This window comes from Eptatretus burgeri, chromosome 10 (assembly GCF_056783735.1).
Source record: "Eptatretus burgeri isolate ZD-2024b chromosome 10, Ebu_testis_v1, whole genome shotgun sequence".
NCBI classification, from domain to species: domain Eukaryota; kingdom Metazoa; phylum Chordata; class Myxini; order Myxiniformes; family Myxinidae; genus Eptatretus; species Eptatretus burgeri.
This window is the reverse complement of record NC_140970.1, coordinates 94,793,219-94,865,307: the sequence shown is the minus strand read 5'-3', so window position 1 is coordinate 94,865,307 and position 72,089 is coordinate 94,793,219. Positions and strand designations below refer to the sequence as shown.

Genomic DNA, 72,089 nt, shown 5'->3' with positions numbered 1-72,089 from the left:
TCTGCCTCTCCTGAGGGTAGATACACACTTGTTCCGAGCTTTGTTGAAAGAACTGAGATTGCCCTCAGTTGGGTTTGCTTTCCATGAGGCAAAGGCAAGTTGTTTCAGGACAACTGCCTCGCCACAAGCTTCAGTAAACCAAGGGCGGGAGGAAGGGTAAGACAACTGAACACGAGAGGGGATAAATCTGTGCATGAGGGAGAGCAAGTTTCTTTGAAAGAATTCCCAGGATGAGTTGATGTTTGAGAAAGTAGTGATAGGAGACCAGTCTGTAAGTATGATGGCTGCTCGGAGACCCTGCCAGTCGGCTTGAGTGAAATGCCAGACTCGACGGCGGTGAGGTGGTTCTCTGATAACAGCCAGAGAGATGTCCACTTTAACAAGGATGTGGTCAAAAGAACCAATTGGAGCGAAGGAAGAGCAGCAGATATTGTCAGGGAAATTTGTCAAAATCAGATCCAGAAGAGATGGAGTACCATTGGTTGAGATCCGGGTCGGGAAGTTGACCGATTGAGTCAGTCCCAATGAGTCGCAGAAAGCTTTTGCTGAGGTGCCATGGCAGGTGAGAGAGGTACCCACACCTAGCCAACTGGCGTGATAACAATTGAAGTCACCACAGAAGAGGAAGAGAGAGTTTGGATGAGAAGATAGAAGATGGTCCATGTTTTCAGATAGTGAGGTGTAGATGGAGTCATCACTGTTCGGTGGACGGTACAGTGCACATATAAACATGAGGTGGGAGTGGAGGGAAGCCGAAGCCAGAGGTATTCCTGGGGGTGTGGGGGAGTGAGAACAGTGCATGGAGAGTGAGGAATAGAGTCTTTGATGAAGAGAGCAACATCTCCACCAGGACGAGGCTCAGGTCTGTCATACTGTAAGAGGGAGTAACCAGGGAGAGATACTTGGGAGTCAGACACGTCTTGGGAGAGGAAAGTTTCTGTTAGGCAGATAATGTCTGGTTTGTCAGTGGCAACCTGTATGGAAAGATCTGAAAGGTTTGAGCGAAGGCCCCGGATATTTGAGGTCCACACTTTTAATGAAGAGGTAGGGGAGGAGGCTTTGGGTGCAAGAGGTGGAGGGGGAGAGGGAGGGTAGGACAAGGGACGAGGGGGGGGAGGTAAGGAGGGTTGCTGAAAGAGTGTGGGGTATTGCAGAATAGCGAGGGGAGGGGCCGAATGAGGAGGAGAAAAGGCTCTGTGGTGCTGGGGGAGAGGGGGGACAAGAGACAAGGATGAAGGCAGTTGAGGATTTGAGCAGGTGGAGTGAAGAGATGGAGGTGAGAGGGCAGTGGAGGGAGGCAGGTTGGTGGATGAGAGGGGGGGCAACTTAGAGAAGGAAGAGTGAGGGGGATGAAAGGTGGGAGAAAGGTGAGGGGGGAATTTTTGAGAGAGGTGAGAGGGAGGCTTGGAGGGAAAAGAGTGGGATGGTTGCTTTGAGAGTGAGAGTGAGGGGTGAGGGGGGTGAGTTGGAAAAAAAGAATGGTTGATGGAAAGCGAGCATCCATGGCAAACTGTGGTTTTTAAAAGTTTTAGGTCAGAGATGCCATTTAACACAATTCTTGATGGATGCAATGAAGGCGAATTCAGAGCATGGAGAGAAGAAGCGCTGTAATCGTTGGATTTTTTTTAGGCAAGGAATGAAGGAGAGGTCGAAATGAGAGCAGTCTGTTAAAATAGCAGAAGAGTAGTATATTGTGAAACAGTACAGAGTACCACATGTGTGAGAGAGGAGGATGAAGCATTTTAAGATCGTTTTTGTTGTTAATATTAATGTATGAGAGAGTTCAACAGATTAGGTCATGGAAGTGTAAAAAAAAAAAAAAAAAAAAATTGAGGAAGAAGATGAGGAGGAAGTTCAGAGGAAGAAGAAGAAGCAGAATCGGGAGAAGGTGAGTGTGTTGTTGGGTATATATATATTTTTTTTTTTGAGATAAGAAAGAGATTCGTTGGGAGAATGGGGGATGTTTGGAAAGTGGGGAGGATGAAAATTGAAGGTAATGGGGAGGATAGAAATTGAAGGTAATGGGGAGAAAAAACAACAACAAAAAAAAAAACGATCAAACACCGAGTGGAACCGGTAGGCCTCAAGCCTAGGCCTAGGCCTCAAACACCAGGTAAGAACGTCGACAAAAATACTCACAAAATAGCACGATTTTTGAAACAAAACCGAACTAGGAACACTCAGTAACATGTTGGAACACACAGTAACATGTGAACACAGTAACATGGCTCCGCCATATTGAGTGGCAAAAAATCATGGCTACCACACACGTGTCACGCAAACTTCTGGGCTATTTCCATGGATTAGATGATATTTCTAAGAAGAGGTGTACTGTACTGAAATGGGAGATGCTTAGCAGGCAGACACGAGCGGAAGGACAGTCGAGCCGAGCTGTGTTGTACAAGTGCGAGCGTGGGCGTACTCTGCCCGGCGGCTCCCCTTTATTCCGTATTCGGCACACTCACGAGCCGGGCGACTCCAGTATTACTACGACGCCTCAGACGGCGCGCACACCCTATATCCCTTGCAGATACGATAACCACCACGACCACTCCTCCCATCATCACGCCCATCATGCATCATCATCATGCCCCTCCCCGTAGGCCCGCAGACTACACCACAAGAGGTACTGCGAAAAACTGAAGCCGTGTGGTCTTCGTGAAGATCCTTATATTATTTCAAAGGATAAATGGACAACAGAAAGGAAATTTTGGCCTCAAATCGTTTTCCCTGACATCTATGTTTACCTCGTTGAAACGCCGAGTCCTTACACTCAAGCCAGCCTGAAAGCCTTCACGAGTATGGACGCTTACTCATATTATGTCGCCGGGTTTGTTAGTGACATAATCTCGACGAAAGCTGACAAGAACTGTATTATCGTGAGGTAAAGGTAAGCCTGTTTTCTTTCATTTCACTATTATTGTATTATCGTTGTTGCTTGTTTTGTTCAGCAACCAGCGTCACTTTTTTTTAACCTGACTGCTGCCACAAGTTAATTTCAAGTGAAGCTCTTGTCTAAATGCTGAGTTTGTAGAAAATCTTCGTTCGTCAGTTTCCTTACAGATACATTATATTTTTTTCCATGACAAACATACGGTGTAATGCCACATTGCTGTGGATATTTCCAAGTGATCGTTTTTTTTATGTATTATACATATCGATGTGACTTTCTATCGTGAAAATGTTACACTGATTTTTTTTTTTTTTCAAATTACTCAAATGCTATTTAAAAAACGATTTAATTTAATCTGCGATGTAATAGCAATAAGACAAGTTTCGAGGAAACAAATCAGAACTGTGCGCGTCAGACAGCTGTGAGAAAGGCGACCCAGCCTATCTCATTCTGTCAATAAAACAAGGGATATTATGCATTTTAATGATACAAATCAGACAATATTTTGTAACCACCGGCTATTTAATACCAACTACTGAAATAACGTATCAGAAATTAGTTACATACAGGAGACAAAATGAAGGCGACACAACCAGTCATGTTCGCAAAGTCGCCATTTTCTCTTCTCAGAACCGATATCCAAAGATGTCGTCGGTCTACTTCGGCGGGAAAGCGGTAAAACTGCACTCCGGAGCCTTTAGTATATCGCTGAGTACATCCCGGGACACAACAACTCTTACCCATTTGCAGAAAAAAAATTCGCTTGCTTGGAAATAACGGTGTAGTTGAAGTGGAGACTATCGGTTGTTATGGACGCGGAAAACTTTCTTGCCACTCAAGATGGCGGAGCTGCCACGGTCACGTGACCGGTGACGTCATCTGAATAAGGGCTATACCCCAATTCCTCCCAACACCCGTTGATTGTCCAAGTCTCCTATTTTGTCCTTCAACCCTGCGGTTTGTGCGCCCACCCCCTCTCCCTCCACCATTCCTCTTGTTATGTTGTATCCGAATCCGTTCGGTGTTCTCTTATATTCCACAAACAATGAATCTGCATACAACAGCAACAAAAAAAATGTTTTCACACAATAATTAATTGGTGAAACATTGCATCAGCAACATTTAACCCACGTGACACATTCAAACAGTTTGGTTCACAAACCGAGCGGTATTTCGCCGCCAGAAGGATTCACAGTGACGGTACCAAGAACATCAGAGCCAATAAAAAAATATCAGTTGGTTATTGAGATTCCCTTCACAAATCATTCGTATAAAAGAGAGATATAAATATCCTGCAATAACTTCTTTTTTTTACCTCAGCACACGGATATAAAGTCCACGTGGATTCTGGAGCCGCTCGTACAGTAAGTTTTCTTCACGATATAACGACACAAAAACACAAAATATTCGTTTAAAAAAAGTAAAAACCACCACAGAATAAACCAGCTAAGTAAACTGTGAAATATTTACCGTCACCAAAAAATTTCTTTCCCTTCACCACGTTCCTCTCAGGAACGAGCCGAAGCTCATTGCGGTGCGCCGCTTCTTCCTCTCTGGCTTCCCAGCGATTAAATCCTATTTCCACGTTAATTAATAGTCGTTTTCACACCGATCGCCAACAATAAAATCGTATTAACTATTTAAGACAGGAATAAGAAAGCATGTTTGCAAAATTCGATCAAAATATACGTCGCTGTCACCAACTACTCCACCTGCTAATTTGCACTGGTCAAGTAACTGCGCAATGGAGTGAGGTGTTCATTAAGACAGGGTCCAAGCAACTACCATCACCAAGAAAAAGAAAGAAAGCAAAACAGAAATAAAAACGCTATCCCAGTTTGTCAACAAGATATTTACTTCGGGACGAAAGAGAAAATCTGAGGTGAAGTGGGTAGAGATTAGGGCTTGTAAGAACAGTAAGATACTTATGGTATGCTTTTATACGGCTCCTGGTGTGACTTTCACTGTGGACTGAAAATACCATGGACGGAGAATGCTCATTGCCATTCACAACACACAGACCACGGTAGAGCTAGAGCGGGCGCCATCTTGGTTAGCACTGGATGGCTGACGCAAGCAGAAGACGATTTCCGTCGTGCGTTTGCATGTAATTCCAAACGATAAACGATCACGTTTTTTCACCTTTTGTGCGACAGTTTTTCAAAAGCAAACTTATCATTCTAACGATAACACTTTCCTTTTCACTATCAGGTTAGACAACAAATTACATGAAAGCCTGGCATTCGTGGCATCGACATGATCGTCGAAGCCGCACATTCGCGGTTCAACAAAATGTGACCTGCTTCAACATTCGCGGGCCTGTGCTCAGTATATGCGTGGTTTATGTGGGTGCAAAACAATCTCCCACCAGCCCATGTAAACCACCTCCAGACATACAGAAACCATCTCCCACCAGCCCATGTAAACCACCTCCAGACAAACATAAACCATCTCCCACCTGCCCACATAAACCACCTCCAGACATACAGAAACCATCTCCCACCAGCCCATGTAAACCACCTCCAGACATACATCAACCATTTCCCACCTGCCCACGTAAACCACCTCCAGACATACATGAACCACCTCCCACCAGCCCATGTAAACCACCTCCAGACAAACATAACCATCTCCCACTTGCGCACGTAAACCACCTCCAGACATACAGAAACCATCTCCCAACTGCCTGCATAAATCACCTCCAAACTTACATAAACCATCTCCCACCTGCCCACGTAAACCACCTCCAGACATACATACTCCATCGCCCACCAGCCCACGTAAACCACCTCCAGACATACATAAACCATCTCCCACCAACCCGCATAAACCACCTCCAGACATACATAAACCATCTCCCACCAGCCCACAGAAACCACCTCCAGACATACATAAACCATCTCCCACCAGCCCATGTAAACCACCGACAGACATACATAAACCATCTCCCACCTGCCCATGTAAACCACCTCCAGATTACATAAACCATCTCCCACTAGCCCACAGAAACCACCTCTAGACATACATAAACCATTTCTCACCTGCCCGCATAAACCACCTCCAGACATACATAAACCATCTCCCACCTGCCCGCATAAACCACCTCCAGACAGACATTCACCATCTCCCACCAGCCTACATAAACGACCTCCAGACAATCATAAACCATCTTCCACCAACTGCACGCATAAACCAGCTCCAAACATACATAAACCATCTCTCACCTGCCCACATAAACCACCTCCAGTGATACATAAACCATCTCCCACCTGCCTGCATAAACCACCTCCAAACATACATAAACCATCTCTCACCTGCCCACATAAACCACCTCCAGACATGCATAAACCATCTCCCACCTGCCCGCATAAACCACCTCCAAACATACATAAACCATCTCCCACCAGCCTGCATAAACCACCTCCAGACATACATAAACCATCTCCCACCTGCCCGCATAAACCAACTCCAGACATACATAAACCATCTCTCACCAGCCCACATAAACCACCTCCAGACATACATAAAACTTCTCTCACCTTCCCACCTAAACCACCTCCAGACATACATAAACCATTTCCCACCTGCCCCCATAAACCACCTCCAGACATACATAAACCATCTCCCACCTGCCCACATAAACCACCTCCAGACATACATAAACCATCTCCGACCTGCTCGCATAAACCACCTCCAGACATACATAAACCTTCTTTCACCAACCCGCATAAACTACCTCCAGACATACATTCACCATCTCCCACCAGCCCACATAAACCACCTCCAGACATACATAAACCATCTCCCACCTGTCCACATAAACAACCTCCAGACAATCATAAACCATCTCCCACCAACTGCATGCATAACAGTTTATGAGCCATCTCTAGACATGCATAAACCATCACCATCCATCCAGCCATTGGAACCATCCTCGATGCAGAGTGTTGATGCTGCTTCAGCAGCCTCCTTGGCTATTGGGCACAATCCTGGACGGGTCGCCACTCCGACACAGATTTAAGCAAGCTGGCACTCATTTTGCCGACCTCAGAAGGATGACAGGCAGAGTCAACCCCACCTGATATTAATTCAATAGTCTAGTTGGATTTGAACTCAGGATCCCAGGATCCCAGGATCGCAAACCCACCACTCGAACCATTAAGCCAACACCAGGCTCATACTTTAATACTGTAACGGTTGTGGGAGTAGATGGAGGAATGTCATAGCAAGTTGGGATTTATGGAGTTGCTTGGCCCTTGGACGAAAAGGAGACATCTCAATGTAATTTAAGTAGGAAAACTGTGAGTTTAAGTGCAGCTTGTCACGACACGGGAGGGGGGGAGGGGGGTGGGTGGTGGTGCTGTTTTAATAAGATAGGGATTAAGGCCAATTTCCCCCAGTATGTAATTGCCCCCTGTAATCTTTTCCTACGTGTTTATTTTTTGCATTTCAAGACCGGCAATAAAAAGCGATCATGTCCTTAAAACAGCAACAACTGAGCTGCACGTCCAATCAGGCACAAAGCCCCACCTCCAGGGGTGACGGCTGGCGAGGCCACGCCCCCAGAGTGGATGATTAATGGGTGTGACATCAGAGAGCCGGTGGAAGGAAAGTGAGGTTCGGAGCGGGAGAACGGAGAGAGACAATTGTGGAGAGGGGTGGGGTGGGAGGGGACACGATTGTGTAAGGGGGTCTTGCTGGCTAGGCCACGCCCCCAGAGTGGATGATTAATGGGCGTGACATCAGAGAGCCGGTGGAAGGAAAGTGAGGTTCGGAGCAGTAGAACGGAGGAGAGACAATTGTGGAGAGCGGTGGGGTGGGAGGGACACGATTGAGTAAGGGGGTCTTGCTGGCGAGGCCACGCCCCCAGAGTGGATGATTAATGGGCGTGACATCAGAGAGCCGGTGGAAGGAAAGTGAGGTTCAGAGCAGGAGAATGGAGGAGAAACAATTGTGGAGAGGGGTGGGGTGGGAGGGGACACGATTGAGTAAGGGGGTCTTGCTGGCTGGCCACGTTTAGACACAACAAAATACAGCAACACAATTCTCATGTTGTGCTGTGAATTTGCCCGCGTGATGGAGCAACACACTAGTCATTGACTGTTCGGCTGAGCCGTGTTGTGTGCATGTTTCTGAGGAGGGAAGAAGAGCGTGCCTCATTGTCTCATCAAGGGGGCTCAGAGATCGTCTCGTCGTGTGGTCGAGGAGGAAGGTGGACGATTGTTTTGAGCGAATCTGGTGGAAGAGAGGAACATTCAGCATATTCATTCACGAGCAGACACCTCACGGTGGTTGATGAGCCCTGGTGTTGAATACTGCCTCATGAATTACCTCATGTACGTTTCCCACCCAAAGAGCAGCTCGGCACCATTTTGGACATGTCATCCCATGCAGGACGAAGCGGCTCGACCCCAAAGTTCAATATAAACCATCTTTGGACAAAGCAAAGTTCCAGGATAAAGGGAGGATTTTATTTTATTTTATTTTCCCCTTGTCTGTATTAAAGTCCGTGTGGAGACGTCTCAAAATTAGCTCGAGTTATTTCACGTTGCATTACCTCATACTTTGATTATATTTTATTATTATTATTCTTATTATTTTTATTATTATTTTCATTATTACACTTTGAATTACCACCATTGTCAATATTTGATTTATTTTCATTAAACCCCCTAATTTATTTAGATTGTTTGTGTTGTCTATTTGTCGTTCGTTCGAGATAAACTCTTTGCGCTGTGTTTCCATCTGCTCCGTCTGTGCTGTCCTTTTCTTTCCGCACGCGCCATAATCTCCGAGGATCACGCGTTCACCTCCAAGGAAAACCGCTCGGCGATCCGGCCTGGTCGGTGTTAACCGCCCGTCCACGACAATTGGGTCAGGGGAATTAACTTAATAACCACCAGGGCCGCGACAATATATAAGGAAATAGATTGGCAGATGCCATTTTGCAGAAATATAGGTCAAGTGCTGCGGATGGGCAAGAACAATGAAAATAAGGAGTGCATAATGCAAGGGGCAATCTTGGAGCATACAACACAGTAGAAGGATCTGGGGTGGTGTTAGTTATAGGGGATGTTGTTTCATAATATGCAACCTGCAGCTGCTCATTGCATCATTTCTGGGAAGCGTGGCTGTACAACTGATTCAGTGCCCCTGTTACCAGTCAGCTTGTACTCATTTTGCCGAGTAAACGACTTCGGAAGGATGACAGGCTGAGTCAACCCACCTGGTGTTATATCAACAGCACGATAGGGGTTCAAACTCAAAACGCTCAGATGTTAAGACAGCCACCTCAACCGTTAAGGGAACACCAAGCTTATATGGGGGGGGGGGGGGGGGAGAAGCAGTGAGACCAATGCTGGGCAGCGAGAATAAAAGCAAACCAGGTTTTAGGTTGTCTTCGTTGTATTTTATTTTCCAGAGGACTTGGGTTCGATTCCTTGTGTGGGCATGTAATTTTTTTCCATATATATATATATGATCTTGTAAAGGAGCCTGGTGTTGGCGCAGTGGTTAGGGCAGCGGCTTGGGATCCAACAGGTCCTGAGTTCAAGCCCCGTTGGGCCACTGAATTAATACACCAGGGGGTTGACTCAGCCTGTCATCCTTCCGAGGTCGGCGAAATGAGTACCAGTGTACTGGGCCGGTGTATACCCCGGTTAAAATAGGTGTACCATATCCCTGTGTCGTCAGAGGCGACCAGGGTTGCGTCAGGAAGGGCATCCGGCGTAAAACATGTGCCAAATCACTATGCGGATCATATGGATGATCCGCTGTGGCGACCCCTAACGGGAGCAGCCGAAGGAAGAAGAAGATATGATCTTGTAAATACTTGGTTCACTGCAAATACTCCCCCAGGTGCAATGTCATACAATCTTGCCCAGTCAGGATCTCTTGCTGGTTCATTCAGGGAAGGTCTGGCCCACGTTGGGGGACCTAAGACGTATATCCTTTAGGATGATTGGAAACCGAGCACGACCCTTGGGCGATTTCGTTTTTACTTTTTTATTTATTTTGTTCTTCGTTCATACATGCTGATCATATCTTCAGGAGGAGGTTGGTAGGGTGGAGGAAGAAGGGATTGACAAGATGCAAGTTTGAACAGAGGAGGCAACGCTTGTCTCATGGAGGAACACCCAATCACCCAAGCATGTGTACCCCCATGACAATGAAAGTCTTCTCAATCTATTTTATTCGAGGTTGATATCAGATTTAGTTTCATATAAGATGTGGGTTCCAATAAAAACCCATCAGTTCCTGCGATTTATAAAGTGATAAAGTGAAAAAGACAAAGGTTAAGAGAAATAAAAAGGTGTGGATGTGTGGTCCATTTTTAAACTGTTAAAACTGGCTGTGCAGGTATGACTGAGGCTTCCCTCGAGCCTTAAATGGCACAGATATGGTTTTTATTCTTTCCTGCAAACTGGGAAGGTAAACTTTCTTCATATTTTGTGTTCGTTAAGCTTGGGTTATTGGTGGGGCTACGATCATGGAGATTGGCACCCATTGAGTTTGATCATCTACTTAACAAATGTGTTCACACTATATTACATAGCAAGATTTAAGCTCATATTATATGATTATAGGTTCACACCATATAACATTGGAAGATATAAGGTGATATGATGATTATAGGTTCACACCATATAACATTGGAAGATATAAGGTGATATGATGATTATAGGTTCACACCATATAACATCACAAGATATAATAGTGGGGCAACTTAGCTAAATATAGCATAACAATTGTGCATTTTGTGAGGAAAGCACCAAATTTGGCACACTAATAGCCTATCATATTATGAACAGATTTGGATATTGGGCCATCTCAAATTCAGCCGCTGATGGCTGTGGCAGCCATTTTCCACTGCCATCAAAATTTTGAGATGGGCCAATATCCAAATCTGTTAATAATATGATTGGCTACTAGTGTGCCAAATTTGGTGCTTTCCTCACAAAATGCACAATTGTTATGCTGAGTTTCCCCACTATAAGGTCATATTATATGATTAGAGGTTCACCAAACATAGGTTCACACGATATAACCTCCCAAGATATAAGGTCATATTGTATGATTATAGGTTCTCACCATGTATAATACCAAGATATCAGGTCATATGATGATTAATTATAGGTTCACACTGTACAACATACCAAGATATATGGTCATATTATTTTATTATATGTTCACACAATATAACATACCAAGATATCAGGTCATATAATGACTATAGGTTCACACTGGACAACATACCAAAATATAAGGTCATATTATATGATTATAGGTTCACACTCTATAACATCACAAGATACAAGGTCATATGATGATTATAGGTTCACACTCTATAACATCATAAGATATAAGGTTATATTATATGATTATAGGTTCACCAAATATAGGTTCACACGATATAACATCCCAAGATATAAGGTCATATTATATGATTATAGGTTCACACCATGTATAATACCAAGATATCAGGTCATATGATGATTGATTATAGGTTCACACTGTACAACATACCAAGATATATGGTCATATTATATGATTATATGTTCACACAATATAACATATCAAGATATCAGGTCATATAATGACTATAGGTTCACACTGGACAACATACCAAAATATAAGGTCATATTATATGATTATAGGTTCACACTGTATAACATCACAAGATATAAGGTTATATTATATGATTATAGGTTCACACTCTATAACATCACAAGATACAAGGTCATATGATGATTATAGGTTCACACTATATAACATCACAAGATATAAGGTCATATTATATTGATTATAGGTTCACCAAATATAGGTTCACATGATATAACCTCCCAAGATATAAGGTCATATTATATGATTATAGATTCACACTAAGTAATATAGCAAGAGAAAGGGCATATTATATGATTATAGTTTCACATTGTACAACATGCCAAGATATAAGGTCATATTATATGATTATAGGTTCACACTGTACAACATGCCAAGATATAAGGTCATATGATTATAGGTTCACCAGATGTAGGTTCACACTCCATAACCTCCCAAGATATTAGTTCATATAATTTTAGGTTCACATTATATAGGTTCACAAGATAAAATGTCATATGATTATGGGTTCAAAACATATAGGTTCATTTGATTTATAAGTTCATAATATATCATTACCTCTGCCACCAAAGGTGAAGGAGGTTATGTTTTCACCCCCTTTCCGTCTGTTTGTCTATTACTTGGCGAAAAAATGTTTTAGCCAAGTATGTTGGACTGTAGTGTTTATCTCTCTGTTTGTCACATCATTTTTGGCCACAGTTTTGTGGCCGGCTGTGATACTTGTCGGTTCTGATTGTGTGTCTAGTTGACCGGCCAAGGACAGCAACACTAAATTTTGGTGAAGATCCAAATCCGGGTCCGGATCTGAGAATTTTTTTTAGTGATTCTTCACCATTGAGAGATCGGGCCAAAAACGATATGTAACACAATATCTCAAAAAGCTAAGGATGGATTCACAGGAAACTTGGTGGACAAGTTGGGAGTGCCACTCGGAAGAATTGATTCAATGTAGGTAAAGATGCCAATCTCGATCTGGATACAGTACTTATTTAAATTTTTAACTGATTCTTCACCATTGAGAGATTTGGCCAAAAACGATCTGTAGCATGATATTTCAAAAATGTATTGGACCTGATATGTTCTCATGGATCAGGCATTGTGGGGTGGAGGTATGCGCTCTACCGAGTGACCTTCGAGTTTTATATGATTACTAGACGACCCTGAACCTGTTGGGTTCCCGTTGTGACAGCGGTTGATGAAAAAAATAATTTCAAGAAAAAAAAGAAAGCTCCAGCAAACTCTCCCGCTGAGTTTGTTTCCATTGATCAAATTCTCCCGAAGAGTACCTGACTGAATCGGGAATTGATTTTTTAATAATTTTTTTCGTTGCCTGATTTGAACGAAACTTGATACTGCACACCGCAGGCAAATGGTGAGTCAGGTGGCCCTAAAATTGTTGTGCTATCGTGTACCGTTTTGGCTGTATTTCGGGAACATACATACTTAAATACATCCATACATCCATACAAGATGAGAGTTTTAGTAATATATAGATATACAGGTAGACAACATCTAGGTTCGTTCTTACATTCACAAAATATAGGTTAATTTGACTTGTAGGTTCACAAAATATAGTCATATGATTTATAGGATCACAAGATATAGGTTCGTTTGATTTATAGAAGCACACAATATCGGTTCACAAAATATAAGGCCGTATGTTTTATAGGTTCACAAGAGAAATGTGGAGAGATTTTAAGGATCCAAAAGATGCCGATTTTTATAAGATAGAAGAAAGAAGCAAGAAAATCGTCATTACGAACCTAAAACTTCAACTGATCCTCTGCAAAAGGAAAATGGAAAAACCACAACCACCATGACAATGCAAGAGAACGATAAAAGAGGACAGAGTCTCCTTGCCTTCGTGTCAATTCCTTTCTCAATGTCACACAAAGATTCAGCTCATGGAATGTTCTAAACTTGCATTCCTTGAACAAACCAATGGGTTATCAGGATGAGCATCATGTGCAGGTGGAAACTGACAAATCAGGCAACTTAGTAAGCTGGTATCGACATCATGAACACCTTTTGCTGTGATACTTGTCGGTTCTGATCCAAATGTGCTTCGTTCATTTTCTCTGCCTCCGAAGGTGGACGGACGTTATGTTTTCACCTCTCTGCTTGTGAGCAGGGCGTCTGAAAAGGTTGTGAACGGATTTGGACGGAACTTGGTGGACAGGTTGGGTGTGCGACAAGGAAGAATCGATTCGATTTTGGTGAAGATCCGGACACGGATCCAGATACGATAGTTGTTAAAATTTTGAAACGATTTTTCACCATTGAAAGGTAGGTCCAAAAATTATACATGACATGATATCTCAAAAAGTTGTTGATGAATTATGACAAAACGAGGTGAATGAGTTGGTTCGGTGACAGGAACAAGCAGATTCGATTTTGGTTCCTGTCCAAATGCAGATCCGGCCTATCGGTGGGATACAAAACATAAAGTGTTCAGCCTGACGGAGGTGATGCACTCGACCGAGTGATTTTCTAGTTTCTCAAATGTGTCCCTCTTTTCTATACACCTTGTGTCTACCTCACCTGAAGAGCCAGTTTCATGGTAAGGATTGTGATGGATTGTTTGGTTTTCTGGTTGGTTTGGTCCTACCCTGGATGGTTTAGTTATGCTGAGAGGTGAATTTATGATGGGTGGTTTGGTTACACTGGATGGTTTGCTTATGCTGTGTGGTTTGGTTATACTGTATGGACTGGTTATGCTGGGTGATTTGGTTCATCTGGGTGGATTGGTAATACTGGGTAGTTTGGTTATGCTGCGTGGATTGGTAATGCTATGTGCTTTGGTTATTCTGGGTGGTTTGGTTTGACTGTGTGGATTGGTAATGCTGGGTGATTTGGTTATTCTGGGTGGTTTGGTTATTCTGGGTGGATTGGTAATACTGGGTAGTTTGGTTATGCTGCGTGGATTGGTAATGCTACGTGCTTTGGTTATTCTGGGTGGTTTGGTTTGACTGTGTGGATTGGTAATGCTGGGTGATTTGGTTATTCTGGGTGGTTCGGTTATTCTGGGTGGATTATGTAATACTGGGTAGTTTGGTTATGCTGCGTGCTTTGGTTATTCTGGGTGGATTGGTTAGACTGGGTAGTTTGGTTATGCTGCGTGGATTGGTAATGCTACGTGCTTTGGTTATTCTGGGTGGTTTGGTTTGACTGTGTGGATTGGTAATGCTGGGTGATTTGGTTATTCTGGGTGGTTTGGTTGGACTGCGTGGATTGGTTATTCTGGGTAATATGGTTATTCTGGATGGTTTGGTTGGACTGCGTGGATTGGTTATTCTGGGTGGTTTGGTTAGACTGCGTGGATTGGTTATTCTGGGTAATTTGGTTATTCTGGATGGTTTGGTTGGACTGCGTGGATTGGTTATTCTGGGTGGTTTGGTTATGCTGTGCGGATTGATAACACTGGGTGGTTTGGTTAGATTATGTGGATCAGTAATGCTGGGTAATTTAGTTATTCTGGATGGTTTGGTTATGCTGCATGGATTGGTAATACTGGATTGTTTGGTTCGACTGTGTGGATTGGTTATTCTGCTTGGTTTTGTTAGACTGCTGAACCTATACTAAATCCCCAACCATGTTGATTTATCCACTGCTTCCTTCTGTCTTTGTAATGCATCCTGGTGAGAGAAAGCCACCAATGGCAACTCAGATGGCAACAAATGTATAAAGTTATTAATGTGAGCCTATCTGCCTATGTTTAATTTCAAATTCCAGCAATGTAGCGTAAGGTTGTCCACGTGAGACAGTTAATTTAGTTACACAACACATTAGGTTTTATTACTTTTTTAGGACATGTATGGAACTTTTGAAATGTCACACTCACGGAGCGGGAGATAAATTGTTTTAGAGGGAAACTACACCTACATTCTACACGATAGTCTGGCGAATCAGGACGAGTCTGGTAAAAGGGATGGGGTAGTGTTGTGGTTCTGCAAAGCTGGCACTCCCCTGAAAAGGGAGGGGGTAGTGTTGCAGTTCTGCAAAGCCGGAACTTCCCCAAGGCAAATGCTTACAACATATATCAGTCCCCATGCAGTTATTTGATTAGTATCCATTTTAGTTAGCCCTTCCCTCATGTCTAGTGGGTATATGGGACAAAACACACTGCGAAGGCTTTTAGCTAGGTCTTTAATTCCATTCTCTCTATCTTTACTTTACTTCGCACACACGACCTCTCCTTCATGCAAACATGCACACATGTTAACATAGCTTCATTAACATATGCCGCCAAAACCCCGTTCAAACCACGCGCCATTCCCCAACAGACACTTCCTTTCAACCTTATCTGTACTTGAACCACAATGCTATAACCTTCATATTATGACCATCACAACACCTTCCTGAAAATCCCCAAAATAACCTACGCTCACCCACCTCACTACACAAGCTTCAACCATCTCACCACAACCGCTCCAAACGCTTCAACCACCTCACCACAATCACTCCAAATGCTTCAACCACCTCACTACACCTGCAACAACACTTTAACCACCTCAACACAACCATGACAAATGCCAAAACCACAGTTAACACCCTGGACACTCCCTACTGTCCTTTAAGGATATCGGGGAACCATGAACGCGACCTACCATGGCGGATGCTTGTGCTCGAAATGTTTTGACATGAAGCTCGAAGCGCAAGTATGCATTGGAATCCATTCAATGTCGTCTGAATAGCCCTGGCGCTCTGCTCAAACACGACCCCCATTTGGTACCCATCACACATTCATGGCCGGGAAGCGCTCCCAGCAACCTGCACGCCATGTTAATCTCAGAGCTCCGTCGCATGGCTGAGTTCGGGGGTGAATGAGGCCATTTTCAGGTCCGGAGCCTTGCAGGGGGTGGGGATATTTCTTGGGAAAGTGCCCGTGCACCAATGGAAAGCACTGGGAAATGCCTACCGATCGTTCTGATCTGACTTTTGGCTCCCTCCTCCCTCACCAGACATCTATAAAACACCCTGGAAAGTTGCTGAATAGAAGAGTTCATATGTGGTTGAGTAGGGAGAAGTTGGATGAGTCAGAGATAGTTGCTGAGGTCTGGGTGCTGGGCAAAGAGGAGAGAGTTCTGGCTTGATCAGAGGCATGAGGAGGAAGGCGGAAAGGAGGAGGCGGACCGGAGTGCTGGGTGGACGAGTGGGCGGAACGCCAGACCGATCATAGACCGTTTGCATTTACATTTACAGACCTCCTCAAACGTCATTGTGAAGCTTTCCTCTCACACATTCTGTCTCCTCTGTCTCATCTGCTGTGGAGGCACAAGAGATAAAAGAGCAACCCTACAGACATGCAACTCTTCTCATTTTTCCTACTCAGCACCCCACCTGCATTTCATTGCACCTCATTTGCACCCTCCTCACTCACACACCTTAGACACCCACAATTTATTCCTTCCTCTCCCTCCTAAGTGACTGGGAAGTGAGGGCCCACTCCAGGTCCCAGAAAGGTTGTCAACACATCGTGTTCTATCTTTCTTTGCCCCCTAATTTCCTCGGGTGTGTGTCTGATAGCGCCTGCATTGTTGGTGTAAATAAGATTGTAGAAGTTCCTTGTATCGGGTTAGCTCCGAACTGTGTCTCTTATTGTCCTTTTTGTAAATATTTGCATTTCACTGGTTGTATAATAAATCACGAATACACCCGAACCCCGACATTCGCAGTTCCAACATTTGCAGGTTCCATGTATTCGCGGTTGATCATTCGCGACATGCTCCGACATTCGCTGGAAATTGCCCCACGGATTTGTGGTTTTCGCAGCGATTCTTTTTTTTCACGAGCCACGAGCATAACGCAGTTGTAAAACATATCCACCACGAGCCATGCACAAAGCAGCTGGATGTACATATCGTACAATACTGTCCGTACACAAAAACATATCTTCCACGAGCCGCGACCATGACCTGCTTCCTGTACGTGTTTTGTAGCTTCGCGGCATAAACATAGTTTCGCGGGATGTCTCACCAGTGTAATACATCATTCCCCGCGATGCCATCTCCCATGAGCTACAACGGAATGAAAACACTAACAGCATTATTGAATGTATCCAGTAATTTCCATGTCGCCACATATGGACATTACACAGTGGAAACATTCAGCGCATATTAGTGTAAATGACCATCTTGCTACAAACAGCACCATCTGAGCTGTTACATTTTTAAAACACTCGGCATAATCTGCCAGCAGATAGGAAAGATGTCCTGTCCTGTGAGTTAAAGAATGGAAACGTTCAGCATATCTATTGGTGTAATTTAGCAGCTGGCTACGTACGGAATAATTACATAATGACATCACTCACCAAATCTATTGTCAGCTGCCGAATACAGCATCACCCATAAAGATCCCCCACAAAAAATGTGCAGACGACTCACTGCATCCTGGATTGCAATTATTCTCGTCCCGTTGCTCTGACCTGTGTATTGCCTCTCACTCCATTCAATCTTCGAAAATGGCTCCCAAGGATCGAGGATAACACTCAGAAGAGTATGCCTCTTAGCGGACCATTGATATGGGAGAAGGCGAAGCTCTTGCACGACCATCACTCTGGCATGGGTGGTGCAAGCATGAGCACTGCAGGTACAAGCAGCACCTCCAGCATGTTTACAACGAGCAGGGGGTGGTTCCACCACTTCAAGGGGCAATATAATTTGCACAACGTCAAGCTCCTAGGGGAGCGTGCTTCGGCGGACCACGACACAGCCAAGGCATTCCCTGCAAAACTCGCAAGCCACATCAAGGAGAAGTGGTACCTGCCAAAGCAGGCCTTTAACGCTGATGAGACCGGCTTGTTTTGGAAAAAAATGTCGACCAAAACGTTCACCTCACAGCGCAGCAGCAAAGCAGCCGGCTTCAAGACCACAAAGGACCGGGTATTCCCTTTCCTCTGCGCAAACGCCGAAGGGGGAGTTTATGGTAAAGCCCATGATGCTCTACCATTCCCTAAACCCACTGCGCTGAAGAACAAAAACAAGCAGGCGCTGCCCATGCACTGGAGGGTGAACAGGAAGACATGGGTGACATCTGAACTTTTTTACAGACTGGATCCATACCCGTTTCGTTCCTTAGGCCGAGAGGTACCTGGCAGGAAAGAACCTTATCTTCAAGGTACTCCTGCTGCTTGACAATGTGACTGGCCACCCCACAGACCTGAACGGTGCTCACCGAACGTTGAGGTCATGTACCTGCCACCGAACACCACCTCGCTCAACCAGCCGCTCGACCAGGGGGTACTTACACTTTCAAGAATTATTGCACCCAGCGCACCTTATCATCATCATCATCATTTTGCAACATTACGTGTGTTGTGTTTGTTCATTAAAAAAATTGAAGCGGTACATGATGTTGTTGTTTTTATCATTTCCCGGTGTGGTACGGTATGGTCAAGGGACTTTAAAACACATCTTCAATAAATTGGAAATGACACCTGGTGTTATTATATGTTTTTTTAATTTGTCAGCATCTTTAATGAAACTAATCGTCATAGTCGAAAACATTTTAAACTTTAAAAACTTTCCTCTTTGAACCAGGAACTGCTGCAAACAAATAACGTTATCCCCCATGTTCCAATTGTTCCAATTTCTCAACTTTGGTGGTGTCACCATTTGCGGCGTTTTCATGAACCAGGAACTGCCGCGAACCATTAACATTACCCCCCCCTTCCCCCCTTGTCTCCATTTTAACAATGACAAACCATTTGCAGTTTTTCCCCCACACTCGTGGATTTTACCTCAACATTCGCGGATTTTTCGCGGATCGGGAAATCCGCGGAACCTCTCCCCCCATTTCCCATTAAAACAATGCCCCACATTCGCAGTGTCAACATTCACGAGGGTTTTCCTGGAATGTATTCCCCACGAATGTCGTGGTCGTGGTGTATTATAAATGTACCCATCTCATTCTTTCTTTTCCTCCATCGGTCCAGCGTAGTCTGCACACAAGTTATCCAGGAAGTTCTGCCCCGCTAATTTTCTCTTATTAGTCGGTGTGTACTCAGCAGCTCCGCTCGGCTGCATCTGATACGGAAAATTAACTTGAGTACACATCAAGGGCACGAGACCTCCCTTGATGCTGCCAATTCATCGGAAACAGTAACACGCCAAGTCGTCTGATGGTTGGGGACACATTTTAGTAACAAAATGGCCGCCAGTCGGCCGTCTTGGATATGATGTCAAAAAAACAAAATTACGTGCAAATGTATTCCATCATGTTTTGTCTTTGTGCCAAGTAGAATAAAATCGGTCCGTACATGTTCGAGATGTGGTTGCAGACGCACATACGCACGCACGGACATGAAAATAGACACCAAATCCATAAGCTCCAGTTTCGGACTAAGTCTAACAGGAGGGGCTAATCACCCCGAAGCCGACGTCTTACAGCAGGTTTGGGTAGAGCTCAGGATTGGATAGAGCTTTGAAAATCTATTGAGCATACAAACTTGGGTATGCTACTTTTGCATTCCCTTCTGAGTACTGAACTCGTACTAAATTCCTTACCACGTTGATTTATCCACCGTTTACTAATGTCTTTGTAACTCATGTAAAAGTACACTGATGGCTCCCAATGATCTTGTCCTCCAGAAGATATGAGTACAATTCCTTAAATTTCTACTCCCTCTTAAACGGTCCCAATTATCCTCACCTTTTGGGGTCGGTCGGGGAAAGCTTTGAGTCCAAGTTTTCTTTGGGGTGCTGGCAATAGCTTTCCGACTCTTCGCCAAACACACTGTGGCATCTTGAACCGTCCACCAACTAATCCTCGCAGAAGGGACGCCCGGCTTAATGTCCATCGGAGCGACGATGCACTTTGTGGTGCAACACCATGCCTGTTCAGTCCCAATCTTAGTTGGCTCAGGGATCGAAACCAGACAGACAGCTCAAAGGTAAGCGCATCACGATATCGATCGTCTTTTACATCACGATATAGAAAAATGAAGAATCAAATATCTTTGCTTGAGGTTGTTGTCTTTTTTGATTCGTTGGTTTCTTTTCATCCAATAATTAGTAGATTTGAAACCTCAATGCAGTAGTGCTGATGTAATCGAAAGTTGACCCCGATAATAAAGGTAAGGCGGACCACAGTGAGAGCACATGGTTCTAATTAAGGACGATAACTCCATCAGGACCTCATCGTAAAATCAATGACCCACAAGGTTCTGAAGACAAAGACAACAGCAGCTCGCTGGACAAACATGCTCGGGTAATCCTGTGTCAAACAAGTTGTGCAACGCTAACCCGAACCCTGCAGCTCGCTCTCCTGCGCACTCACTGTGCACTCACTGCGTACTCACTGTGCACTCACTGCGTACTCACTGTGCACTCACTGTGCACTCACTGTGTACTCACTGCGCACTCACTGTGCACTTACTGTGTACTCACTGCGTACTCACTGTGTACTCACTGTGCACTCACTGTGTACTCACTGTGTACTCACTGTGCACTCACTGTGCACTCACTGTGCACTCACTGTGTACTCACTGTGTACTCACTGTGTACTCACTGTGCACTCACTGTGTACTCACTGCGTACTCACTGCGTACTCACTGTGTACTCACTGTGCACTCACTGTGCACTCACTGGCAATCACTGTGTACTCACTGCGTACTCACTGTGTACTCACTGTGTACTCACTGCGTACTCACTGTGTACTCACTGTGTACTCACTGCGTACTCACTGTGTACTCACTGTGTACTCACTGCGTACTCACTGTGTACTCACTGTGTACTCACTGTGCACTCACTGTGCACTCACTGGCAATCACTGTGTACTCACTGCGTACTCACTGTGTACTCACTGTGCACTCACTGTGTACTCACTGTGTACTCACTGCACGTCTTATTCTAGGTCAAGGATTCGCGATGTCAGCATCTCAAGGTTTGGCAACGCGCTGCTTTCCCTTGGCCAAAGAGCCTGAGCGGGCTTTGTGATCACTGTAACCACTGTGGTCACCGTAAATACTGTGATCATTGTGAGTACTTTGATCACTGGAAGTAATGTGATCATTGTAAATACTGTGATCACCGCAAATACTATGATCATTGTAAGCACTTTGATCACTGTAAATAAAGTGATCATTGTAAATACTGTGATCACCGTAAATGCTGTGATCATGGTCAGCACTTTGATCACTGTAAGTAATGTGATCACCGTAAATACTGTGATCATTGTGAGTAATGTTATCACTGTAATTACTGTGATCACTGGAAGTAATGTGATCACTGTAAATACTGTGATCACTGTAAGTAATGTGATCACTGTAAATACTGCAATCACTGTAAGTAATGTGATCAGTGTAAATTCTGTGATCACTGTAAGTAATCACTGTAAATACTGTGATCACTGTAAATACTGCGAACACCATAAATACCATGATCATTGTAAGTAATGTGATCACTCTAAATACTGTGATGACTGTAAGTAATGTGATCACCGTAAATACTGCGATCACCGTAAACACTGTGATCACTATGAGTAATGTCATCACTGTAAATACTGTGATCACTGTAAATACTGTGATCATTGTAAGCACTTTGATCACTGTAAGTAATGTGATCATTGGAAATACTGTGATCACAGTAAATACTGTGATCATTGTAAGCACTTTGATCACTGGAAGTAATGTGATCATTGTAAATACTGTGATCACTGCAAATACTGTGATCATTGAAAGCACTTTGATCACTGTAAGTAATGTGATCATTGTAAATACTGTGATCACCGTAAATACTGCGATCATTGTAAGCACCTTGATCACTGTAAGTAATGTGATCATTGTAAATACTGTGATCACCACAAATACTGTGATCATGGTAAGCACCTTGATCACTGTAAGTAATGTGATCATTGTAAATACTGTGGTCACCGTAAATACTGTGATCATGGTAAGCACTTTGATCACTGTAAGTAATGTGATCACCATAAATACTGCGATCATTGTAAGCACCTTGATCACTGTAAGTAATGTAATCACTGTAAATACTGTGATCATTGTAAATACTGCGAACACCATAAATACCGTGATCACTGTAAGTAATGTGATCACTATAAATACTGTGATGACTGTAAGTAATGTGATCACCGTAAATACTGCGATCACCGTAAACACTGTGATCACGATAAGTAATGTCATCACTGTAAATACTGTGATCACTGTAAATACTGTGATCATTGTAAGCACTTTGATCACTGTAAGTAATGTGATCATTGGAAATACTGTGATCACAGTAAATACTGTGATCATTGTAAGCACTTTGATCACTGGAAGTAATGTGATCATTGTAAATACTGTGATCACTGCAAATACTGTGATCATTGAAAGCACTTTGATCACTGTAAGTAATGTGATCATTGTAAATACTGTGATCACCGTAAATACTGCGATCATTGTAAGCACCTTGATCACTGTAAGTAATGTGATCATTGTAAATACTGTGATCACCACAAATACTGTGATCATGGTAAGCACCTTGATCACTGTAAGTAATGTGATCATTGTAAATACTGTGGTCACCGTAAATACTGTGATCATGGTAAGCACTTTGATCACTGTAAGTAATGTGATCACCATAAATACTGCGATCATTGTAAGCACCTTGATCACTGTAAGTAATGTAATCACTGTAAATACTGTGATCATTGTAAATACTGCGAACACCATAAATACCGTGATCACTGTAAGTAATGTGATCACTATAAATACTGTGATGACTGTAAGTAATGTGATCACCGTAAATACTGCGATCACCGTAAACACTGTGATCACGATAAGTAATGTCATCACTGTAAATACTGTGATCACTGTAAATACTGTGATCACTGTAAGTAATGTGATCACTGTAAATACTGTGATGACTGTAAGTAATGTGATCACTGTAAATACTGTGATCACTGTAAATACTGTGATCACTGAAAGTAATGTGATCACTGTAAATACTGTGATCACTGTCAGTTATGTGATCACTGTAAATACTGTGATCACTGTCAGTTATGTGATCACTGTAAATACTGTGATCACTTTAAAAACTGTGATCACTGTAAGTAATGTAATCACTGTAAATACTGCGAACACCATAAATACTGTGATCACTGTAAGTAATGTGATCACTGTAAATACTGTGATGACTGTAAGTAATGTGATCACTGTAAATACTGTGATCACTGTAAATACTGTGATCACTGAAAGTAATGTGATCACTGTAAATACTGTGATCACTGTCAGTTATGTGATCACTGTAAATACTGTGATCACTGTCAGTTATGTGATCACTGTAAATACTGTGATCACTTTAAAAACTGTGATCACTGTAAGTAATGTAATCACTGTAAATACTGCGAACACCATAAATACTGTGATCACTGTAAGTAACGTGATCACTGTAAATACTGTGATGACTGTAAGTAATGTGATCACTGTAAATACTGTGATCACTGTAAATACTGTGATCACTGAAAGTAATGTGATCACTGTAAATACTGTGATCACTGTCAGTTATGTGATCACTGTAAATACTGTGATCACTGTCAGTTATGTGATCACTGTAAATACTGTGATCACTTTAAAAACTGTGATCACTGTAAGTAATGTGATCACTGTAAATACTGCGAACACCATAAATACTGTGATCACTGTAAGTAACGTGATCACTGTAAATACTGTGATGACTGTAAGTAATGTGATCACCGTAAATACTGCGATCGCCGTAAACACTGTGATCACTATTGGTAATGTCATCACTGTAAATACTGTGATCACTGTAAATACTGTGATCATTGTAAGCACTTTGATCACTGTAAGTAATGTGATCACAGTAAAAACTGCGATCACCGTAAATACTGTGATCATTGTAAGCACTTTGATCACTGTAAGTAATGTGATCATTGGAAATACTGTGATCACAGTAAATACTGTGATCATTGTAAGCACTTTGATCACTGCAAGTAATGTGATCATTGTAAATACTGTGATCACCGTAAATACTGCGATCATTGTAAGCACCTTGATCACTGGAAGTAATGTGATCATTGTAAATACTGTGATCACCGTAAATACTGTGATCATTGAAAGCACTTTGATCACTGTAAGTAATGTGATCATTGTAAATACTGTGATCACCACAAATACTGTGATCATGGTAAGCACCTTGATCACTGTAAGTAATGTGATCATTGTAAATACTGTGATCACCGTAAATACTGTGATCATGGTAAGCACTTTGATCACTGTAAGTAATGTGATCACCATAAATACTGCGATCATTGTAAGCACCTTGATCACTGTAAGTAATGTAATCACTGTAAATACTGTGATCATTGTAAATACTGCGAACACCATAAATACCGTGATCACTGTAAGTAATGTGATCACTGTAAATACTGTGATGACTGTAAGTAATGTGATCACCGTAAATACTGCGATCACCGTAAACACTGTGATCACGATAAGTAATGTCATCACTGTAAATACTGTGATCACTGTAAATACTGTGATCATTGTAAGCACTTTGATCACTGTAAGTAATGTGATCACAGTAAAAACTGCGATCACCATAAATACTGTGATCATTGTAAGCACTTTGATCACTGTAAATACTGCGATCACTGTAAGTACTGTGATCACTGTATATACTGTGATCACTGTAAGTAATGTGATCACTGTAAATACTGTGATCACTGCCAGTTATGTGATCACTGTAAATACTGTGATCACTGTCAGTAATGTGATCACTGTAAATACTGTGATCACTGTAAATACTGTGAACACCATAAATACTGTGATTACTGTAAGTAATGTGATCACTGTAAATACTGTGATGACTGTAAGTAATGTGATCTCTGTAAATACTGTGATCACTGTAAATACTGTGATCACTGAAAGTAATGTGATCACTGTAAATACTGTGATCACTGTCAGTTATGTGATCACTGTAAATACTGTGATCACTGTCAGTTATGTGATCACTGTAAATACTGTGATCACTTTAAAAACTGTGATCACTGTAAGTAATGTGATCACTGTAAATACTGTGAACACCATAAATACTGTGATCACTGTAAGTAACGTGATCACTGTAAATACTGTGATGACTGTAAGTAATGTGATCACTGTAAATACTGTGATCACTGTAAATACTGTGATCACTGAAAGTAATGTGATCACTGTAAATACTGTGATCACTGTCAGTTATGTGATCACTGTAAATACTGTGATCACTGTCAGTTTTGTGATCACTGTAAATACTGTGATCACTTTAAAAACTGTGATCACTGTAAGTAATGTGATCACTGTAAATACTGCGAACACCATAAATACTGTGATCACTGTAAGTAACGTGATCACTGTAAATACTGTGATGACTGTAAGTAATGTGATCACCGTAAATACTGCGATCACCGTAAACACTGTGATCACTATAAGTAATGTCATCACTGTAAATACTGTGATCATTGTAAGCACTTTGATCACTGTAAGTAATGTGATCACAGTAAAAACTGCGATCACCGTAAAACTGTTATCATTGTAAGCACTTTGATCACTGTAAGTAATGTGATCACTGTAAATACTGTGATGACTGTAAGTAATGTGATCACTGTAAATACTGTGATGACTGTCAGTTATGTGATCACTGTAAATACTGTGATCACTGAAAGTAATGTGATCACTGTAAATACTGTGATCACTGTCAGTTATGTGATCACTGTAAATACTGTGATCACTCTAAGTAATGTGATCACTGTAAATACTGTGATCACTGTAAATACTGCGAACACCATAAATACTGTGATCACTGTAAGTAATGTGATCACCGTAAATACTGCGATCACCGTAAACACTGTGATCACTATAAGTAATGTCATCACTGTAAATACTGTGATCACTGTAAATACTGTGATCATTGTAAGCACTTTGATCACTGTAAGTAATGTGATCACAGTAAAAACTGCGATCACTGTAAATACTGTGATCATTGTAAGCACTTTGATCACTATAACTAATGTCATCACTGTAAATACTGTGATCACTGTAAATACTGTTATCATTGTAAGCACTTTGATCACTGTCAGTAATGTGATCACTGTAAATACTGCGATCACTGTAAGTACTGTGATCACCGTAAATACTGTGATCACTGTCAGTAATGTGATCATTGGAACTACTGCGATCACTGTAAGCACTTTGATCATCATAAATACTGTGATCACTGAATATACTGGTTTATTCACGGTAAACATATCAATGTGTGTGTGGAGAACCTGCTGAGGATGGATTGGTTAACTCGTTGGACCCATCTTTCAGCACCGATCGTTTGTTGTTCGACGTTGAGGGTCGTCCGGTGCTTTTCGGAAAGAGTCGGCATGTTATCGTCGGGACTGTGAACCAAAATACAAATACCTGTCACGTACAGCGGAATGTCTGACCTGGCCACCCGGCTCGTGAAAGACTTCGGTCAAAAACGTTCCCTGGGCGACCGCGACAGTAATAATAGTATCGTTGAGGTGGTTAAAAAAATAAACACCAAGTAGTGGTAGTTTTAGTCGTGCTGTAGTAAAACTTGTACTAACCCAACATATTAAACCTTGAGGTGAACTTGAACCAACCTCAGCACGACCCCCAAGCAAGGAGGGCATGATGGACCCCAACCTTTCTCCATAAATCCCATCGGATTGAAACAGGATGAGGATGGAGGGGGGAAAAAATCCCATTAAAGCCGAGACTCTCCATACGTACAGAAAAAGGATTCAGCAGTTTCCCCGAAATCCGATTGGTGTATTAATCCATAACATAATCGGATGTCCGCCCTGTCCGGATTGTGTCCCTTTGTTTAATATTTTTTTGCTGACACCGAGCAAGTCGTCGCGGCCGGAACGGCCATTTATTGGCGGTTCGTGTGGAACTTCTCGCACAACGACCTGAACAAGCGACTTGGACCAAAAAACGGCGCGCAATTTCGGTGCAGGCTCATTTAAAGTTTATCAAAACATACAAATATATCTATATATATATACATATAAACACACACACACACACACAGTTAGTTGGCTCTCTTTAATAATCATGAACGGCACGGAGGGAACAAACTTCTATGTACCAATGAGCAACAAGACCGGGGTCGTGCGAAGCCCCTTTCTCTCCCCGCAGTACTACTTGGCCGAACCATGGAAGTACTCGGCTCTGGCTGCCTACATGTTCTTCCTCATCGTCACCGGTTTCCCCGTCAACTTCTTGACCCTCTTCGTGACCATCCGGCACAAGAAGTTACGGACGGCGCTCAACTTCATCCTGCTCAACCTGGCGGCGGCGAACCTCTTGATGATCGTGCTCGGCTTCACCACGACCATGTACACGTCCATGAACGGCTACTTCGTGCTGGGAAGCACCACGTGCTACTTCGAGGGATTCTTCGCCACCTTTGGAGGTCAGAGGTATATGAAGGGCTTCACGAGTGCATCGTGACCTGTCCGAGGATTTGCAGGTCGATTTTGATGTCATCCATTCTGTGATTGTAAAACTTCCATCGATTTGTCTCTTGTTGGTAAAAAATATATATATATATATATATCTCGTGCCCACGTCGTACACTTGTCTCGTGACCTTCTCTTCACCCTACCTTGTACCTACCTGTGTGTGAGTGTCTCGTGACCTTCTCTTCACCCTACCTTGTACCTACCTGTGTGTGAGTGTCTCGTGACCTTCCCTTCAGCCTACCTTGTACCTACCTGCGTGTGAGTGTCTCGTACACTTGTCTTGTGACCTTCCCTCCACCCGAGCTTGTACCTACCTGCGTGTGAGTGTCTCATAAACTTGTCTCATGACCTTCCCTCCACCCGAGCTTGTACCTACCTGCATGTGTGTCTCATAAACTTGTCTCATGACCTTCCCTCCACCCGAGCTTGTACCTACCTGCGTGTGAGTGTCTCATAAACTTGTCTCATGACCTTCCCTCCACCCGAGCTTGTACCTACCTGCCTGTGAGTGTCTCGTAAACTTGTCTCATGACCTTCCCTCCACCCGAGCTTGTACCTACCTGCCTGTGAGTGTCTCGTAAACTTGTCTTATGACCTTCCCTCCACCCAAGCTTGTACCTACCTGCCTGTGAGTGTCTCGTAAACTTGTCTTATGACCTTCCCTCCACCCAAGCTTGTACCTAGCTCAGTGTGAGTGTCTCATACACTTGTCTCGTGACCTTCCCTTCACCCTACCTTGTACCTACTTGCGTGTGAGTGTCTCATAAACTTGTCTCATGACCTTCCCTCCACCCGAGCTTGTACCTACCTGCCTGTGAGTGTCTCGTAAACTTGTCTCATGACCTTCCCTCCACCCAAGCTTGTACCTAGCTCAGTATGAGTGTCTCATACACTTGTCTTGTGTCCTCCCCTTCACCTGAGCTTGTACCTACCTGCATGTGAGTGTCTCGTACACTTGTCTTGTGTCCTCCCCTTCACCTGAGCTTGTACCTACCTGCATGTGAGTGTCTCGTACACTTGTCTTGTGTCCTCCCCTTCACCTGAGCTTGTACCTACCTGCATGTGTGTCTCATACACTTGTCTTGTGTCCTCCCCTTCACCTGAGCTTGTACCTACCTACCTGCGTGTGTCTCGTACACTTGTCTTGTGTCCTCCCCTTCACCTGAGCTTGTACCTACCTGCGTGTGATTGTCTCGTACACTTGTCGACTTCCTTATTCAACTCAGAAAAAAATTCCTTTCTTTGTACAACTCCTCTCCACTACCTCTTTAATGGCTTCCTCCTCCTCCTCCACATTTTACTGTATTCTGCTTCATGTAATTGGCCTCCGGTTCATGTGGACTGGGAAGGCGCATTCGCCTGGGTTTGAATCCCAACCCAGCTATAACTTGCCATCCTGGTGTTTCACCGACAGGGCGTTTCCGCAATGTGTGTGTCCTCCCTCGGATGGACGTTAAACTGGATGTCTCGTCTGTTAGCATTAGCAGGTGGATGTTAAAGATGCCACACGACTCATGGAGGAGCTTGTACGTAAATCACATGCAAGGCAAACACAACAGTGGATGTGAATGCAATTCAAACAAGAGAGTTCATAGAACACCTTACCCTGCACAGTCTTGAGAAACGAGGACATGGGCAGCGTCTGCGAACGACAAATTTGATTGGTCGAGATGACGTAAAATGCCATAAAATTTTGTCCAAAAACTGCTAAACGGAAGGTTTTGAAATTGACAAAAAGGAAATTTCTGTTTTACATTGTTTATGCATATAATTCAATTGAAATAAAATAAAGATGTTAATGGTTGTGGGAAAAAAAAACAATATGGAAGTTTACCACCGTTGAGGCAGTGTCTTATACACCACCATATTTAACACATTAAAATGAGTTTTTCACGCCTGTTGTTTGTGTCCTTTATGACATCCCTAAAAACAGTAAGATTCCAGTTTGGAATGATTTAACTTTTGTTTGACTGACAGGCAGGCAGACAGATGGACTAAAACATGATCTTACTCCAACAGTGTCCCAAATCAAGAATTCCCCATTGGTCCGCGCAAGTTCGATTGAGACAAATTCACAGCCAAAGTACAGAACTGCTAAACTGCAGGTTTGCTTTCTGATTCGTTTTCAAAATATAACATTCAATTGAAACCAAGTTGTTCCCCAATCAAAAATAGACAGTTGTAGACAGACAGACAGACAGACAGAAAAGGTGAAATAATCCCACATTTTGCTTCACATGCCAGTGGTAATGGATTTCAAGGATATTAATAGACAACGGACAAATCAAACATGGCTCTACCGCTGATGCAGTGCCCCCTCCCTGTAGGTTCGGGCATACATTTGAAATTTGGTCAGGGTGTCAACCAATACCAACTAATACCGGCAGACGAGAGGCCCAGTTTAACGTCCATGCGAGTTATGGCACATCCATTGAAGAATCACCCTGCCTGTGGAACACCGGGATGACAGTTTATAGCTGTGTTGGGATTCGAACCCAGGGTAGGCGGTTCAAAAACCATACAGTAGTTGAAGGTGCTGAGATGTCAATATTTACACCTGTGTCTCAAATTACCTTGTGTACAGCACTCACGCAGTTGCCTTTTAAACTGCCATCACCTTTCATGGCAAAATACCCCATTTCATCAGTACTCCCGGAGTTGAGGATTTAATCTCGTTTCTAGCTCTCTAATTATTTACTTACAATGTGTGCACTCTGATTCCATAAACCCCCACACTCCAAAGACTACCTGAAGTTTCTCCACCAGCGAGAAGGAGCTTGATGTTTGATACCTCTTACTTTTGGCCAATATAATCGATGATATAACAAACGCTCAGTATGTGCTGGACAATTGTACGTGATGCCATTTATACAAAGAAGACAGCATTGAACAAAAATCAGACCAATGGACCTGCAGCTTATCTGGTCTCTGGCCTTATGTAACCCAAACTTGGTAGCATTCTGACTGGTGGGTCTGGAGAAGAAGATTTTTGAAGGAATTTATGAGATTTTCCCAAACATTTACGAGGTCCACCATTTTGACACTTCCGGTCACGTGATCAGCATGGCATCTGTAATTTCACATCAGGACCGCGTCCTAATGTTTTCATCCAAATTTGGTAGCATTCTGACTGGTGGGTTTGGAGAAGAGGATTTGTGAAGGTGTTTTCACTACCGCCACTTTGACCTGCTTAAAGTCACGTGACCAGGATCCTTGCAATCCTCATTGCCAGTCGGGAGCAGAACATTGCTGCCAAATTTCAGCCGGATCGGCCCAGCTGTTTGGTCGAAGAAGTCAAAATAGGAGACGGACAGACGGTGCACGATGACAATACCTTATCTGTAATTCCAATTCCAGAGAAGCTAATTAACTGAACAAGCAGAATAATGACTTCCAAAACTGCCGCAACTCCTTTACTCACGTTTGCTGCTGTGGAGTATCGACTGTACAGTATGTTATATCAAGGTACAGTACATATGAGGTCGTAATTTTGGTTTATCAAGGTCGCTTGATATCCACCTTAGTCGATGCAACTCATGAGTATTGCCCACGTCGGCTTTCTATGTACCATGACTGATTTTAGACTTGTACCTGCAGGTCGATGAGCATGTAGTTCCATGTGCCACATCATGAAGCAATGAAGGGGTTAAGCGTCAACACACTACTTGACGGTTTGCAGCATGTGCAGCAAGAATATTTACTGTCACGTCTCTTCAAGGTCCAGCTTCCCTTCAGTACTTTAAAAAGAAATCCAAGGAGATGATAAGGACATTCAGTTCTCATTGCCAAGGCTGTCTGCATGTCTTCCTTCCACACGTTATCCCCACAAACAAGGACGTCTGAGAGTCGTACCTCCAATGCCCCAAAATTGCATTGACAAGGCTCCCTGCATGTTTACCTCCACAACACACTCTTCCCATTTTCAATCAATGAGCTCAATTCACGGTTTTCTGTGCAGATATTTTTGTCCTTATTTGGTTTTTCAGGTTGGTTATGTTTTTGTCAGATTTAGTTAACTGAGGGTCAAGAGAACGGCTTGCTTTAGGACTCTTGCAACTGAACTCTGGCACTGTCTCCTTTACTTCCACACACCCCAACCCTCTTCCACAACCACCTTTTCCCTGGGCAGGTGAGATGGCGCTGTGGTCCCTCGTGGTCCTGGCTGTGGAGCGTTACATCGTGATTTGCAAACCAATGGGTAATTTTCGGTTTGGCACATCGCACGCACTCATTGGAGTCTCCTTCACTTGGATAATGGCACTGTCATGTTGTGCTCCCCCGGTTTTCGGTTGGTCCAGGTGGGTTTTACTCGACCGGGGGACAATTGTTCACGAACATCACTTACAAACCTGTGTCTAGATATCTGCTTTGGAGAGACACGTGATATAATATACCAATCAATTATTGGAATCATGTCATCCATATTTGTTACCTCCGCCACTAAAGGTGAAGGAGGTTATGTTTTCACCCCTCCATGTCTGTTTGATTGTTTCCAAAATCTAAGATTTCTTAAGTATATTGGTCACTCGATTTTGTTATTCTGTCTGTCTGTTTGTCTGTTTGTCTGTTTGTCGCCTGCAGGTCACAAATTTCAACCGATCTTCACGAAACTTCACCACGTGGTAGAGTTTGTCAAAGGAAGAAGCCTCTTGTTTTTAGGTCAAAAGGTCAACATAGGCAAAAAGTCAACAACTTCGGTGAGATTTCCAAAATCCTCAATTTTCATCTGATTGACTTGAAATTTGAAGAGGATTTATATTTCAGGTCACTGAATTCAACCAGCCAATTATTTTTGAGATCAACAGGGGCCAAACGATCAACATAGGCCGAATTTCTAAAATTGTCATTTTTCATCTGATTCACTTGGAATTTGAAGAGGATTTGCATATTTGGTCATTGAATTCAACCACCAATTATTTCTGAGGTCAAATTTGTTTTTTGGATCTTGCAAGTATCGTGCTTTGCACGATGTCGTCTTCTTGTTTGTTTGTTTGTGTACAGGATATCTCAAAAAGTTGTGGACGGATTTGGACAAAACTTTGTGGACACGGGTGTGTGACAAGGAAGAATTGATTCCATTTTGGTGAAGATCCTCATAAGGATCTGAGAATTTTTTCAGTGATTCTTCACCATTGAGAGATAGTGCTAAACTAACATATAGCACGATATCTCAAAATGTATTGGGCCTGATATGTTCTCATGGATCAGGCATTGCGTGGCAGTGGTATGAGCTCTACTGAATGCCCTTCGAGTTTGCTAACTGTCTTACTTGGAACTTCAACATTTTTTTTCAAATTTCACATCAAGAATCCTTGTGGGAGAAAAACATTTTGAGTGATGTTTCGATCTTTTAATTTACATTTTCTTGAGGAGATATTTTAAATGGATGGCTGAGAGATACGCACACTCACCTCCAAGCTGTCTCGCCTGGGTTCAAATCTCACCCCAGCTACAAACTGTCATCTGGGTGTCTCGTAGCAAAGGTGATTCAATGTATGTACCATCCCTCAGATGGAGGTTAAACTGCGTGCCCGTCTGCCGGCATTAGTTGCTGGGCGTTAAAGATCTTACAGTGTCTTTTCAAAAAGGTAGGTGAGCTATCGCTGGCACCCTGCACAAATTACAGATTCCTGCCCGAACCTTAATTGAACGTTAGGCCTGGCCAGCCAGCTCATGAAAGACTTTGGTCAATCTTTCCCTGGCCAGCAAGAAGTTTGAAATAATTGTGGCCATTAAAAGGAGATGTATTGTTACGTTTGTGGGGGGTGGGGGAAGGGTTAGATATTACCAAAGAGCAGAAAGGAATGTTTTGAGTAACATGGTCCACGTACGAGTAGTTTGCCCATCTTGATGTAATGAGTTCATCTTGATGGACACGTCAGTTTAAGGATGTCTTGTTTGTATGTGCACCATACAGGGGGTGGTGAATGGTCATAATTAGTTGGGGATTATGGTTAAGGAAATTGTGTGTATAAACCCTGATGTAAACCTCCACCGGGGTGCTGGGAGACTTTTTTTTTGTATGCATTGATGAGGCTCGTATGAGAGCTAACAACACACAGCAAAGGGGGCATGAGACAAGAGGGACAGGAGAAGGAAGGACAAAACAGTGGGGAGCAGAGATATAAGGAGATCTGTGGAAGGGAAAGGGATGGGGCGGGGAACACTGGGTATACAAGATGGACATCACAGGGATGTTCAGGAAGGAAGGCAGGGAATTTGAAGGAGGTGGGTTTGGGGTGAATTAACGAGGGTAGAAAACATTGAGGCTTTGGATGGGGGAAGATAAGAGGTGGCAGTGAACGGCTGTTTTGAAAGCCTGGAGGGAAGAATGGGATTGAGGAGAGTGTGGGAGTTTATTCCAAATGTGCGGAAAAAGAGGAATGAAAGAGTGAAGGTGAGCAGTGATTCGTGATTTTGGTAGTTTTACCAGAAGGGGGTTGTTGGTGCACCTTGACTGCCCTGCAGAAATATAGTGGGGACAAACCGCAGACACAGCAGGGGGGGGGGGTGAGACCGGAGAGGAAATGTTCGAAGACAGAAAGACCACCGACCTGCCTGCGGTGAGAGAGTGAGAGGCCAAAGACTCAGCCTCATCTCGGGAGATACAAATGATCCTCAATACCTTGTTTTCCACAGCATGAAGCCAAGAAAGTTGAGAGGCAGGAGCACCAGCCCAGTACCCAGGGAGAGCAGTACTCCATCAGGCTGTGGATGAAAACTTTGTATGTGGTCAGGAGCTCAGGTGGGCTGAGGAAGGACTTTGCACGACGGAGGATTCCCAGTCGGCAACTGGCTTTGGAGGCCAGGTTGGAAATGTTGGTTTCCCAGAAAAGATAATGGCAGATAGTGAGATCCAGAAGCTTGAATGAAAGGACTTCTTCCAGAGGATTGGTGAGAAAGTATATGGGGGGGGGGTTCCAAACGGTCCTTTCGGAGAAATAGTGAGAGTGTGAGATTTCTCAGGATTGAATGACATGTTCCACGTGTTGGACCTGTTTGTGACTTTATCCAAATCTGTAGAGAGCAAAGAAGCTGCGGCTTGTCGATCTGAGGGATGACAGATGGGATGACAGAGGGTGGAGTCATCAGCAAAGAGATAAAGAGGATTTTCCAGAGAGTGGGAGAGATCATTGATTAAAACCAGAAAAAGAACAGGGCCCAGAACGCTGCCTTGAGGAACTCCAGCTGGACAGGAAGAGGGGATGAGAGAATTCCATTTTGGACCACACGGTGAGTGCGACAGGAGAGGAAGTCTGCGAGCCATGAGTGGAAATGGCCTTGGATACCATGGGAAGAGAGTTTGGTGAGTAGTGCAGGGTGACAGACCATGTCAAAAGAACGTGATATGTCCCGGGATATGGCTCAGATTTCCTTTCTGGCATTGAGGACCTCCATCCATTGTTGGGAGAGCAGAAGCAGAATATCCAGGGTAGAGTGACCTGGTCTGTATCCAAATTGATTATCGGAAATCAAGCCATTGGAGAAGAGGAAGGATTTAATGTCTGAAGCGATGATGGATTCCATAACCTTGCTGATGATTTGGAGAAGGCTGATTGGTCTGTCGTTGCAGGGATCTGTTTTTGTACCTTTTTTATGCAGGGCGGTCAAGTTTGCTGATTTCCAAGCAGATGGCAGATGACCTTGAGAAAATGAGGGAGTGAATAGAACAGAGAGAGGGTGAGCAAGAGCAGAGAAGCAGGTTTTTAGTACACGAGGGCTGATGCAGTCTGGACCAGTTGCAGAATCCGAGTCGAGGTTTGCCAGCAAGCTCTCCACTTAGAAGAAAAGGACACAGAGTCCAGGAACAGTTGGGTGTGACTGGGTGAGGTAGGTACAGAAAGCAAAGGGTTTCTGACAAGATTTAGCTGCAAACACCGAGCTTAGGCATTCAGCCTTTTCACGTGCAGTGTCAGCAGTGCGGCCATTTGAGGTGAGGGAAGGGATGAAGGGGGAACATACACCAGAAACAGATTTGATGAGACGGCACCAGGATTTGGAGGAGGCTGAGAGATTTGTGAGTTCAAACTTGAGATGAGAAAGATGTTGTTTTCTGGCTCTCCTGAGGGTAGATACACACTTTTTCCAAGCTTTGTGGAAGGAATTGAGATTGCCCTCAGTTTGGTTTGCTTTCCATGAGGCAAAGGCAAGTTGTTTCACAATAATTGCCTCACCACAAGCTTCAGTGACCATGGGTGAGAGGAAGGTTAGGACAACTGAAGACAAGAGGGGATAAATCTATGCATGAGGGAGAGCAAGTTTCTTTGAAAGAATTCCCAGGATAAATTGATGTTGGAGAAAGTAGTGATGGGAGACCAGTCTCGAAGTTTGATGGTTGCTCGGAGACCCTGCCAGTCGGCTTGAGTGAAATGCCAGACTCGACGGCGCTGAGGTGGTTCTCTGATAACAGCCAGAGAGATGTCCACTTTGACAAGCACGTGGTCAGAAGAACCGATTTGAGCAGAGGAAGAACAGCAGATATTTTCAGTGAAATTTGACAAGATCAGATCGAGAACAGACAGAGTACTGTTGGTTGAGACCCGCGTCGGGAAATAGACCGATTGAGTCAGTCCCAATGAGTCGCAGAAAGCTTTTGCTGAGGTGCCATGTCAGGTGAGAGAGGTACCCACACCTAGCCAACTGGCATGATGACAATTGAAGTCACCACATATGAGGAATAGAGAGTTTGAATGAGAAGATAGACAAGGTTCATGTTTTCGGAAAGTCAGGTGTAAATGGAGTCATCACCGTTTGGTGGACGGTACAGTGCACATATAAACATGAGGTGGGAGTGGATGGGAAGCCGTAGCCAGAGGTATTCCTGAGGGTGTGGGGGAGTGAGGGCCGTGCATGGAGAGTGAGGAATAGTCTTTGATGAAGAGAGCAACTCCTCCACCAAGATGAGGCTGAGGTCTGTCGTACCGGAGGAGGGAGTAACCGGGGAGAGATACTTGGGAGTCAGAGACGTCTTGAGGAAGGAAAGTTTCTGTTAGGCAGATTATGTCTGGTTTGTCAGTTGCAACCTGTCTGGAAAGATCTGTCAGATTTGAGCGAAGGCCCCGGATATTTGAGGTACACACTGTTAATGAAGAGGAAGGGGACGAGACTTTGGGTGCAGGGGATGGGAGGGGAGGGGGAGGAAAAGGGAGGAGGGGGGAGGTATGGAGGGTTGTAGAAATAGTGTGGGGGGGTTGCAGAAGAGCTAGGGGAGGGGTCGGATGAGGAGGAGAAAAGGTTCTGTGGTGCTGGGTTGAGGCACAGTGGGGAGTAAAAAGAGGTGGCAGAAGGCAGTTGAGGATTTGAGGAGGTGGAGTGATGAGATGGAGGAGAGAGGCCAGGGGAAGGAAGCAGTTTTGTGAATGTGAGGGGGGGCAACTTTGAGAAGGGTGAGTGAGGGAGGAGAATGGTGGGAGAAGGGTGAGTGGGGAGAGTTGAGGGAGAAAGGTGAGGGGGAGAGTTTTTGAGAAACATGAGAGGGAAGCTTGTCGGGGGGAGAGCGTGATGGTTGCTTTGAGGGGGAGGGGTGAGAGGGGTGAGAGGGGTGAGAGGGGTGAGTTGGCACTGAGGTTGGAAAAAAATTACGATTGAAGGAAAACGAACATTCATAGCAAACTGGGGTTTAAAAAATATTTTAGTTCAGAAATGCGACTGAAGACATTTCTTGAGGGATGCAATATAGGCAAATAAAGAGAATGGAGAGAAGAAATGCGGTAACAGTTGGATTTTTTTAGACAAGTAGTCCGTGGGCTTATGTAACATTTTCTGGATTTGTCATTTTTGGGAGGTAGATTCGTGTTACCCATGTCTAAACGCATCTAGAAACTTCACTGGTTTAGAAAAAAAAAGGGTGCCAGTTTTTCCATTAACATTTAGGGCCTCCATTTAGAATTTCAAAATGGCCACCACCGAAAATCTTTTTAAAATAATATTACAAATTAACCATAACTATTCATTCAAATGCCATACAATATTTATTTTATTTTATCTCAACTCATATAAAGGGGACAAAAATTCATTAGAAGCAAACTTAGAGCACTAGAAATACTCTAAATATTGGGAAAAAAATCAAGATGGCAGCCTGATTTCGGCGTTTTTCTATGTAAAATGTCATTACTTTTGAACCAATAGACATAAGATGTTTTTGGTGTCTAATCATATGTTTTGGCACAGGAGGATTCCAATAATAACAACATATTTATGATTGGAACACTCTTTGCCAATCCTCCAAAACATTAAACAGAAATAATATAGAGCATGTAATTCAATATAAATTTATCTGGGCGGTTATACGATTAGAAGATGGATAATTTTTTTTTCAAAGGTATGAAAATGCTACATGTATGAATCAGGAGTGTCAATATTACTGATTAAACATTTATAATTGTCATTGCTTCAATCATCTTGTAGCCTGGTGTTGGCACAGTGGATAGGGCAGCGGCTTGGGATCCCAGTGTCCTGAGTTCAAGCCCCGTTGGCTGCTGAATTAACACCAGGGGGTTGACTCAGCCTGTCATCCTTCCGAGGTCGGCGAAATGAGTGCCAGTGTACTGGGCGCGGTGTATGCCCCGGTTAGAATAGGTGTACCATATCCCTGTGTGTCGTAAGAGGCGACCAGGGTTGGCGTCAGGAAGGGCATCCGGCCATAAAACATTGCCTCAAGAAAAAGCCTAACCCCTGCACAGCAGGGAAAAATGGCTGTAAAAACGGTCAATTGCTTCAATCATCTTCTCGATTTTCGCCAATCCTTGGTGGTGTTATGTTCGTACAGTTGTCGCCTTCCCCACCATATTTGCAAAGTTCAGTACAGACCGCACCGTTTCCTCTGCATGAGCACCTTCTTGAACATTTTGATTTCTCACAGTTACACCTGATGAACTGCAGCACTGAGACTGGAGCTGGTGCAACCTGAGAAAGAACAATCAGTATCTTTTCGTCTTGGTTTCGCCACCCCAAGGTCAAAGGGTCAAGAAAAGTTGGGTTCAATACCATATCCTGGCGCCAGATATTACACTGGACATGGGCACGGTGTATATGTTCAATCCATGCTCCCTGAGTCGGTGGCAGTTTGTCAACTCCTTGTTCATCTGTGAGTTGCTTAACCAAAAACCATCTCAGCATCTTTGCTTGCCCAAAGTGGACTCCAACTGGAGAGAAAAGAGAGCAAAGAAACTTCACAACCACGAAGAACTTCTTCAGATGGCTCATCCGCTTCGCCAAGGTCAGCTAGTGCTCTCAGAATGATAGGGCTTGCCTTCAGGAAAGTTGTAAAGCACCCCTTCTTTCCCTTCCCTTGGATATGTCCTGTGGTATCACAGCCTGTGAGAGCATGCCAGTTGATCAAAGCTGCTGATTTCTCTGGGCCAAGCTTGTCATATATAGGCTGTAGGAAGACTTTCCGTCGTCTTTCGCTTGTGCCCATGATTCGTGCAGAATGGTTGCCAAGTAGTGGTGTTCTCCGTAGAGCCAAAAGTAGCACATCAGCGTCTTGTGAATATATGTGGACATTCATTCCATTGCTCGCAACTTCTACAGCATTATAAATTATAAGTGTCCACCTCTTCCTGTGTGCTGACACCGGTCATTGTTTCAACTTCATAATTCGTCATGACCTCTTTCCGTGTTGCAGTCATAACCTTGACGGTACTGTAGTGGATGAGCTGATGGGAAAGGTAGAGAGTTAGTGAATCCTTTGTGCTGCTGCTGGCGAGAAACATCTTTTTGTCTTTGATGCCTGTTGAGTCTTGAACAATATAGGATTTAGTTCCCTTCAGCTTGCCTTTCCGCCGCTCTAGTCTGCTCCTTCAGTGGTGCATTCTTGGTGTAATTATCAAATATAACTCGCACTTGTCAATATCCACGAGCCTTTGAGTCAATGAGTGTGACAAAGAATGTAGCAAGTTCTTTGCAAGTCTTGAAATTTTTGACTGCCATTAATTCCTATACCACTCCCATTCCATCAACTGCAAGACATGTCTCAGATCCCTCTCCAAACTCGGCAGGTTGTGCAGAAGCTTGAGCTGTGTCATTGGCCACCAGATCTTCCAGAAACTTTATCACTGTGCTCTTGTCTGTAGTGGGATGAATAGACCATCTGGTGCCATGAGAATTTTGTTGGTGTAGGCAAACTCATGCATGCCAATCACTTCTTGACACAACAAGCAGATTCGAAAGTCAATGGAAGGTTTAGTTGCACGCTTCTTACATGATGGTTCTCCACAGGACGCCATGGTTAATCTGGAATCATAACCATAAGTGAAATTAACAAGTTGCCATAAATTTCAATGCCTTAAGTATTTTATAGGATGGGATGTCCACTGTGCATTTTTGGTCTTCTGAAATAAAGCAGTAAGTTATTTGGTTCACAGTGGATGTGCATCATATTACAAGCAGAAAATATTCGTCAGATACCAGTAATAAGTGTCACATTCATACCAATATTTCTTGACATTAACATCAAACCTGTTGATATCCATGCAGACAGAGTTCAGATGTTGTCTCAACTAGAATGCATTTGGTACCCAAACTCTATTTGCACACACTTTGAATTATATGTTCAAAATAACGTTAAATACCGAAAAATCATACATATAGGGTAATATAAAAACGGCAGCCATTTTAAAATTCAAAATGGAGGCCCGAAAAGCTTATAGAAAAACTGGCACCCTTTTTTTTCTGAATCAGTGAAGTTTATCGATGTTTTTAAACACGGGTGCCAAGAATCTACCCAAAATATTGCTTTTTTACATGAGCCCACAGACTAAAGGTATGAAGGAAAGGTCGAATTGAGAGCAATCTGTTGAAAGAGAAAAAGTGATGAATTATGATGCAGTAATGGCCGCAGTGAGGGATCCGCTGCCCAGAGATTCTCGTTCCCAGGCGAGCCCTAAATCCGGCGTGTGCGACGAGTGATGTGCGCTCATTGGTGCTGGACTATTGACTGGAGCTTCCAATGGTCTGGGGAGAATTGCCGATTGCATTAGAAAGGCATGCAAGTAAATACCTCTTCAGAGGCTGCACGAATGCTGTTTTTTACGGCACAGGAAACACGGCCAGCATGACACCCACGCTGCAAGAAACACGTACAGAGGCCAATAAAGCCGACTCCACGCCATATTGGGCAGGATACGAGTGTGTGGGTAGAAGTGGCTTGTTCTTGTTTTTAACCTCAATATCCGACGCATATTGGTGTTCGCCCCGTGCACACGCTGGCGGAGTCGTGTGAACGCGAGCACCGGCCACGTGCATAATGGCGGAACCGCGCACACTGTATGGAATGTGCTCAAAAGCAGACACGTATGCCGCTCGTGAAACGTGCGTGGATTTATCCATGGCGATGTACCTTCGGTCCTCGCTGGCAGCGGTGGATTCTCCACGGATGGTGAACGTCTTCTCGTCTCTGAGGCCAGTGAGGCTGCGAATGAGCCAGGGAATGTACAGTGCGGGCCACGTTGGCGCGCACGGAACGAGCGCATTGATCGACGCTGGTCGAACACCCGAGCGGGCATGCGGGACCCTCGACCGATCGCCCGGGGGTTTTTACGGGATGATTCACGGGCCAATTTCAGTGTGGGCAATTCATGTCATCTCGTGGGTTCGGAGCGCAATATTGCCGCTGTTTGGGGTGGCCTTGCCGGAAACGAAGTGAGGCGGTTTCCGGCCTAAGCTGGCGGGCCACGTGAGGGGTCGGGGCCAATCGGAGCGCCCGATTCGGGTGATGACGTTGGGATTCGGCATGGCCCTTCCCCCCATGCTGCGGGCCCTATAAAGGTCAGGGCAGTCCCTCTTGCCCAAACAATCTGTGTGTTCCTGCTTCTCGTCTCCGCCCACGCCTCATTGACACCACTACGACCCGCCTCCTGCTCCTCGACTCTGCCTCCTCGTCTCCGCCCACACCACGTCGACCCCACTCGCCTACCGAATCCCGTGCACTGCTCCACCCTCACCCTCTGGACTCCGCCCCTTCTCCACTCAAGCTCCTCCATCACGAACTCAGTCTCCATACGTGCGGCTTGGGCCAGAGGCAATGCGCCCACTGTCGGGCACCGCACCCCAGAGCATACCTCCCCCTCCCCCCCCCCGAAACGTATCGGTGGCACGTTGTGCTGTCGGGTGCACAGATACCGAGATCATAGCCTCAACCCCCCCCCCACCCCTCCCGGTTGCAAAACTCCCTCTACATCGGGTTCTGTGTCTGTGTGTGAGCGTGTGTGTGTGTGTGTGTGTGTGTGTGTGTGTGTGTGTGTGTGTGTGTGTGTGTGTGTGTGTGTGTGTGTGTGCTGGCACCTGTCTGCTTAAGTAAGACTGTAGAAGATTATCATTGTTATCGTTATTATTTCCATGCTAAGTCTGCTCTGTGTCTCCTTTTGTAAGTTGCCTGTTTATTGTCACACCACACGCTTCTTTCTATCTCTGCACAACACACCCCAATAAATCTTCACTGTGCCACATAGCTTTCCTCGACTGCTTGTAAATAAATAATTATCATTAGGAATGTTCCCTGCTCGTTTTTATCTTTTCTTCCCTTGATCCAGCATGGTCCAAATCCGAGCCGAGCCGGGACTTTATTCCCAACGATCCGTTCCTTTCATCCGGTACGTCCTTGGCAGTGTTGCTCGGCTGCATCCGATCCGGTAAAGTGATCCGGTTCGGACAAGGTGTACTAAGGGCATATTTTCCCAGTAATTAAACCACGTGATTAATTAGGTAACCCGATTAACCCATAGACGGGAGGACCCGAGGTCACGCGGGTTGAGTTATTAGCGTCCACGGTGGGTTAAGCGACCCGCCGCGTCACGGAATTATCTGTGTGCGACCGCCTACAATTCCGGGGAGTCTGGTGGGAATCGACACACATATATATATATATATATATATATATATATATATATATATATATATATATATATCCATCCATTGGGACCATACTCTGTGCAGAGCGTTGGTGCTGCTTAAGCAGCCTCCTTGGCTATTGGGCACAATCCTGGAAGGGTCGCCACTCCGACACAGGATACCAGCAAGCTGGTACTCATTTTGCCGACCACGGAAGGAAGACAGGCAAAGTCAACCCCACCTGGCATTAATTCAACAGCCAAGTGGCATTTGAACTCAGGATCCAGGGATCCCAAGTCCACCACCCTAAACATTAAGCCAACACCAGGGATAATATGTAAAAGTAAGTATGTATGTATATATGTGTGCGTATGTGTGTGTATATATATATATATATATATATATATATATATATATATATATATATATATATATACATAAATATATATATATATATACAAAAATTATATATATATACAAAAATTATATATATATACAAAAATTATATATATATACAAAAATTATATATATATATATATATATATATATATATATATATATATATATATATATATATATATATATATATATATTGTTGCGAATTCGCGCCCGCCGGCGTGCGAGCGGCCACGTAACTCGAATCGCGGCACGTCGCCCACCGGACGGACAATTCTGTCGTGACCCTCTCGGACGAACGCCGGGAACTAGTCACGGGTGGGCCTTTCGGCCTCACCACGATCGTGCCAATCGGCCCCCCGCGTGGGATAGGGTTGTTCGCCAAATTCGACCTACCTAAGTACCCACACGGAGGGTAGACCGGGCGATCGCACCTCACCGCAGGTCCACTCCGGACATGGGCCGCTTAAGCGACCCGTTCCGTACTATCGGGATAACCGAGCGGTGTTATCGTTGACCTTGACGGTTCCGATTAATTATCGGGCGTATTAAGCCCACTACCAACCCTTTACGTGAAGCAAGATGGAGAATCAATTAAAGAAAAGACGAAGCGAAACGGGAAAAACAGTTCAACATAATGCACATTTATTCCGCGGCACACGGAAAGCACACATATACATTTACAACAATTATGCACCAAAAGCAGATGTTACAAAAGAAACACAACAATGCAGATCTACTACCGACTACGCGAGCACACGGCAACACTTACACAGTTTTACTTTACAGACGGCGCCGACAACACATTTACTCAAAAGCAAAAGAAAAGGGCCACCCTCAACGACAAGGGGACAAACGGGGCCTGTGGGCCGTGAGACTGGGTGGAGCCTACCTGTGTCTTGTGATGAGCCGCAAATGTGGCGGCGGTGCCCCGACTCCGCGCTCCTTCGCGGGTTTCGTTGGCACTGCTTGGAGTGGGGTGGGAACGGGGCCCCCTTTTTGCACTATCTCAGCACGGGGGGGGGGGAAGGGGGGAATTGTTGATGCTCTGGGGAAAGAGGATAGCTGGCTTGCTTGGGTCCCGCGACGAGCGACTCCACTGCGACCTCGACCGCGCTCCCGGCTTCCCCTCTCTGCAGCTCCCCGACAGACTCCGAACCCCGACAGACTCCGACCTGCGACAGACTGACTCTCCTCCAGACCCGACTTGACTGCTGCTGCCACACGCTGCCGCTGCCACACTTCTCCAACTCGCCTTGACTCTTCTCCAACTCCCTTGACCGAAAAACTCTCTCGCTGCCACACTTCTCCAACTCGCCCGAGCCCAAAACTGTCAACTCTTCTCCAACTCGCCTTGACCGAAAAACTCTCACTCACTGAATTCGCCCCGCGCTCGGCGCTTTATAGTCGTGTAGGGTAACCCATATGCAAATTTCTGGATCAGAACGAGCTCGGGGGTGGAGCCACGCTCGCCCATTGGACGGAGAAAAAGGGGCGTGAATCTCCCCTGATCCTCGAATTTGCATATATCGATTCCACTCCGGCACGCCTGGAGGCGGGGCCAAATCGCCCCACGCTTGCTGATTGGACGGATCAGAAGTGGGCGTGTATCATTCCTGATCCGACTTCTCCTCGGAAAGGCCGCACTTTGTACCCGCGGCTCGGCGCGCGCCCTGTACGAGTCCAGGACAGCCTGACGCTCGGTGCCCACAAGCGGTGCGGGAATGGCCGCAGAAGGAGAGACGAAGGTGGTGGAGGGTCCAAAGTGCTGGTCCATGGCCACGGTGACGCTTGGAATGGCGGTGATGCGATGTTTGCGGGAGCGACCTGTGAAGGTAAAGGTCATGGCTGTTGGCATTGTTGTTGTTGTGAAGCGGCGTTGCGGTTGGTGGTTGTTGTGTGATGGCGGTTGAGACGTGGTTGGTTCAAAATAAAGATAGAACAGAAAAACGGCTTTCTTAAAGGGTCGCAGCCTGAATGAATCACATTTATTCCCTCTAAACAACGGGTTTGGGGCTAACTACACATGTACTTACAGAGATACCTCACCTACGGGACCTGAATGGTGGTTTGCGAATTTCCTCAACCGCAACAATATATATATATATATATATATATATATATATATATATATATATATATATATACATATATATTTATATATGTTGTTCATCTTTCGGCTGCTCCCGTTAGGGGTCGCCACAGCGGATCATCCGTTATGATCCGCATACTGATTTGGCACAGGTTTTACGCCGGATGCCCTTCCTGACGCAACCCTGGTCGCCTCTTACGACACAGGGATCAGGATTTGGGTTTCGCCATGATTCCATATATATATAAATTCCATAAATTATATATATATATATATATATATATATATATATAAATTATATATATATATATATATATATATATACAAATATTTCTATATATATATATAAAGGTATGCATCTATATCAAGCGTCAAGTGTGTGTATGTATATATATATATATATATATATATATATATATATATATATATATATATATATATATATATATATATATATATATATATATATATATATATATATATATATATATACATACATACACACACTTGACGCTTGATATAGATGCATACCTTTATATATATATATAGAAATATTTGTATATATATATATATATATATATAATATATATATATATATATATATATATATATATATATATATATATATATATATATATACAAATATTTCTATATATATATATATATAAAGGTATGCATCTATATCAAGCGTCAAGTGTGTGTATGTATATATATATATATATATATATATATATATATATATATATATATATATATATATATATATATATATTGTTGCGGTTTTCGCGCCCGCCGGCGTGCGGACGGCCACGTAACTCGAATCGCGGCACGTCGCCCACCGGACGGACAATCCAGTCGTGACCCTCTCGGACTAACGCCGGGAACCAGTCACGGGTGGACCTTTCGGTCTCACCGCGATCGAGCCAATCAGCCCCCGCGTGGGATAGGGTTGCTCGCCAAATTCGACCTACCTAAGTACCCACGCGGAGGGTAGACCGGGCGATCGCACCTCGCCGCAGGTCGACTTCGGACACGGGCCACTTAAGCGACCCGTTCCGTACTATCAGAATAACCGAGCGGTGTTATCGTCGACCTCGACGGTTCGATTAATTATCGGGCGTATTCAGCCCACTACCAACCCTTTACGTGAAGCAAGATGAGGGTTCAATGGGGGAAAAGACGAAGCGAAGCGGGAGAACAGTTCAACAATAAAGCACATTTATTCTCGGCACACGGGAAGCACACAAATACAATTCCACCAAATGCACACAAAAAGAAAACACAATTCCATTTACACAAAAAGCAAATATAAAAGCGAAGACAATGCAGAGCTAATACCGACTACCGAGCACACGGCAACACTTATACAATTCTACTTCACAGACGGCGCCGACAACACATACCCAAAACCAAGGAAAAGAAATACCTCAAGAATGAGGCAGGCCTGAGGCCGAGACCGGGTCGGGCCTACCCGTCTGGTGATGAGACGCGGAGCGGCGATGGCCCCGCAACCCGCGGGCCTCGTGGACAGTGCCTGGCAGGGGGTGGGAACGGGGCCCCCTTGGTCGCACTATCTCAGCGCGGGGGGAAACAGGAGGGGGTTGCTGATGCTCGGGGTATAGAGGATCTTTATTATCCCTGGTGTGCGTCTCCACCTCGGCCAGGTCGCGCTGCCGGCCTCCCTCGGGCGTGCAGCTCCTGGCACCGACGCGAGCACCCCCTCGTCCGACTCTCTTCAGCTTCTCCAGCCACTGCAGGCTTCGGGCTCCAGTCTTCCACACTCGTCCCCTCCGTTCCGACTCCTTCTCGTTCTCGACTCCTTCTCGTTCTCGTTTGCGACTCTCGTTCTCTCTCTTCGTTCTTCTTCTCTGACTGACGAACACCGTCCTTTTATCCCCCCGTAACTTCGCCTTTGACCCCCTCCCTTTGACCTTTCACCTCGCTCCCCATTGGCCCGAGAAAAAGTGGGCGTGAAGGCTTTTTGATCCACAAATTTGCATATATCGATCGTTCTGGAGGCGGGGCCAAATCGCCCCTCGCTCACCGATTGGACGGCAAAAAGTGGGCGTGTGTCGTTTTTGATCCGTTTTTGAAGCACAAAATCCGTGATTTTGTACACGCTGTTCGACGCGCGTTCTGCATGAGTCCAACACCGGTACCCACAGCGGGGCAAGAACGGTGGCGATGCTACGGTGGCGAGGTGTGACGGGAAGGTCATGGCGGTTGTGGTGAAGCGGTGGTTGTGGTTGTAATTGTGTGGTTGTGATCATGGCGGTTGGTCCAAAATAAAGATAGTAAAAGAAAAACGGCTATCCTGAAGAGTCGCAGCTCGCATAAATGACATGTATTCCCACTAGACAACGGGTTTGGGCCTAACTACACATGCACTTACCGAGATACCTCACCGAAGGGACCTGAATGGTGGTTTGCGAATCTGGTAACCACAACACTACCCCCTTCCCTTTTTACAGACTCGTCCCGAGTCGTCAAATTTTCGTGTGCCATCATGTGTAGTTTTCCCCTAGTACATTTTACCTACGGATCCCTGAGTGCGACATTCATGGTATTCGTGTCCCCAAAATAAATAACCTGAGGGCTGCGTAACTATCTAAACAAACTCACTCACACGGACGACTTAAATAAAATTGCCGGCGCTAAGACATACATGCCGGGGGCGCACTCATATGTACAGTACATCTTAACCTCAACTTACAAATTTTACACTAAACCATGGCCCAGGATCAATGAACTCTGCAAAAAGAAAGCAGTTAGCAGGGAGCCAGGCTGCCCGCATGCAGTCTCTGACTCAAACAATGCAGGTGACAGGGAACGTGGCTGGCTGCTCACACGCAGTCCAAGGCCTTCCCTTTTGAACTGAACGCGGTGAACCACAACGGTGCATGGGCTGCACAACGCAGTCTCCGTGCCAGCTCAAGTGGCACACGCAATGAGCACAACGAATGGATGCATGAACACAAACACGGTGCACGGGCCGCCACTGCAGGCCCGTGTTGTAGCTGCCAACAGGGCAGTTCTCGCAGCTTGCAAACTGTTGCCTTTACGGATCCTGGCGCACATGGAAATGAACAGGGGGGGCAAAGCAAAAATTGAACGGGGCTGGTGAACGTGGGCAGTGGGCATGGCATGGCAAAGGCAAGCAGGCAAACACAGCCCGCAGAAGAAGGCCGCTGCAGGCAAACACAGCCCGCAGAAGAAGGCCGCTGCAGGCAAACACAGCCCGCAGAACCAGGCCGGCACAGGCCTCGAAGAAAAACAGCCAGCAGATGAACTGGCCGGCACAGGCCTTGCAGCACACAGCTGCCGATGAAGTTGGCCGGCCTCCGCCTTGAAGCAAAACACGGCCAGCCGATGAAGTTGGCCAGCCTTTGCCGTTCAATGGAGGTTGGTGGCGGGAGTGCGGTGGTGCTGGCCACTTGGAAGGCGGGCTCGGACCTACCTACCTGTCTCCCTCCCAACCTATCGCCTTTGCCTGTCACTGTACATACCCACTCCCTTAATTTGTCAAACCCCAATTTAGCCCCAACTTATTTTTTTATTGTTTTTATTTTTACTTCCCCACTATAAATCGTCCCCTAACCCCCTTTATCGTCCTTGTTCGGCTAACCTATTCTGTCACCTAGCCTACTCCCAAACCCTACGTTCCCTTCCCGGAGGGGAATAAGGGAGAGCTAGCGTCCTGTGTCGAGGCCCAACGAAGCCTCAGAATGGCCTCCCCAGAGTTTGGCGATCTAACCCAAAGTGGGCCCAGCGGCCCACAACGACAGCGAGGGGATGGATGGTGCGGAGGGGTACATCTCCTAATCTACCCTAACCATTTAACTGTTAAACTACCCCGGGGCTTTCAACAAGCGCCTCTTGCTTAAACTATTGGTTCTAACAACCCAGATCCCCGTCGCCTGTGTTGGTGTCCTTACAATTTCGGGCCTCGCCCCCCAATTTTCTCTCCGTGCCCTCACACGGTCTCCTGGCTGGGACACGTGGCTCCCTTTGGCAGGCACGACCCTCTGCCGAATCTCCCGCTATGGCACCCCCGGGCACTACACTGCCTCCGAGCCTACCAGCTCCCTAACACCGGGGAGTGCCCCCCATGGCACCTCCCCTGAAACGCACACGTGGCAGGCCGGCCTCCCGGGCCCCTTTCCGAGGGTCACCCGTGCCCACAACACTGCCCACGCGGCTAATGGCGCCCCGGGCCCCCGCACCAAGCAGGCGCACCCGTGCCCACTACTCTATCCCGGCCCCCCATGGGCCCATGGCCTACCGCGGCCGACTAGCCTGGTGCCCGGGGTACCCACTCAGCGATACTCACCTTTCGCAGCCACGCTCCCAAGCCCGTCAACAGGGCTCCTGCACCCCTCCAAATGGGTCTCGAGCCTACTTTCCCACCAACAACAAAACGACCTCCATTTTTCAATTTGACTAACCCAGCTAACTCACTACTCTGACCCCGGGGGTCCCTTGGGCGGGAGTCACTCCTCCCCCCAATCACTCATCGCACCATGCATTCCCCATTCGCTCCACACACACACAGACCCGCTGGCCTCACTCACTCACCAAGCACATGCTTCCAATCCACTCACCAACAACTCTTCAACACACACACCACTGAACTCTACCATCCTCCCAACTACATCCCCTAACTAACTCGTGCTCCCACGTCGTCCCTTAAACTACAGCACGTTCCTTTTAACACTACGTAGCTAAGCTACGTCCCCTCTACACATTCACAGTGTCACTGTCTCCGAAATAATCCCATTAATTATTTACCCATCCTAAAGCTCACTAAATCCCTCTACCTAATCCATTCCACGGACTCCATGAGGACTTACCCCTGCCCCATGAAGTCGGTCTAACTAAGCTAACCCTTCCCCCTAACTAGTTTCCATCCTGTGCCCAGGTAAGGGGGTCTTTCACCCCTTGCCCAGGAATCCTGTACACCCGAAAGTGAGGCTTGCTTTTTTTTTTTTTTTTTCATGCGCAGCACCTGCGCGGCAACTCAGAGCTCGCGCACTTTGCACCTGCCCGTGACGTCATGCAGCTGCACGTGTTCCTCGTCCCTCCTTGGACGATACCATCCGGCAGAGATACCCCTCCTGCCGGATTCCAACCCCACGTGCAGCCATGACGTCACCGTGCGCAGAAAAAAAAACAAGCCCCACGTCTCGAGGGGTTCCCCACGCGAACACATGTGCTTTGCCCGTTGGAGCTTAACACACACGATCGCGTGGAGAACCCGTCCGGTCCAAATCCGTTTACCTGCCTAAACTTTGTCCGTCCGCGGGATCGGCAAATCCACCGCGTGCGTTTCCGGACCGGGACTTCACTCTCGCAAGCGAGCACGTGGTGGTCTCGTGCGTTGCACAGCACGAACCGCGTGCTCACTGCTGGGTGAACCCGGCACGGTCCCCGAAACAACTGCAGCCGCTACTCTGCTTTCTCTCCTCTGTCGCCGTCTCCGTGTCCATTCCACACACGCATACCTGCGTGTTACGACGCACACAGTCCACTCCATCACATTCACACCGGGAGATGCGGCTGCGTGCTCCCGCATGCCAACCGACATCTCCCTCACATACCGCTCTCTCACACACACGGTCTCCCTTGCACACAGCGACCTTGCACACGGCCGTTCACTCACGCGTGCGGGGGCACTCACCCGCGGTGCCTCACTCGCACTCCGTGCCTCATCCACACACGCGGGAGCACTCACCCGCAGTGCCTCATTCACACACACGGCGACACTCACACACGGTGCCTCTTCCACACACGGCGTGCTGGGAAGCACGCACTCCGGCACCATCGCCACCACACCACTCACACACGGGGTCGCTTCCACACACGGGGACGCACTCACACCTTGCACCACACACACAGGGACAACCACACTGGGGATTCGTGTCCCCACAAGGGTCTCCGGGGCCTCTATACCCCCCAAGCTCTCCGTGCACCCGTTCGCAGCACTCCTCCCCCCAACCTCGCAAAGCACGACCGAACTCACCTGGTCGTGACTCGCCTCAAGGGGGCATACTCCCTCCCCTCGTTCCTGGAGGAGGCCACCCAGGTGCTCGCACTGGGTCTCTGCACGCTCCGCGAGCTCACCCCCATTGTCCTCCACTACCTCCGTGTGTGTGTGCGCGTCACTTACCCCGTCTTCATCGTGTTTATTGGTCTCTGCTTCTTTCTGGCGTCTTTCCCTTATCTTTATGTAGGTCAACCTTGCTTTCTCTTTAAGTCGCTCCCGTCCTTCCCTGTTTTTCACTCCTTGCTCTTTCACGATCTCCGCGTACCTCATCCTTGCTTTCCGTATTAATTGTTCTTTTCTCTCCCTCCCAATTACTTTCACCTCGTCTCTTGTCTCCCGAATTACTTTTTCCTAACCCGCCTCCACCGCGGGCCTGTCAGCCGTTGCACCCCCTTCCAGCTCGTTTGTTCCGACACGTGGAGTCGCCATTTTAAGTTCCCTGCTCACGGCCTTCATGCCCGCCTGCAGGCATCGGCCCATGTTCTGCGTCTCACCCCGTAGTTCTTTCATTTCTTTTTTCATTTGCTTGCCCATGCTTTTCATTTCGTTTTTTATTTCATTTGTCATTGCCGCCAGCATGGCGCATAGCTGGGCCACGTCGGGTGCGCTTGAGTGAGCCGTTTCGGCAGGGGTTGGGGAAGGGTCTTGGTGGAGAGGGGGGGGGAGGTGTCATACACCGCGGCCGCTGCCGCACCCACCTCGGGCCCTGGGTTCAGTTGGGCGAGTCCGTGTTCCTGCACAATCAACATTTCCTGCACAATCAACATTTCCTGCACGGGGATTCCATCCTGGACCATGGATTCTACATTACTATTACACATACCTAATCCACCCGGCACCCGCTCGCCTTGAGACGCCATCTTGCTTCTCGTGAAGGGTTAATTTAGCTCGCTCGTAATTTGGAGGGAATCGGGGGTCGCTTCTCTCACCCCTGGACCGATTCCCGTGAATTTAGCCGGAGACAGGAGAGCCCGTTTTCCTGCTCTCCGATACCAGTGCCGCGAGGAGGGCGATGAATTTGTATCGCACGACCTGACACCAGTGTTGCGGTTTTCGCGCCCGCCGGCGTGCGGACGGCCACGTAACTCGAATCGCGGCACGTCGCCCACCGGACGGACAATCCAGTCGTGACCCTCTCGGACTAACGCCGGGAACCAGTCACGGGTGGACCTTTCGGTCTCACCGCGATCGAGCCAATCAGCCCCCGCGTGGGATAGGGTTGCTCGCCAAATTCGACCTACCTAAGTACCCACGCGGAGGGTAGACCGGGCGATCGCACCTCGCCGCAGGTCGACTTCGGACACGGGCCACTTAAGCGACCCGTTCCGTACTATCAGAATAACCGAGCGGTGTTATCGTCGACCTCGACGGTTCGATTAATTATCGGGCGTGTTCAGCCCACTACCAACCCTTTACGTGAAGCAAGATGAGGGTTCAATGGGGGAAAAGACGAAGCGAAGCGGGAGAACAGTTCAACAATAAAGCACATTTATTCTCGGCACACGGGAAGCACACAAATACAATTCCACCAAATGCACACAAAAAAGAAAACACAATTCCATTTACACAAAAAGCAAATATAAAAGCGAAGACAATGCAGAGCTAATACCGACTACCGAGCACACGGCAACACTTATACAATTCTACTTCACAGACGGCGCCGACAACACATACCCAAAACCAAGGAAAAGAAATACCTCAAGAATGAGGCAGGCCTGAGGCCGAGACCGGGTCGGGCCTACCCGTCTGGTGATGAGACGCGGAGCGGCGATGGCCCCGCAACCCGCGAGCCTCGTGGACAGTGCCTGGCAGGGGGTGGGAACGGGCCCCCTTGGTCGCACTATCTCAGCGCGGGGGGAAACAGGAGGGGGTTGCTGATGCTCGGGGTATAGAGGATCTTTATTATCCCTGGTGTGCGTCTCCACCTCGGCCAGGTCGCGCTGCCGGCCTCCCTCGGGCGTGCAGCTCCTGGCACCGACGCGAGCACCCCCTCGTCCGACTCTCTTCAGCTTCTCCAGCCACTGCAGGCTTCGGGCTCCAGTCTTCCACACTCGTCCCCTCCGTTCCGACTCCTTCTCGTTCTCGACTCCTTCTCGTTCTCGTTTGCGACTCTCGTTCTCTCTCTTCGTTCTTCTTCTCTGACTGACGAACACCGTCCTTTTATCCCCCCGTAACTTCGCCTTTGACCCCCTCCCTTTGACCTTTCACCTCGCTCCCCATTGGCCCGAGAAAAAGTGGGCGTGAAGGCTTTTTGATCCACAAATTTGCATATATCGATCGTTCTGGAGGCGGGGCCAAATCGCCCCTCGCTCACCGATTGGACGGCAAAAAGTGGGCGTGTGTCGTTTTTGATCCGTTTTTGAAGCACAAAATCCGTGATTTTGTACACGCTGTTCGACGCGCGTTCTGCATGAGTCCAACACCGGTACCCACAGCGGGGCAAGAACGGTGGCGATGCTACGGTGGCGAGGTGTGACGGGAAGGTCATGGCGGTTGTGGTGAAGCGGTGGTTGTGGTTGTAATTGTGTGGTTGTGATCATGGCGGTTGGTCCAAAATAAAGATAGTAAAAGAAAAACGGCTATCCTGAAGAGTCGCAGCTCGCATAAATGACATGTATTCCCACTAGACAACGGGTTTGGGCCTAACTACACATGCACTTACCGAGATACCTCACCGAAGGGACCTGAATGGTGGTTTGCGAATCTGGTAACCACAACAATATATATATATATATATAAATATACACATCTACTGTATATATCTTTATAACCACTGACTGATATTAAAAATCGGTGCCTTCCGGGTGGTGGAAAAAGCTGAAACGTTGTGTGCCAATGGACATTGAAGCCGATACACCAAGAAAAATCACAGAACCGTCAGAAAATGTCCTTAAATGAAAATATAAATCATAAATGAAAATAAATAAATGAACAAAATAAATGCAGGTGAGCGACCCGAGCAATGGGGAAGCACGATAATTGTGTGTGCCAATGGATATCGAAGCCGATACACCAGGAAAAATCACAGAACCGTCGGAAAACATCCGTAAATGAAATAAAATCCCTTTATCGTGGGGGACACAGGAACACCTAATATGACATTTAAATTTCAATCCTGTTATTATGCGGGGTTACTCAAATCGCTTTCCACTCAAACTCATATCTGCTGGGGAGGATGGTAGAGCTCACGAGGGATTGTGGCGCATGGTTTTCCTTTTTATACGCCACATATATATATATATATATATATATATATATATATATATATATATATATATATATATATATATATATATATATATATATATATATATATATATATATCGGGGCGTATTATTAAAATTGTTTTCACCACGATCAGTTTGTTTTGAGATCAGAATATAATATACAGTAGATTGCATGCTTCCGGTTCAGTATGAGCAGTTCAGTTGAGGTTCTACTGTGTTTTCAACATCGGTCCTTGGCAACATCTGAGAGTGTGACGGGCAACATGTTGCCTGCCAGCAACGATTTCAGAACCCCTAATATATAGGGAGTAGAGTGTACGAGGTGCAGTGGGACGCAAGAAGCACGCGCGCCAGCATCAACTCCGCTTTATTGCGCGACCAGAAGTACACTCCTGCCACCCCTAGCGGGCGAGGAATGATATACGAAAACCCAATCACATGACACAGCACACTCCTCCCCTCGTAAAATGACCCGTCACACGATGAACGGACAATCACAACATGACCATCTGAAACCCATCAACACTCATAATCCTCCAAGTACCGCGGCTGTACCCTGACCCGCCTCGGACGGGCAGCTCCGCCAGACAGTCCAGGCTCAGATGCTTCCCGGCTCGGTCGAGGTGACACCCTCGCCGGACTCGCACTTTCCGCAACACCAGCCACCCCCGACTGCCCAGCCTGCCCGACGTCCCCGGGTAGGACGGCATCAGGCGAAGACCCCCTTGGCGTCGGCCCAACCAGCCCCGGCGATACAACGTCAGGTGCCGGCGATACTACCGGTGGGGGTCCCGCATCGTTCGGCCCGGGGAGGTGTGGGGGGGCGACGCTGAACAGCGATCATGCATTTGGTCCACGTGCCACTTCCACACATCCCCACCATCAGTCCGCACCATGCAATTCGCCGGCCCCAGCACCACAGAGACCACCGCCGGCACCCATTTTGAACCGTGGAAATAATCGCGCACCATTACCCGTTGCCCCACCTCGAAGCTGCGCAGCCACGTCGGACACGACATCGCCCCACTCCCCGACCCTCCAGGTCGCAGCAAATCCAGCCTGGACCGCAATGCCCGTCCATAGAGACGAATCACCCGTGACAGGATGAACTGCGTTCCTGTAATGGAGCAAAAAGACATCGACCACCGTCTGCACAGGTGCAACACCCCCCTGCGCAAAGCCCGCTTCAACATCTTGACAAACGACTCAGCTTGGCCATTCGTCTCAGGATGATACGGTGCGGACCTTAGATGTCGAATACCATTCTGGCGCATAAACTCATCAAATACACCTGCGATGAACTGCGGACCATTATCAGAGACCAGGATCTCCGGCAACCCTTTATTAGCAAAGATCGTCTGCAGTTTCTCTACTGTAATGTTTGCTGATGTATGCTGCATTACTACAACCTCCGGCCATTTAGAGAATGCATCGATCACAATCAAAAACATTTTGCCATTAACCGGTCCCGCAAAATCTACATGGACCCTCTGCCAAGCTCGGTCTGGCGCAGGCCAGAGACCCGAAGCCCGACGCGGGTAATCAGCATCTGTCTGGCACGTGGCGCAACGCTTAACCAACTGCTCAATGTCTTTGTCCAACCCCGGCCACCACAACAGGCTACGAGCAAGACTCTTGGTCTTCACGACGCCAAGGTGACTGACATGCAGTTCTTCCAAACACCGCTGCCTGAACCTCGGTGGAATCACTGTCCTCATTCCCCACATTATGCACCGTTGGACCAATGACAGCTCCGATGCGCGTGACGTGAAAGGTTGAAATTCCGGTGTCGAAGGCAGATCGCTCCAATTCCCCGTAGAAAATCGCCTGGACGACACGGGCAAGCACCGGATCACGAGCCGATTCCACCGCGACCTGCCTGGCCGTGACCGGCCCGCTTTGGACCTGGCCCAGCGTGAACACATCGACCCGGTCGGCCAACTCAGACGCAGCTGGACCCTCTGCACATGGCAAGCGTGAGAGCCCGTCGCAGTTAGCATGCTTCTCGGTGCTTCGGAACTGAATATCATAATCGTAAGCACCCAGAAACAGACACCACCGCTGTATTCGCGCGGCTGCTACCACCGGCACCCCGCGTTCGGGTCTCAGGATGAATTGAAGCGGTTTGTGATCCGTCTGCAAAGTGAAATGCCGCCCCAGTAGGTATTGATGAAACCTCCGCACACCCCAGACGAGGCTGAGAGCCTCACGCTCAATCTGGGCATATCCGCGCTCTGCTGTGGACAGGGTCCGGGATGCAAAACAAACAGGCCGCTCGGAACCATCGTCCATCCTGTGGGAGAGCACTGCCCCGATGCCATATGCAGAGCTGTTGCATGCCAATAGGAGCGGACGAGCAGGCTCGTAGTGCACGAGGACCGTATCCTCTGTGAGCAGCCGCTTGACGCGGTCGAACGACGCCTGGTGTGCAGGCCCCCAAGCCCAGCACTCGTCCTTCCTGAGCAACCGCGTCAACGGCGCAAGTTGTGAGCTGAGCCCGCGCACGAACCTTTGGTAATACTGGGTCATACCAATAGAAGGAGCGCAGCTGCGTCTTGTCGCGAGGCGGTGGCATGTGCTGAATCGCCTCCACCTTCCGAGGACCTTTCAACAGCCCCTCCGGCGTGATGATGTGCCCGAGGTATTCCAAGCGCTGCTTGAAGAACGCGCACTTGCCCCTGTTCAAGCGCAGGCTGCACGCTTCTAGCTTTGTCAGCACTTGGGCAATGTTCGCAAGATGCTCGTCCGCCATTTTCCCCGCAATGAGCACATCGTCCAGGTAGGTCTGAGCGGGCAGGCCAATGCAAACCTGATCCATGGCTTTCTGCCACAAAGCTGGGGCCGAAGCAATCCCAAAACAGAGTCGGGTATATCGATAGAGTCCTTGACACGTGTTGATTGTCAAAAGCTCGCTACTCCCGGGATCCATCGGCAGGTGAAAATATGCATCACGCAGGTCTAGCTTCGTGAAGTATTGACTCCCCGCCAATCGCGCATATATTTCATCGATTGACGGCAGTGGATATTGCTCCACGCTGAGCCCCAGGTTAACCGTGGATTTGAAGTCCCTGCACAATCGGACGTCTCCATTCCGTTTCAGCACCGTGACCACCGGGGTGGCCCAATCCGAGCACGACACCCGTTCGATCACTCCACAGGCCTCCAGCCTATCCAGTTCACCCTTGACTTTGTCCCGCAGGGCATACGGCACCGGACGCTGTTTACAAAACCGAGGAACCACCCCCTCCTTCAAGAAGAGTTTTGCCTCCATGCCCTTGAGTTTCCCAAGGTCGTCGCTAAACAACCCTTGATGTCTTTGAAGAATCTCCTCCAACTGATCCTCCCACTGGCTCGGCACGGGTTGCACAAGGTGAACTGTGGCCCAGTCTAGCCTGATGCGGGCCATCCAATCTCGGCCGAGGAGAGTCGGTGCCCTCCCCCGCACGACGTACACCCGAAGCGTGGCAACCTGGCCTTGATACCGCACAGACACGTCTGCCATCCCGACTGGCGTTATCTTCTCGCGGGTGTACGTGAACAGCGTGAGGTTTGACCTGATAAGCTTCAAGCCGTTGAGTCTACGCGCGGTCTGTTCACCGATGAGCGACACCGCTGCTCCCGTATCGACCTGGAACGTGATCGGCGTTTTGTTCAATTCGACTTCCACCGTCATCGGGCGCGCCGTCGCCGGGCCAATTGAAAACAGGTCCATCAACGGCCGCTGGTTCCGCCCCGAGTCGCCTCGCACATCGCCGTCCATGATCTTAACGGTGGCCGGCGCCCCACGGCACACACGCGCCAAATGACCCACCTTGTGACAATTCAAACACACGTTGCCTTTACACGGGCATGCACGGTGCAGGTGTCGACCTCCGCATCCCAAGCATGTCCGCGGGGTCACCCCGCCGCACGCGCGGTCGCGCGGCAACATCCGACCCGCATCGAAGGTCGTGCGCGCGTCCCGGGGTGCCCGCGACCCCGCGCGGCCGGTGATGGCTCGAACATCCCCGCGAGTCTGCTCGATCGCTGTCGCCGTGCTGACCACCGAGTTGAATGTAATGGCTTCACCCTTCAGCCGTAAAACCGCTGAAACCATCTTCGCATCTCGTAAACCAGCAATAAAACGATCTCTGAGCCGAGCTGGCCGTGAACTTGCAGGCCACGGAAGAATGCTTAATCCGCGCCACAAAATCAGCGACGCGTTCCTCTGCTCCTTTCGAGAGGCGATCGAACTGGAATCGAGCGAGCTGTAATGACTTCTCCGGCGCCATGTGTGCCTTCATCTTCTGCACAATGTCCCGAAACGACAGCTCGTCATCCCGGGGCCTGTTCGGTGCCACCAAATCACCCAGTAGCCGATAATGCTCCGGCGAAAGCGAAGCGAGCAAGATCGACTTCTGTTTGCTCTCGTCGACCACATCGTTCGCGTGGAAATAGCATTCCAATTGCTCCGAAAACAATTCGAAGTCGTCTCCGTCGAAAACGGGCACATGTCTGTTTTCAACCATCCTCGTCAGCCAACTAGAGTGTACGAGGTGCAGTGGGACGCAAGAAGCACGCGCGCCAGCATCAACTCCGCTTTATTGCGCGACCAGAAGTACACTCCTGCCACCCCAAGCGGGCGAGGCATGATATACGAAAACCCAATCACGTGACACAGCACAGGCAGGCTTAAATATTGGAAAGTCATAGAGAGTAGAGTTAAGATCTTTAATATCACATTAAGATGGAACTAAAGAAAATGCATGTGACTTCCAAAAAGAATGATCTCCCAGATTATTGTGTGTTTTGAAATGTTCCTTGCAGGTACATCCCAGAAGGTATGCAGTGTTCCTGTGGACCTGACTACTACACATTGAACCCAAAGTATAACAACTTCAGCTTTGTCATCTACATGTTCACAGTGCATTTCTCATTCCCCCTCACCATCATTTTCTTCTGCTACGGCCGGTTGTTGTGCGCTGTTAAGGAGGTACGTATTCCACATACCATATGGTTTGCCTCATACACTCCAAAAGGACACCACAGTCTTATTTTCCACCCAACACTCAAGCAGGGTTTGAGTGGCCTGGATTCTAGTGAAACTGGTTTCCACAGTTGACCCAAGTCGAGTTAAAATCTCCCATTTCCATGCGATGCGAGTTCTTGATGGATGTAGGTGGCTCCTTCCCATAAAGCCTTGGGGCAAAACTAAAAGGATGGATGCTATCAATTACTTCTTCGAATCCCAACAACGTTTTTCGATCTTTTTAGCAAAAAGGCCACACGAGATTATTAAATCATGTCAAACCAACAAGAAATGGAGATAGCTGTAAGGACCATGTTGAGAAAGGCCTTCATCATGCAATGGACTATACAGGTGGGACAAATTAAGTAAAGTTGATTTCTAGTTTTATACGCTGGTTGCATCTGAGCTGACTGGATGACCTAGATGTACGCACAATCGCCTCTAAGCTGTCAAGCCTGGGTTTGAATCCCGACCCAGCTATAGACTGTCATCCCGGTGTTTCACAGGCAGGGTGATTCATCAATGTGTGTGCAGTCTCTCGTCTGGACATCAAACTGGTGTCCCATCTGCTGGCATTATTTGGTGGACTTTAAAGTTCCCACGGTGTCCTTCACAAAGAGTAGGTGACCTTTCACCAACACCATTAACAAATTACAAATTCCTCCCATAACGACTTAGTCGAGCCTCAAGTCTGGCCAGACGGTTTATGAAAGACTTGGGCCAAAAATCTTCCAGTCAACTCCACAAGAACGTGGGAATAATTGTGACCGTTAAAGTTGAAGCAAGACATGCTGGCTGCATCATGAATAAGGCAAGACAACATATATCTGAATAAGCACACTGATGGATGAAAGTGGTAATTTTGAATTTGGAAAGGGTATCAGCACACAATGGCCCACTATTCACAAAAGATAAAACGTCCACAAGTGGATGCTAACAGATGGAACAACCTGATGAGCATCTCCTATTAAGGATATCGTACTTCATGATGCAACTCTTGCTGCGAAGCACAGGATGACAGTTTGATGTCGGGTCCCATTCTGTTGTAGTCCAATCCAGAGAGCAGCAGAGGCACACAAGCAACCCCTAACATCTCCTGCCATTCTGATTGCATACTCATCCAACTTGCTCAGTTCATACAAATTTCTGCTCCACAATCCTGGGCTGCTTGAAATAATGGTTTGGTGACATCCTCGATGTCTCGAGATCGGTGTAATTTTCTTAAACAAGTAAACATTTTGATTTCCGTTGTTCATTTTTTGGAATAATCATCTAAACCCGAACGGCTCAATATGCTCCTGGTATTCAGGCAGCAGCAGCACAGCAGGAGTCCGCGACCACGCAGAAAGCGGAGAAAGAGGTAACCCGCATGGTGGTTATCATGGTGGTTGGGTTTCTCATCTGCTGGTTACCGTACGCATCAGTGGCCGCGTACATATTTACGCACCAAGGTGCAGACTTTGGCGCCATCTTCATGACCATACCCGCCTTCTTCGCCAAGAGTTCAGCTCTTTACAACCCTGTCATTTATATCTTCATGAACAAACAGGTACCTGGGATTGCCGGGGTGCCTGGGATTGCTGGGCTGATGTAAATGGAAACATACAATCTGAGCATAGTTTCATGATTTGTCCATCGGTAATTACACGAGAGGGCAGAGAACAAATTTATCAACTTGCTTGGATAATTTCATTCATCAACAGTTGTAAATTATTTTTGCGTAGAAAACCGATATTTATGTCACTCTTCCACGAACCTTGGTTTCGGACACACAAAAAAAAAGAAACTAAATAATTGAAAGATTTGATGAAGGCTGAGGAGTGAAATGGTGTGATCAAGATGATTTACTTCCTATCTGGCCCATAAGAGGGCATTATGTGGCTGTTTTTATTATCATCAGAATGTGAAATTTCCAGGACATCGTGAACAATTTCACACTCGAAGTATCATCGACGTCAAGCTAACCAGATCAAAGCTCACCAAAATTGGCTTATGTTCTTATAATGTTTGAACCCCTTATTCAAAAGTCCATGGACATACAATGTCAATTTGGCCATTTCCACCACCATCGAAGGTGGACTGAGGTTATGTTGTCACCACTGTCTGTTTGCTTGTCTGTGAGCAGGAAATCTCAAAAAGTTGTGGACGAATTCGGACGAAACTTGGTGGACACGTTCGGTGTGTGACAAGAACGAATTGATTCGATTTTGGTGAAGATGCAGATCTGAATACTGGAATTTTTAAAGTGATTCTTCACCATTGAGAGATAGGGCCAAAAACGATATATAGAACTATATCTCGAAAAAGTTGTTTACGGATTCGGACGAAACTTGGTGGACACGTTCGGTGTGTGACATAGAAGAATTGATTTGATTGTGGTGAAAATCCTGATCCAGATCCGTTCTATCAATGGGATATAGTTGGGTCATCTGGAGAACTTCCGTGACCGTGGAGAGCAAAGGTTGGTTTCTCAATGGATTTGTCTTCTATGAGGGTTAATTTGAAAAAATAGCGGGGGTGACCCTCGTGAAAGTGTGGGCTAACTCCGCAGGGGACCAAAAACCAAAATGGCCGCCACCCACCATCTTGATAATTGGTTTTTCAATGGTTTGGCCTAAAGTGCTGATCAGCATATGCTTTCTGGGTTTTTTGGGGTTGAGGAATTCATATTTAATATCATTTTTATGATCCGACCTCATTATGGCCTCCAAATCAAAGATGGACGCCGCCCGCCATATTGTAAATTGGTTTTTCAATGGTTTGGCTTACAGTGCTGATCAGCATATGCTTTCTGGGGTTTTTGGGGTCGAGGAATTCATATTTAATATCAGTTTTATGATCCGGCCTCGTTAAGGCCTCCAAATCAAAGATGGCCGCCGCCCGCCATATTGTAAATTGGTGTTTCAATGGTTGGTACAAACAATTGCCCACCCTCCCCAAAGTCACAAAAGTCCTGATCCCAAAATGACCCATCTAATGAAATGTGCATATACTCCGACATGTTTATTCATCATGTCAGCAACAGTTGTGGTGGATTACATGTTAACTTAGGTCCTTAGGCTTCATTTCTGTCATGAAATCCATTTAATCACAAAACCTGGGGCACGTTTAGGGTAAACGAAGCACTCCAAGACCCTTTGAATATTCAGGTGTCCTGCCTGTACACCTGAGTTACTCATCCGAATCTGTAGATTCCCCGATCTCACTTTCATCATCACCGCACTCATCATTGCTATCGTCTGGGCAGTCAGAAAGTTCGAGCTTCTTGGGCAAGGCAGGGCTGGTGTGGCGCACTGGTTTGCACTTCCCATTTATGATTTCCCAACCATGGCTGATTGGGGACGGATGCTCAACCAAGTTGTAATGGAGTTGGCAGTAGGTGATGAAGTTTGTTCGTTCCACATGTTGATTCAACGTGTCATCATCGGGTGGAAGTCGGGCTGTACTCTTTTTCTTCATTTTATGCCACTTGGAAGCTCTGGCCTGTCCACAAGTACCATCTGCATTCACATCGTAGACCTTTGAAAGGACAAATGCTTTCATATCAGCTTTAATATCATCCTGTAATTCAAGACTCTTCCCAACTCACCCAAGAAGCTCTCCAGCTTCAGGATCATTCACACACTTCTCCAGCAGTTTCTTTTTCCCATGACCATAGAAACCTGATGTGTGATCACGACGGGTTATCACATGGAGAGGTATTATAATATTTGCGACATCCTCTGAGAGCTTGACAATTGACTAAACGAACTCTGTCAGGTCAGGTTTGATCTGTGACCTGCTACAGGTACCATGTAAACCTGTACTAACCTGTTCCATGGTCGGGTTGTCGGCGACTAAACCGTCTCCCCCACCAGGTTTTCTGGTGAGGAGGGTGTTTGGATATGGACACCCAGCAGGATTAAAAACAAAACCTGTCAAAGGGCGGAGGAGCTCCTTGTGAGCCAACGGCCATCCATATCTAGTGCCCAACTGTGTCTGCGGACGTCCTCCTGCAGTTGGCTTACTTTTTATGAGGAGGTTGGTGGCAGGATTTGCACTCCAGCCACCGTAAAACCCTTCATTCCGCAAAACGCAAAAACGCAAAAAAAATCTGAAAACCCACTCCGTGGGAGTACCTCCTGTGCAGCTTCCTTCGCAGGGCAGCTCACCGGATGACGGGATTGGGGCAAAGCCTTCGGGACCCCCAATCTTTGATGATAGGAGGGAAACCATGGGGTAACATCCCTGGGTCAGATTGCGGGAGAGTGTGTCGGAGTGGTGCTGAGGTGTCGTCCACCAGACGGCAGTCTCCTTGGGTTAACCTGAGGCGGTCCCTTCGGGTGGGTGCCTGGAATGTCCTATCCCTAAGAGAGGATGATCACCTGTCTCTGTTATCATCTGAGCTCAAGCGTTTGGACATCGGGATTGCAGCTCTCTCTGAGGTTCGGAGACCGGATTGCGGAGAGATAATGGTGGGTGGTTACACCTACTGTGGGTCTGGTCGCTCTGATGGTTACCATACCCAAGGAGTTGCTGCAGCTGTGTCCAATAAGCTGACCCCAATGATAATTGAGGTAACACCGGTCAACGAGCGTATTATGAGATTAAGGATTCGTCACTCCTTAGGTGTCATTTCCCTGGTCTCTGTTTATGCTCCGACTGAGGAGAGTGATCTCACCGTGAAGGATGCATTCTACGCCACGCTCGAGTCTGTGGTTGATCAGTGCCCCAGACGAGATACACTTCTAGTCTTGGGGGATTTCAATGCATCGACTGGAACTGATAGGGATGGTTATGAGACATGTGTTGGTCCCCATGGGTCAGGAACTATGAACCAGAATAGCACAAAGTTCCTTGACTTTGCAAGAAGTCATGGACTTAGGGTGGCTGGTTCATGGTTTCAGCGCCCACAAGCTCATCACTGGACTTGGTATTCCAACGCTGGCGGTGTGGCAAAGGAGATTGACCATGTCCTCATTGACGGTCGTTGGAGGATGATCCAGAACTGCAGGGTCCACCGGAGTGCTCAGTTCCTCAATACTGACCACAGGCTTGTTGTAGCAACTCTAAAGCTGCACCTTAAATCCTGGAGAATGGTACCATCCCAGCCTAGGCTGGATGTTGGCAAGCTCAGGGATGAGAGAGTAGCTGAGTTTGCGAACAGGCTGAGTGGACACTTTGGGGGTCTGGGTGCTTTGGGGGGTCCTGAAGAGTTGTGGAGTGCCTTCATAACCACCGTCCTTGATGTTGCCGGTGGATGTCTTGGAGCTCACCGCAGGGCAAAGAAGAATTTTGTCTCTCAAGGGACACTGGATACCATTGACCAGAGTCGCAGGGCCAGGCTGAATGGCAGAGCTGAGCTGTTCAGGGAGCTGAGGCATAAAACTGTACGTGCACTGAGGGTGGACAAGGAGGCCTATGTGCGAGGAATCTGTGAGGGGGTTGAGCATCAGCTGTGGACAGGTGATTCTCGTCCCGCTTACAGGGGAATTCGCGCATTGCCTTCATCCAAGCCCATCCCTCGGAACACTGCAGTTCAAGCAGAGTGGTAGGCTCTTGACAGAGGAGTCTGAAGTGAAGGCCCGCTGGGCCGGTTACTTTGAGCGGTTGTACCAGGCTAATCCCCCAGCTGTGGAGTTGGACGTCAAGGGTGTTACAATCCCTGTTGCTGACCCTCGAATCAACTGTGGTCCACCTTCGCTTGTGGAAACACGGGCTGCGGTGAACCAGTTGAAATGGGGCAAAGCTCCAGGGATCTGTGACATCCATGCTGAACTTCTCAAGGCTGGTGGAAATGCTGCACTCGTGTTGTTGCATGCAGTTTTGTGCTCTGCCTGGAACACAGGCATCATCCCAACTGACTGGAAGAGGGGCCTTGTTGTCCCTCTCTGGAAAGGGAAGGGTGATCGCCAAGACTGCAACAACTACCGAGGGGTGACGCTGCTCTCAGTGCCGGGCAAGGTCTTTGCTCGGATAATTCTTGATAGGGTTCGCCACCATCTGCTTGAGCACCAGCGTCCAGAGCAGTCAGGCTTTACACCAAAGAGGTCAACGATTGACCATATCCTTGCCCTTCGTGTCCTCACCGAACACAGATGAGAGTTTCGGCAGAGGCTGCTTGCAGCCTATGTTGATCTCTGTAAAGCATTCGATTCAGTGAATCGGGATGTCCTCTGGAGGATTCTTGGTCTTCGTGGGGTGCCACCAAAACTGATCGATCTTATGGCTGAACTCTACTCTGCTACTGAGAGTGCTGTGATGTGTGGTGGTACCATCTCTGACTTATTTCCAGTTGTTACTGGAGTTCGTCAGGGGTGTGTACTGGCCCCCACACTTTTCAGCACTTGTATGGACTGGATTTTAGGGAGGATATCGGAGAGATCAAGCTGCGGTGCATCGTTTGGGAATGTCAAGATCTCGGACCTTGATTTTGCAGATGATGCAGTCATCTTTGCGGAGACTCTAGACATCCTTTTGGGGGCCCTCGAGGTGCTGAAAGAGGAGTCGGAGCCGCTGGGATTACGGGTTTCTTGGGTCAAAACTAAGATCCAGGCTTTCAGTGACATCTTGGATGCTGCTGTCCTGTCTGTGTCTGTTTGTGGTGAGGATGTTGAGGTCGTGGAGAGATTCACTTACCTTGGCAGTGATATTCATGTCTCTGCTGGCTGTGAGTCAGAGGTCAATAGACGTCTGGGTCAGGCCTGGGGAGTCATGGATTCACTGGATCATGAGGTGTGGCGCTGCCGGTACCTGTGCGGGAGGATGAAAGTCCGAGTCTTCAGGCCCTTGGTTCTTCCAGTCTTGCTCTGTGGATGCGAGACTTGGACTCTGACCAAGGATCCTTTGGTACCAGGTCTCTTCGGAGAATCCTTGGCTATCGTCAGTCAGATTTTGTGTCCAATGAGCGGTTGCTGAGAGAGACTCGGATGAGATTTGTTACCTGCATAGTCCGTGAGCGTCAGTTGCGGCTGTATGGACATGTGGCTCGTTTTCCTGATGCTGATCCTGCTCACCAGATTCTCTCAGCGAGGGAGTCTCATGAGTGGAGGAGGCCAGTGGGCCGACCACATGCCTCGTGGTTGCAGCAGGTTGACCATCATCTCAAGGAGATGGGGATGGGCCTGGCATCTGCCTGGGGGATGGCCAGACGGAGGCCCCTGGAGTACCGGCGGAAAGTCGACGCAGCGACGCGCTGTTCTGGCACATGCCCCCATACCTGACCTGACCTGATCCTTGCGTTTCATTAGCAGATCACCATGAAGTTGATGTGAGACGTATGTAGCTTGGACATACACATCTGTGTCATCACTGTCTATAACAACTGCCCCAGTGACGTTGTTGGTCCGTAGTCTGGCATAGACAGATTGTAGCATTGTATCTGCCTCAGGATGCTTGAATCCAAAGTCTGTGGTCGGCGCGCATGTGCTCAAGTCGATTGACTTCTCACCCTTGCAGTATATGATGCTACCTTTTACTTGACCAACATATGTTTTCATCTGTTCCATCACAAGTTTTTGCAATCTGACCTTGTTATCCGAATTGACCATTAGTTTATTGAACTCAACAGATCCTGGAAATATGTCTTCAGGCTTGGGGAAAACATTTGGGATGTGTTGATGTTTGGCTGCCCGTCGCTCATGCTCATCATCCTTGATGCTGAACTGAAGGTCATACCTGTCAATCACTAGAATGATCAGACGTGCATCAGCGTGGCGTGAGATGACAATATTGCAGATGTTATCTAAATAGTCATTCCAGCGATATTGCAAACCATCCCTTTTTACGGCCTCATGATCGTCCGATGTGGGGGTGGCTAACCACCAGATCAGTCCCATGTCCACAAGGCTGATGTGGTTCTGTGGTTTCTCAGGAACTGGGTGTTGCTTGAATTTGTACAACAGCTTGCTCTTACAGGTTTTTCGCATTGAGCCATCTACATTGTAGACTGACAAGCACTCATCAGTAACTCGCCATTCTAGAACTGACTCAAGTTTGACCATACCAGATCCCACTGTAAAGTCTATCAAGGTAGCCAACCCAGACTTCTCCATTTGGGCCACTTTCATGGCTGTACCAGATGGGATACAGACCTGGTCCCTTGCAAAATTCAGTCTTTTATTCCTGTGAATCGTTGCAGTGAGAGGCTGGATCTTCGTAAAAACACGCTCCTGTAGGAAAGTTTCAACCTGCGTCTGACCATCTTGTAGTGCTGTCTTGAGGTCATTGACGAGATGTGGTGAGGCAACCAGACCGGACTGTAGTGATCTTAGTGTTGGTTTGGATTCATCAAATGGATCGGCTTCAAACTCAGTCAAGCACGCTTGTAGATCCTGAACTACCTGCTCATCTTTTTTCATTCTAGCTGGTAGACACTCAACATGTTTCCTATTTCGACGCTTGCACTTGAGATTCTGATTAACAGCAGCTTTTACCCTTGCAACATTGTTTGCATTCCTTGTTGTTGAAAAGAGTTGCTTCTCATTCTGCAGGAGTTGAAGCCACCCTGATTTCAACTTCGAGTTGAGATTCATAGTCGTTTCTATCCAAAGGTCCATTGGCTGGCAAGAATAGGGTTGCCCTGTCATTGACTGTGCAAAATGCTCATTGAAGAAGGCCATTTGTTCATCTGACAGTGAAGAAAGCATTGCCAAATAATCGGGCAACCACCGCCCATAATCATGGTTATCGTACGGCATAAGTCCAGGCAACATGTGGTATGTTGATGATAAGTATTGCGGGCATTTCGTGCAAGACATGCATCAATACTTTGAACTGGAGGATCAGTCATTTCTATGAACGAGAGCCAGAAGTCACCCATGTCGATAGCAGTCTTCTCATAAACTTTTTTAATCAGCTCCTTTATCTCATCCTCCTCCTGGAGATCACTGTGTGCCTTTTGAAGGGCCTGTTGTGTCTCAGTAAGTGCATTGTGAAGAATGTCCACATTGGATTTGATGTCTTCAGAGAGTTCTCCTTGCTCGAGGAGTTTACACAGACGTTTATGGATAAGGACCTCTCTTAAGAGCATAATGCAGCGCATTCCCCACCTGTAGTGCTTTCCTCGTAGTGCCTGGTCAACAGATCCCTCCACTACTACCCCAGCTGCAACCAGAGTATCTGCCATACCAGATCCCTCAAATCTCTTATAGACAGCATAGATGTTGGACATCTGCTGGTGAAATGCATCAAGAATTGGGATGATGTTCTTAAACAGTTCTGGATTCTCTGCTTTCAGCTGCACAATTGTCTTACAGGTTGGCATGTCACCTACGAGAAAGGAGAATGGAATACTCTTCTCCCGCATAGCTGCAAGTCGTTTCACCATAATATCATGCATGACTGATTTGCTTGGAGGTTCATTGTAGGTAGTGTGATAATATGGCTTGCTCCTTTTGAGTGGTGGATGATGGCAGGACTGGGCACCGCTGTATGCTGGAACACATTGCTTATCAGGAGGTGGTCTTGTTCCATGGTTATCTGCTCGAGATAGTGCATGTATCACAGAACGAGCACGTTGCGGGTTCAAGCCATCCACAGGTGGATCTACCTTCTCCCGAGCTGGTGGTTCACTCGTACGACCAGGAGGACACCTGTATTGCTGGACCTGTGCTAGATTGGCGCACTTTTGCATCAGCTGTGCAGAAATTTATTTCTTCACAAGCTTTGAAGGAGGATCCTTGTTAGGTTTCTTCTCATAGTCCTGTGGCTGTACAAACATAACGTTTGTTCGATGAGCCCTTGATGCATTGCCTGTCATGGTATCAATGTTGAAGTCATCATTGTCAACAACCACGATGGCTGGTTTGCCATCTGCGATCTCCTGTGGGCAGGTTCCCGAAGCGTTAACATCCATTGAAGCCCAGTGATCATAGAGGAGCAGAGTGTCTGCATAGCTGATGCAAACACCACTCTTGTGGAAAGTATCTACCAGCTCTTTACTTCTGGTCATACCATGTACAGTTACCCCCATGTTTATAACTGCTGTGGTGCACTGTCCCATGATGTAGTAGGAGATCATAGAGGCGAGACTGAGAGTACTGGGGCTGATGTTGTGAGTTTTTCTGTCAGGTTGCTTCAGCCAGGTCAACAGCTGTACCAGCAACTCGCATACCTCTTCAGCTTCTTCTACATTATCTACTCAGGGTGGCCAGCGGACAGAAGATGTATTCTTTACCTTCTTGGAAATTCTTCGGGCCATATTCTGCAGGAGCTGCTAATCACTGATGCCAAGGGAGAACATTACTGCCTCAATGTAGTCGCCTCCACCACAAACATCATAGACTCAAAACCCCCAGAAAGCATATGCTGATCAGCACTGTAGGCCAAACCATTGAAAAACCAATTTACAATATGGCGGGCGGTGGCCATCTTTGATTTGGAGGCCATAATGAGGTCGGATCATAAAACGGATATTAAATATGAATTCCTCGACCCCAAAAACCCCAGAAAGCATATGCTGATCAGCACTGGAGGCCAAAACATTGAAAAACCAATTATCAAGATGGTGGGTGGTGGCCATTTTGGTTTTTGGCCCCCTGCGGCGTTGGCCCACACTTTCGCGAGGGTCACCCCGCTATTTTTTCAAATTAACCCTCATAGAAGACAAATCCATTGAGAAACCAACCTTCGCTCTCCACGGTCACGGAAGTTCTCCAGATGACCCAACTAATATGAAATGTAAACTGCTCTGCCTGGAGGAAGTATGCGCTTGCCAAGTGCCATTCTCGTTGTCTTTTTAATTCGTGTAAACAGAACCGATGTCTCTTCTTATATCTTTGTAATACATTTGATGATATTGTACAAGCTTCTACATGCAAATAGATGAAAAAATATATATATATATATATATATATATATATATATATATATATATATATATATATATATATATATATATATATATATATATCTATATATATCTATATATATCTCTATATATCTCTATATATCTCTATATCTCTATATCTCTATATCTCTATATCTCTATATCTCTATATCTCTATATCTCTATATCTCTATATCTCTATATCTCTATATCTCTATATCTCTATATCTCTATATCTCTGCGCTCACCACATGCAGCAAAAGGTTCATCGCAATCTGTGCCATTAGGTTTTCTCGAAGCTATATCTACGGCCGACCGTTTAACTTCAATGGTCTTTTTCCGTTATTTTGTCGAACTGGGGATTCAAATGTTGTTCATTGAATTTGGGTACAAAATGCTCCAATCGTGTTGTTCACTGGTTTGGTTCCCCTGGTGGGACATCTGTAATGATGATTACATTCCGTCTCAGGATGAGGAAGTCTGTGTCTGAACAGGTGACCTCTCACTCCAAAGTGCTGTTTCGAGGTGCACGCCACCATTTGTCTAGTACATACCAGTGATGTAACAATGCTTCCTTTTGTAAATCACGTCATCTGCACATACAATCGTCTGGTCTTTTTGTTGTCCCAGTTCCGCCAATGCATGGTCACCACGCTGTTTTGTGGAAAGAATCCTTTCGAAGACGAGGAGTCTGGCACGAGCCAGACCAAGACCGAGGTGTCCTCGGTCTCCACCACACAAGTGTCTCCTGCGTGAGGAGGGTTGGTGCACACGTGATGTGGAGGGTGACCGGACCGGTGGACTTTTAGAATGTCGATGTAACGTTTAAATCATTGTGTTTCGCTTGACAATTCAAAAATGATTTATGCAAAATAAATATTTCAAGGTTGACGTTCAAGTCATATTTTTTGATTGATTTCAAGTAAGTGGTAAACCTGGTTAGTTTTGTAACATTTGTGTGTTTATTAAACTCGTGGATTTCATATCAAACATACGTGCATTTCTGGTAAAGATGAGTTAAACGACGAGTGTCCCCAACTTGAGTTCTCCCAGGGACAATGATCAAGGATATTTATTAAAATGTTGAGGATTCACAAAGGTATGACACAGTCAATAAACAATGGTTTGCACTGAGGGATGGTGGACTGGGAATGAAAGAGAGAAAATCGAGTTGAAATGAGTGAAATTCAGTGGAAGCTCTTTTAGTTAACAATAAATTGTGAAACACAATTCTGTTATCTTTATCTTTCATAAAAAATATTATTATTATTATTCTCTCGTTTGTTTGTCTGCAATGATCATTGCAATGTCTGCAATGTTTGTCATTGCAAATCTGCAATGCAGCGGCAGAATAATCAGCCTCCCATATCCAATATGGATGTGAGTGTAAAACGATCCTGCGATGTTAAAAACTGATCACATTATAACTCGGTGTGTAAAATCGTTAGAGAATCATTGGACGGTCCAGTGTTTGGAGGTTACCAGTTTGTTTTACCGTGATGGACATTCGGGTTTTCTTAACTGCTTAACATTGCAGATTTGTTTTATCGGTGGACCAGAGGGGCAAGGGGTTTGTTCAATTGATGGACAGTAAAGGATTTGTTAAACCATGGATAGTAAAATGTTGTTTAACCATCAGATAGTAAAATGTTGTTTAACCATCAGATAGTAAAATGTTGTTTAACCATCGGGAAGTAAAATG

At 46.3% G+C, this 72,089-nt stretch overlaps 2 protein-coding genes across 7 annotated transcripts in view; one reads left to right on the top strand and one right to left on the bottom strand.

The window, feature by feature from the left end:
• IARS1 (isoleucyl-tRNA synthetase 1) overlaps positions 1–4,449 on the bottom strand; it is a 260,077-nt gene extending 255,628 nt beyond the window's left edge. The window contains exons 1-2 of one of the 6 annotated variants that reach the window (XM_085899496.1): positions 4,364–4,435; positions 4,209–4,266 (exon numbers count right to left, since the gene is read on the bottom strand). Coding sequence is in view for 4 of the 6 variants with exons in the window: in XM_085899500.1 (XP_085755626.1) it covers positions 3,634–3,637 (4 nt within the window). In the remaining 2 variants the exon portion in view is untranslated. Of the gene's footprint in view, positions 1–3,633; positions 3,761–4,208; positions 4,267–4,363 lie in introns of those variants that run through there. The other 5 variants (XM_085899498.1, XM_085899500.1, XM_085899495.1 and 2 more) reach the window with 5 other exon arrangements.
• A 22,179-nt stretch (positions 4,450–26,628) lies between these two features.
• Positions 26,629–71,640, top strand: RHO (rhodopsin). The gene is made up of 5 exons (XM_085899493.1): positions 26,629–27,936; positions 32,115–32,283; positions 59,379–59,544; positions 60,890–61,129; positions 71,018–71,640. The coding sequence occupies exons 1-5, from the start codon at positions 27,576–27,578 to the stop codon at positions 71,141–71,143; spliced, it is 1,062 nt and encodes a 353-aa protein (XP_085755619.1). The 5' UTR covers positions 26,629–27,575; the 3' UTR covers positions 71,144–71,640.
• Positions 71,641–72,089: the final 449 nt, after the last annotated feature.

Coding starts and splice junctions, on each gene's coding strand:
- RHO (XM_085899493.1), top strand. CDS start 27,576: ATGAACGGCACGGAGGGAACAAACTTCTATGTACCAATGAGCAACAAG. Junction 59,545..60,889: donor TGTTGTGCGCTGTTAAGGAG/GTACGTATTCCA, acceptor CCTGGTATTCAG/GCAGCAGCAGCACAGCAGGA. Junction 61,130..71,017: donor ATATCTTCATGAACAAACAG/GTACCTGGGATT, acceptor TTGTTGTCCCAG/TTCCGCCAATGCATGGTCAC.